Source organism: Phragmites australis, chromosome 18 (assembly GCF_958298935.1).
Source record: "Phragmites australis chromosome 18, lpPhrAust1.1, whole genome shotgun sequence".
Classification (NCBI taxonomy): domain Eukaryota; kingdom Viridiplantae; phylum Streptophyta; class Magnoliopsida; order Poales; family Poaceae; genus Phragmites; species Phragmites australis.
The window spans coordinates 5,443,539-5,515,627 of NC_084938.1; the positions used below are offsets into that span (position 1 = coordinate 5,443,539).

At 44.6% G+C, this 72,089-nt stretch overlaps 3 protein-coding genes and 1 non-coding gene across 4 annotated transcripts; 2 read left to right on the forward strand and 2 right to left on the reverse strand.

The window, feature by feature from the left end:
- Window positions 1–6,373: 6,373 nt before the first annotated feature.
- Window positions 6,374–6,446, reverse strand: TRNAR-CCG (transfer RNA arginine (anticodon CCG)). Its single transcript has one exon. It is a non-coding gene; the product is annotated as a tRNA-Arg (tRNA).
- A 6,422-nt stretch (window positions 6,447–12,868) lies between these two features.
- Window positions 12,869–16,008, forward strand: LOC133899376 (uncharacterized). Its single transcript, XM_062340366.1, has 5 exons — window positions 12,869–14,333; window positions 14,768–14,929; window positions 15,044–15,233; window positions 15,463–15,541; window positions 15,627–16,008. Exons 1-4 carry the CDS (start codon window positions 13,104–13,106, stop codon window positions 15,528–15,530), a joined length of 1,650 nt encoding a protein of 549 aa, XP_062196350.1. The 5' UTR covers window positions 12,869–13,103; the 3' UTR covers window positions 15,531–15,541; window positions 15,627–16,008.
- Window positions 16,009–23,579: 7,571 nt separating this feature from the next.
- Window positions 23,580–35,767, reverse strand: LOC133898308 (uncharacterized). Its single transcript, XM_062338957.1, has 3 exons — window positions 35,456–35,767; window positions 24,749–24,949; window positions 23,580–24,667 (listed from the first exon to the last, which is right to left on the reverse strand). Exons 1-3 carry the CDS (start codon window positions 35,645–35,647, stop codon window positions 23,891–23,893), a joined length of 1,170 nt encoding a protein of 389 aa, XP_062194941.1. The 5' UTR covers window positions 35,648–35,767; the 3' UTR covers window positions 23,580–23,890.
- A 6,053-nt stretch (window positions 35,768–41,820) lies between these two features.
- Window positions 41,821–44,097, forward strand: LOC133899490 (F-box protein At5g03100-like). Its single transcript, XM_062340475.1, is given in 6 exon segments — window positions 41,821–42,337; window positions 42,339–42,511; window positions 42,947–43,108; window positions 43,219–43,408; window positions 43,633–43,711; window positions 43,797–44,097. Coding segments are annotated over 5 exon segments (1,110 nt in total). The 3' UTR covers window positions 43,701–43,711; window positions 43,797–44,097.
- The last annotated feature ends 27,992 nt before the right edge of the window (window positions 44,098–72,089 follow it).

The following is a 72,089-nucleotide window of genomic DNA, read 5'->3' on the forward strand; positions in this document are numbered from 1 at the left end:
ATTTGACCACTCGTCTCTCTGGCTCTTTTGGCTTCCCACACACATAACTCGCTTGTCTCTCTGGCTCTCTAGCTTTCCACAAACACAATCGCTCGTTTCCCCTCGCTCACTCAATACAAAGTGATGAGGAGTGTTCATCTTTCTAGCTCTACTCGTTGCTAAGAGAGCCCATTCTGTGACGGTTAGCTAGGGTTTTTTCCACATCGGAGGAGCGAGATCTTGGCATCGAATCTCCTTCCCTATACTGAGGTGATTATTGTAGGGTTTTCATTGCGGTTTTGTTAGAGTTTGCTTCTATTTGTGTAACTGAGGGTAATGTGTTGTTTCCATCGTAGATCTGCATTATCTCTCTTTACTGCTATCAGGCGCTGGCAAGATGGGGTTGTCCCTATGTCTTTTTCATGGTATGGATGCTTGGAGTTGATTTCGGTCGTATGGACTTCATGCTCTTCGCTGTTGTGAAAGGCCCCTTCGTGAACTCTGTTTTTGTTGTGAATCACGTTTTATATTCTGTTTTTACACATGGAAATTTCTCTATTGCTTCAAGATTGGTTTGAACGCGAATGTCTTACTTAACCATAGCTGACGGTTTGGCAGCAATACAGTTTGGTTCTTGCATGTGACTAAGTTTGTCAGAATGGAGCCTGATCTAGATGACATTGAGATGATCATTGAAAATGATGCTTATGTTGATATTGTGCTGAAACGCAGACGGCTGAGATGATGTCAATCATTTAATCCTTTTGGAAGACGGCATCAACCAATGATGTCAATTATCTCGTTCTTCTGGAAGACAATGTCTCCAATTATGTCAATCATCTTATCCTTTTGGAAGACGACGTCAATGCTATCAAGCATCTCATCCTTTTGGAAGCAAAATGTGTATAGCTAGGAATTATGTATAGCTAGCTAGGTTTATGTGTTTTGAATAATGTGTGATGTTATTAACCTTTGTGATATGTAAATGCATGTGTTAAAGTTCTGAACAATGTGTGATTGATGTTCTAAACAATATGCTAATGTGTGATATATAAATAATGCTCGTGGTGTTGTTTAATTTGTGAATCATGAAGTGTGTATGTTATATTATGAGCGCAACCATGAAGCAAAATGGCTTCTCAGGGAAAAAAGGTTACACAAACGATTTTCTAAAAAAAATATTTGTGACATTTTATACAAATGGGTTTTAACAAAAGTCGTTTGTGACTCTTACTACTCATAGATAGTTTTACAAAAAATTCATCTACGTGTATCTTTATTATTGATGAAGTTATAACCGTCTATAATAAAGTTAATATCATATACATTTTTATAGATACGGAACCTATAACCGTATGTGATAGAATTTAAAATCTGTCTGTAATAATCCGTTCTGAAGTATTGAAGGTAGTATGAGAGGAGCGAGGGAGATGGGAAGATGGGCATCGGTGGGGGTTGGAGGAGGCGTGACGTCTGTTAGGGAAGAAAGGAAACGACTGAAAGACAGAATAAAGGAGGCATGATTTATGAGAGCGGGATGAGAGATGATGAGTTTTTATATAAATTATGTTTGGTGTTTGATGGGATCTAATATAAGAGCAATGTTGGCTGCTTAATCTACAGGGTTAGATAGCCGAGATATTTTGGATACGTCAAACTAGTGCTTTGTTTAGATAGAAGATTCTTCTATGTTTGGATCTCGTTTTTTTACAAGGTTCATCAAGACGGGAAAAAGGAAAAAGGGGCCGCGGTATATGCATGTTTTGTCTTCGTTGATGGAGTGCGTTTGATTTGTCATTGACATGGATGTTTCTAGTTTAGCTGTTCCGTTGCCTTTGTTGAATTTTCAGTACTATATCTATATATATCTCATGCTTGGACCAATGCACGCAGTATGACAGATTCAATAGACCGAGTCAGTGTGTTAGGAAATTTCACGAGTCTAAACTTATTTAGCCATTCTGCATGTACGGATCGTGAAATGTTCAAAGCTAAGGCTTCACATCAACTGGTGCGTGCAGACATGTATTGAAGAATTGTATAGGAAATATGACGTGAAATTTCATGGGGTCTAGACTCATTTAGCCACTCTGCATGTACGGATCATGAAATGTTCAAATCTAAGCCTTCACATCAACTGCTGCGTGCTGACATGTATTGGAGAATTGTATAGGAAATATGACGTGTACTGTGACTTGTCCGAGTACGCGGTTATGACGAGAAACTAATGGTTAAGTTGAACTGGAAGATCACATTTGAAATAAAAGTCGACCTATATCGGCTGGTCCCGGAAAGACAGTGCTACGTGCGGAAGGAAGAGGGAAATTCGTCTTCCAACCTAGCTGTAATTTCAATGCTGGTGCATGATCCGGCGGGACACGGATAATGCAGAGGATTACTGTTTTGCACATTAATATGAGTCTGCTGCTACAGTCCTTTGCATTAATTAATCACTGTTCACTGAGAATTACTGTAGAAACAGTATTTGATTCTACTGTGCCACGGATTTGTACTGTATCGCAAGGTACTGTAGCGTACTGTAGCAGTTGATCCAATCCATCCATCTCCAAATCAATGGCTGTAGAGTGCTCTTAATGCACTCCACTGTATCTCTCTGCAGTTGCTAGTGGCAATTGCGGAGGATCCGTGTCCGATCCGGCGAGAGATGGTCGTGTGCATGTACAGTGGAATTGGAGCTGCAGCCTGCGGGCGACGTCGGCGTGTCGTGCCGCAGGTGCAAGGGAACGGTGATGGCTCGGGCCCACGGCACGGAGGTGCGGGCAGTCGACCGCGTGCCGCGCGGCGGCAACGCATGCATGCATGCGGGCACGAAACTCTCCGTCCTAAGACTATGCCCAACCGTTTTCCTTCGAGGATCAAATTCTTTTCACGATAGGATTTTCGTTCCCTTAAACGCTCTAACAGTTTTCTATCACAGTTCCCTTCACGACAAGATTCCCAGAGACTTCAGGACGGGATTCCCTCACCTTTCCCTTCGCGATTCTCCTCGAAGGGAAGCTGTTGGAGATAAGAGAAAATAAAGGGAATAGGAACGGGGAAGGGAATCGGGAAGGAAACGAAATGAAGGGAATATGGTTGGAGATGGTCTAAGAGGATACGGGCAGGCATTAAAATTTTGTTTTATAATTTTTTTCACGGGTAAAAAAGATCGGAATTCATGAAATTTTAATTATTTTTCATCTTATGCTATGTGAGTCTCACATGTCAGTGAAAAAAAAATTCAAAATTAAATATTTTGTTTCTCTTCAAAATTTGTGAAATTTTAATCAAAGAGACGAGTAGATGGCGGTTTGGATGACGAGTAGGCCCGACAATGAGATGGCTTGGAGCTAAATGCACTAAAAATACACTTAACCCGAAATCCGAATAAAAAAACTCGATTGGCCCGAAACGGCTAATGGGTGAAAACCCAACCCTAGCCCCGAACCCAGGGGAACCCATAACCCAATAGGGTCCCCAGTAGGCGCGAGCGGGAGGGAGGGCGCAATGATGGCAGCATGAGACCATTGCCAAGCGTTTCCCTTCATGTTCCAGATTCCCGTCATGAAGAGATTTTCATTCCCTTCAGCGCTCCAACGGTTTCTTTTCACGGTTCCTGACACGAAGGGATTCTCAAAGTCATTCCTTCCAGGACGGGATTCTCTCTCCTTTCTCTTTGCAATTCCCCTCGAAGGAAAGATGTTAGAGATGAGAGAAAATAAAGGGAATGAGAACGGAAAAGAGAACAAAATGAAGTAAATATGATTAGAGATGATCTGAGAGCAGACGTAGCGTGAGGCGAGCGGCAAGCGCAAAGGGAGGCTCCAGCAAGGGTGGTGACGCGACGCCGAGGACTAAGGTGGTCACGGGCTGCAGCTTGGCAATGCTGGAGTTACAGCGATGATCGGGAGGGAGCAATAGGAGCCAGGTGCGGACTAGGGGGTGGGGTGGAGGCTCGATCGGCCTAAAAACCGCCTCCTTGATAGACCCCCTGGGGGATATTCTACACTGACCTCGTCCCCACCGGATTTAAAATCCACCGAGACTCGACCCGTTGCCAACCTTAATGACCAGCCAGAGGACTTGCCAGCCTTAATGACCAGCCAGGGGAGTGGCACAGGAAGGCGACCTTTTTTATTTTTTTATTTTTTCGATTAAAAATTTAAATAAATAGATTCATCGTCGAAAAAATTGCAAAACTAGACGTCTGCAGCCCCCTGAAAGGGCGGTTAGGCCTCCTTACCACCTCTGAGAGGACGGGTGGTCTAACCGCCCCCTCAGAGGGCGGCTAAAGCCTGCCCGCCTGCGCCGACCCCTTACTGCCCCCTGAGAGGGCGATTAAGGCCCTTGCTACCCTCTCTGGGGGCGGTAAGGAGGCTGCCCGCCCGCCTCCCTCCTTCTCTATAAAAGGGCAAAAATTAAGGGTAAATCCTCATTTTAATCCGAAAAAAGAGAAAGCTCTGAAAAGGGAGAGGAGAGGAGAAGAGAGGAGAGGAGAGGAAGAGAGCGCGACGAAGCCCTGCTGTATTTGATCCGTGGATTTGAAGATCACTTTCTGGTAAGTTCTTATATACTTTTATTATTGTTAATAAGTACAGTAGCACTGTATGACATAGGGTTTAGATATGTATAACCTAGGGTTTAGAAAATACTGTATTTAGTATAAATATTCAATATTACTTACGACATGGTAGGACATCAATTAAATACATAATATTATTTGTAGTATGGTAGTTTTGAATATGTAGATTGTACATAGTAATAATTGTAGGGTAGCATTGTGTGACATAGGAATTAGCACTGTATGATAACGGTATGACATAGGATTTGGGTTTATAAAATGCTAGTATACTGTGATTATTAATTCCGACATGGTAGCATAGCTATTAAATGTAGATTGTATAGAGTAATATTTGTAGGTAAGTTTGGTTAGGGGTATTATTGAAGAACCTATTGTTAGGTACGAATCGGTGTCGGTAATTTTTTTTAGTTTTGATACTAAGAAATATAGTTTGTCGGTCTTAACATTGGTTATATTTGAGGATATTTTCAGAGATGGCAGATAAATTAATTTTTCAGATATATTATAGTGAGGGTGAAATTAGGTACGGTTCTAACGGTGTAGATATGTCTGGATTTCGTCATGTCATGAAGGGTATTAGTAAAGCTAATAAGAGGACCATTGCGGGTGTGTGTAAGTGGCTGATGCGGTTTTTTCAACTGGATCTGCAGCAACATGATCTTAAGCTAAAAGTTGTCCTCAGCCATGCTAGTTAGGGATACTTTGGCGAGCTTGTTCCGATCGAAGCGACATCAACTTGGAGGCAGTATATAGATACATCTTGTGAACGTGGTCTGCCTCTGATTTTGTTAGCTGAGGCATACCTGAAAGATCAAACAGAGGTGAACTCTGCGGAAGTAGTAGTGGGACCAAGTGAAGCAGTGGAAGATGAATCAGACTCGGTAAATGTCAGGACCAGGGTAGATGTTAGGGATATTCCTGAGATGCAACCGATGGGTGTAGCCAATCAGGGGGAGCATATCCCTAGCATAATTGAAGAAATGGAGTTGGAGGATCAAGAACTGGAGGAAGCCGTTGCCGATGGGGATTCATCTGACGAGGAGGGTAATGCTCCAGTGCCTGAAGAGTGGAGGGATCGTGAATTTTCAAAGCTGGTGGTTAGCGAGGTTGATCGGACACCATGGCAATATCATAAGAACGAGGTGTCTCAGGGTGCTATGTACCCTACAAAGGAGGCTGTTATTGATGCAGTTAAATTTTAATCGCTGTCTCTTTGGATGCAGTTCAAGATTGTTAAATCCAGTAAAAGGGAGTATGATGTGAAGTGTTTGGTGCCTTAATATACTTGGCAGGTGCTCAATAGTCAAGGAACATAATTGTCACGTTGAGGAAATAGAGTTCATCCACCGAATATTACGTAATCTACTCCAAATTCTCCTTTTGTCAGTATACCGTTTTCAGTACTCTTCAACCTTTTTAATTTCAAATTTTATAAAATCTCTATTTCAAATTTTGATCAAATACACTAAATTTTGCAATTTTTACAAAATAATATACCATAACCACCTCTTAGGAGGGCGGTAAGACTGCTAACCGCCCCTTAACCGCCCTTTCAGAGGGCAGAGGAATGCAGCCCTCTCAGGGGGCTGCAGGCGTCTAATTGTGCAATTTTTCGGCAAGAAATCTATTTATTTAAATTTTTAATAAAAAATATAAAAATAAAAAAAACTCCAGGAAGGCTGCCGAATTGGGCTGGAAATGGAGAGGGATGCCAGGAAACTTAGGCTCGGCCCAAGCCAAAGAAAAGAGAGAGAAAAAGGTTGGGGGCAGCCAATTAGGAGGAAAAACCAAAAATATCATATGATATGCGACCGACCACGATGGGACTCGAACCCACAATCTCCCGCTCCGGAGGCGAGCGCCTTATCCATTAGGCCACGCAGTCCTCTTTATGGTTGTCGGAAACTTTACTTTTCATATTCTTTTTTCATCCTGTGCGACTCAGGCGCAAGCGAGAATCATTGAGCTGCTGAGTACATGACAACATTTATTCCATTGCTCCACATACACGTACATCACGTGGTACTGCTGAGTGTAAGCACAGTGGTGGATGTAAAAGATAGTTTAGATGGATCTAGGACTATTATAGGATCTAACTCAAATTTGATTCAATATATGATCTAGTCTACAATTCATTTATAGAAAAACAAAAAGAAAAATCTAATCAGATATCTACTTAACACTCTGAGTCCGCCACAACGTAGGCACGCACATGTGACTCAAACCAGCCAGCAATGCAATGCAATGCAAGCTTTGCCAATCACAACTTGTGGGGCAGAGCTCCACTCGTCGATCTCCGTCCAATCTTGCTTAATCGATCAGATATAATGAGTCAGTAATTTGTTGTCAGCGCGTGGCTCAACTACTTTTGTACCTGCTCCTCTACATTGTATCGTCTCGCCGACACTCCCGAGTTCCGCATCCATCGACAGTTGCTGTCCTACTTCAACTCTCACTCTTTGTTCTGCGTCGCCTCTGCCTCCCTGAGGCTCTCCTGGACTGCCTGCTGCCGCCACTCACGCCCCATCGAGTTCGGCTCCAATTCTTCGACTACAACGTTGTCCACCGCCTGCTACCTGGATACTCTTTCTTTTCGAGGAACTATGCCTTGTATTAATTAGAAGAAAATAGTTACAAGGTAATAGAGGTCTAAATCCTCATCCGATGAGTTCCCATCTATCCCATCTTGGTTAGAGCAGATTTATTAATATTTTAATTATTGTTACGGGCAAGAAGGAGGGGGGCGGGGCGGGTCATCCAGCAGAGTATATGTTACACGCATATTTAATGGATTTATTAAGAAGTTTATTATCTTTTTTAATAAAATTTTTAGTAAATTAATGTATATATATGTAACTATTGTCATGTTATGTTAGGTCATGTGAACTTTAGATACAGTTTTTTATTAATTTGTATATTATGGTAGCTGCTATTTTCTAATTAAACTCAATCTAAAGTTTTTGATGATTTTAGATTAGACAGAGGTGATGGATCAGGTCAAAGTAGAAGCTCTATGGAGCGGGACAAGAAAAAATTTCACCAGTATTAGAGCGTGACAAGATAGGACAGAGAACATGCGGGTGAGGACGGATAAAGACAAAATCCGTCTCCACTCTGTTCTATCTAGATCTCTAAATATCAATGAAAACAGAACACCCTTGCCAACAAGTATAAGAAAAGAAGAAGCTGCACCTAGCGCAGTTAATCAGTGCGCGTTGTTGTGTCTGGTTTGAGCATGTTCAAACGTTGGTTCTCGCCAATTTTATAGAAAGCTTCTCTTTCTGTATTTCGCTAAAAAAAAACAAGCGCAAGGAAAACTAGAAGCATAAGGAAGTAGAGACGACTACAAGAGAAAAATGGCCAACCACAAATAAAAGAACCAAAAGGAGCTAATCAGAGAGTTGAAATGCTCTGCGTCTGGTCTCCACTTTGCTATTTTTTTTGGAAACGACGGCGGAGGTCCGTCAATTTTATTAGACAAGAAATAAAATATGAGTTTAGAAAAAAGGAAAAAGGCTCAACCACTCGGCTCGGGACACAAGAACATAGGAAACAACTCGGCATCAGCAAAACAGGGTAGAGGAAACAAAAATGAACTACCAAATGGCACCTATCCACTTCGCTCCTTGATGAGGAATCCATGGATAGATATGAACTGGACGATTCCTTGATTCCGTTCATTCCAAATATTCCGACATGTATAAACTAACGAAGATAGCATCAAAATCCCTTCTGTCTTCCTTTTGTATCCTCTTTCTTCGTTCTTGCCAGATTACTTGTTTGTAGCTTTTGAAACCATCGTGATACTGTCGAGTAGGAATTAGGTGCTATAGAACTGAGAACAACGACTGCAGGGGTAAATAGATGGTTTACAATTTATTTGCAAAATATATGGTCTTCTAATTCACCTAATGCCTTCAAAATACATAAACGTAAGCCTAAATTGTAAGCATAAATTTTACAGAGACAAAATAAAAAAGAAAGTTTTAAGATAATATGACTTTACAGATAGAATATAAATCATATGTTTTATTAAGATCATTCTATATATCTTTGAGCACAAAAGTTTGAAACTTAAATGAAGAACGAAGCAAAATAACAGTCACCGAAAAAAATACCTCCCCAAATTGATGGTCTAGAGATAAGAGAATTTAAGACTCTCTTAAATATATGAGTATATGAACGTTTATACCTCTAGCAACAAGAAAAATAACTTCATAAGGTTGAAAAATCACAGTTCAAAGACAAAAATGAAAATCAACGAGAAAATCACAACCGAAAAAGTAAAACTTATAAACTTGCAAGGGAACCAATAAAGAGAGACTAGAAGGAGGGGAATTCAAAAATATACAAAAATATAAACTTCATTACTCAAAAAGATCAGCCCTATTTTACGCGAATTATAAGGATTTTTCTCTCAAAAACTCTTACCTACTACATAGGCTAAACACTCATCTTTCTCTACTCTAAAACCCTACTACTATACTCTTAAATTGGTGGTATAAGGAACTCAAGTGGTTGATTCAAACTTTCTCATAGCCGTATCCCTCTGTTTCTAGGCCTAGAAAACTTGACATCTAAGTTTTCTAGCTTGTTACCAAAATATCCCTCTCTTATAGTATATTCCTACCTACCACCGAGAGTATTTTGTTCTATTTCTTGCTCGATCCATCGAACGGCCGCGGCGCCTTCATGACTTAACTTCGACTCGACGCAAGCTTCGCTATGGTGCCACATGATCCTCTAATCCTCCCACGATTTTAAGGTCCAACCATGAAACTCTCTCACGCTTTTCAAGCGTGACTCGCAACTTGCTTACACCTTAAGCAAGTGCTATGATATCGACACGTGTACTCCGTCTTACGATCTTGAACACAGCAAGTGTCTTCCGCTCCCGATCTCTTAGGTCGCCTTGTCACTTACACTGGTATCACTTTTTCTTGACTTTGTCAACATGCCCTCTTTATCCTCCATTTCATGCTTTGCTTGACCTCCACGTGTACAGCTAGGATCACCATTGACTCCTCCGGCTCCTGTCTGATGGTGAACATACTTCCGGAGGTTACTGGTTCAATGAAGGTGCCCTGGAAGTTGCTGCGAAATAGGTCTTGAAGCTGGTACCAGGCGTGAATAGCGCTAGGGTCCAGTGCCCAGAACCAGTGTATGGCCACCCCTTCCAAGGCAAGAGGAAAGCATTTAGCCATGGTGGTCGGTCCGCCCCCTTTAGCTTATATGGTGAGGACGTAGGACCGGACAAACTCATTAGGGTCTAAATCGCCCATGAACTTAGGTAGCTTTGGGGTCCGAAAGCCCTCCGGGAAGGGCGTCCACTACAGGTCGCCCTGGAAGGGAGAGTCATAGTCTTGCAAGGGATCCTCGCGATGTCAGCTCCGGGACTCCAGAGGCCGAACGTGTAGAGCCCGAAGGTTGAAGGGTTCATTGGCCCGTAGAGCTCGGATTGAAACCGCGCTGGCTGTCACAGGGGCAGCGGTGGTCATGCAGGTAGCCTACTGCTTGACCCTAAGGGACGTTTGTAGTTCCTCCATGCGGGTCAGGAGTGCCACTAGGTATGATTGACACTTGGAGGGAATGGTGTTTTCAGCGGTGGCGTTGGCTGCGGCCCCTAGGGGTGCAGCGGGGACCCCGCTACTACTGCTGTTGCTGCAGGGTCTCCGAGGTAGGGAGTCCCTCGGTGCCGACCGCAGCTGTGGTCATGGCTGGGTTGGCGGTGGTTGGCGCGACCTGCCCCTGGTCGCCTGGACAGTCGTACATGTGTAACCGGTGGATTGGTTGCCGTTGTTGCGGCCTTGGTGGTCTTCTTCTTGGGTGTCATCCTACCTCTTTTATCATTTCTGTGTTCGAGATCCTCACGGACGGTGCGCTGTTGGAGCAAGAAAATGTCTTGCCCGAGCAAATACGGCGAGAGTTTCTCCTAAGGAGGAGACTCAAGCTTGGAGACAAAGTTTGAGAGGAAGGAACACCATGAATACATTGATCGTAAATATATGAACTGAGCTAGGGGGAGTATCACAGGAAACTTTATGATTATACTCCTCCATGCTTTGTTGAGCATGTCCTCGTGCTCAGACGGCCATGGCCCCTTATTTATAGGGTTGGGCGTAGCTTAGCGTGCAAGTTACCGCTATGTGCAAAATATCCAAGATAAGGCCGAGTTACATGACCTTATCCTGAATAGCTACTTTTTACCCTGCATAGGAGATATATATCTACCATGGTAATTGTTGGGGTGCTTGTACCCAGAGGGGTGAGTCAGTCGCCAATTGCAGCCCGGCGCTGTGATGTCAGGTGTGTCAGGATAACCTCCATTGTACTGGGCTGTCAGGATGGCGCCCACTAGCTTAGTTAATTAATGTTAGTCACTTCCTTACAGGCAAAGGATGATCGGCGTTCCTCTTCTGGCAGATCTTTCTTGGGGTCTGATGGCCTACACCGTAGCCTTCGGGAAGCCTTCCCGAGCCCTGGAGACGGGGGCTCTGGGGGGAGGCGTGGCTTCGGGAAATGGAGACTTAGGGAGGTATGGCCCCGGGAGATGGATACTCCAAAGTCTTGAAGTCAGAAAGCGGCTTTCGGGAGGCATGGGTCCATGGGCATGGGCCAACGAAACCATGGGGTCGTCGGGGGTCCTTAACAACGACCCCCAACACTATTATTGCTGCAAGTACTAATTAAAAACATAATTTAAGTACTTATTGTATCTCGCGCTGCTGCTTCTCCTCGCCTCGGACTGATTCTCCTCTCCTCGCGTTGCTGCTACTGCTCACCTCGCGCTGCTTCTCCTCTCTTCTCCTCCTTTACTTGCGCTTCTATTCTCCTCTCACGATGCGGCTTGTGCATGTGTTGATGCTACTCATCACAAGAGCGCTCTCATTTTATAGCAAAAACGGTAGCGCGAGGATCACTAATTACCGGGGACAATAGAGATAGGAAGTGACAGCGAGACAACACGACGTCACTGCACACCGAAAGTAGAGATAGGAGGTGATGGGCGCAGCAGGCAGGGCCATATTCGGCACCTCAGATGCCACAAATTTCCTGTATTTGGTACCTCATGTGCCAAATAAGAGATGCCAAATACGGTGCACAGTGCCATATTCAGCATCTCAGATGCCGAATATGGCCCAGGCCCACCATTCCAGGGGTTTCCGGAATTTGAGGTACTGAATACGAGTGCTAGATTTGTAAATACACTGATATAATGTCTCTTTTAACAAATATGGTGGCGTATATTGTCTATTTTTCCATTTTTCTCAGAAAACATGTGAATAGTATATATGTATATACGTGCGTATGTACATACATGTATGTATATATACACATACATATGGATATACACATATATACATATGTGTACACAAACATACAAAGATATATACATATATACATGTGTAGGTACATACATAGATTTATGTATGCATACATATATGCACACACATACAAACATAATACATACATGTAGAATGTGAGAATTGGTTGGCTAGGTGACAACCACCTCCATTGGCCAATGTATCTCAGTGAGATTCTCCCTGTACATGCTGCTTGATTCATACTAATATACTACTATGCAAAGTACTTTTACATTTTCTTTCAACGAATGAACTTCACAATTCACATGCATTATTATACCATCTTCCTCAGGTGTACTGTACAAATATTACAATTTGTACAACAGATGAATATAACGTATTATACTGTACAAAAACACATACACAAGTATAGCAAACATCAAGCAATCCAAGTATAATACCAATGTTCATGTAGTAGTATACTACCTGTACAAGTACCTGCACTTTGCATAAAACGAGATGCATCAAAAGATAAATACTTATATACCAGACTCATCACAAGACTCACGTTTTCAGGATTTGTGGGTTTTTCTACAAAATGTACAGGGTGGGAGGGGTGCCACATGATCTAAACCTTTGAAACACAATCCATCCGCTCACAATGAAAATTTTCATATTTGCAACACTCATGCATTTGCACCAGATATGCTCCCACCATTAGTGCTATTTAGACTATTTAGTAGAACTTTAGTTTAGAAATTTTTAGAGCTGGTCATCTCAATCCTTTATTTTAGAAAATCTTAGAGTTAGAACTGTGAATAGATTAAAGATAGTTGGTTTAGACATCTTATTCTTATTTTAAAATAAAAATAAATATTTAAACTATTTTATTTTATCTTATAAATTCTAAATATTTTTTAAGAAGCATCCTTCGTGGGCTGTAGATGGGCCGAGCCACGCGTGGTGAACAGAAATTAAATCGGATTAAATTCCACCGAACCAAATCCGTCTCTTCCCATTCCTTTACCCCTCGCGGAACCCAAACGATCAGCCGCCCTACACCAACCGCCGCCGTCGCCTGCCACGTTAAACTCGCCGCCGCCGCCGCCTCAGCCAATCTCGCCGTAAGTGGCCCATCCCCTTCAGCCCGGGCGTTCGATGCAAGAATCCGCCGCAAAGCTCTGACCTTGGGCTGGTGTTCCTAGCCGTCGCGGCCGCGCAGGCACCCGTTCGACGGAATGCCCCCAAAGGTCACCAAGCGGTGGGTGCCGGTCAACCGGGCAGGGGAACCGTCCCGCAGGGGCGGGGGAGGAGGAGGAGGAGGAGTTGACCCCGCCGCCGACCGCCTTAGCGCGCTGCCCGACGCGCTCCTGCACCACGTGATGTCTTTCATGAAGGCATGGGAGGTGGTGCGGACGTGTGTGCTCTCGCGGCGGTGGCGCGACCTCTGGGCCTCCGCGCCCTGCGTAGACATCCGCGTCGGGCGGGACGGCGACGCCCCCGTGGACTTCGCCAAGTTCGTGTACCGCTTGCTGCTCGCCCGGGAGGTTCTTGCGCCGGTGGACACGCTCCGGCTGCGCTCGCCCGGTGAGGACGATGAGGATTTTGACGATGACGATGTTAAGATGTGGATCCGTAATGCTATCAAACGGAAGGCTCGGGCTATTCAGCTCAATGGGCATCTCAATTTGTATGCGGAGTTGGATCACATGGACTTCATCTCTTGCCACCTCAGGATCTTGAAACTGTCGTATACTGAGCTGGATGATAAGGTCATCAGGCAACTTTCTTCTCGGTGCCCTTCTTTTGAAGAACTAGAGCTGAAGAGCTGCTTGGTAGCGGGCAGTGAGATTATATCTGCCTCTATGAAGCGTTTGACCATGATCAAGTGCACGTTCACTATGAACCTCTCGGTCGATGCTCCAAACCTCGTGTTTCTGCGATGCACCACACCAGAGAACTGGGTTCCTGTGTTCAAGAACTTTGGGTCGCTGGTCACAGGCAATGTCATGCTTGATGACTCTTTATTGAGCGGTGAATTCAAAAAATACCATGAGGAGGATGGATTTGCTCAAACCAGTGATGAAGATGATGACAACAACCGTAGGCATGCCCAGCGTATTGGTAAATATGTTCCTGCTTCTGATGACAGTGATGAATTCATCAGTGATGATGGCTCTTCAGATGATTATTGTGATGGCTATTCTGATGACATCAAGGACAATTATGATTATGGAAGTGAAATCAATAGTGATACCGACACCTATGAGTATGGTGAGATTGCAAAAGGCTATGAAGATCAGCAGTTTGGAAACCATGACGATGGCCTCGATTGCAGTAAGGGCAGTAAATATCATGGTTGCAGTGCAAAGTATGTGATCAGTGATTACAAGAAATTAGGTGGCCAAAATGTTCTTCACAGCCTTTTGAATGCTCGAAATCTGGAGCTATTAGGTCATTCAGGAGAGGTACAGTCCTTAGTTTCATTGCTGAAATATTTCTTTTCAATATGTGTCGTTCTGTTTCCCTGATGTGCAGCATGCAATCCCAAGCATATAATACAGTACTCACATCTTGTTTAATATAATTAGAGGTCACAAGCAGAAAGAAGTATGTTGTTTAATGCCTCTTTATCCTGGTATCCTCATTTTATCTGTATACTTTCAAATTGAAAATTTTAAGATTAATATGCTTTGTTGATATTGCATCGCTGCCACTTGAACGACCTTATAATCTTAATGCCAGTCTCAGGACAGTTTACACACACAAATTCATTAGCCACAAAAAAAAAAAATGATACAGTGATAGTCATGAAGGGGCTAATACGCTTCTATTTGGGTTGTTATTATTATTTATTTTTCTATATATTTTTAAACTACTCACTCCCATTTAAAATATGAAGGTTGTTCTGAGGAGAGAATCGATGAGTTGTCCTACTTTTAGCAACTTGAAGACTTTGGCCCTTGGTGAGTGGTGTATCAGTACGGGTGCTGATTTTGACATATTAATTCTCTTACTTCAGCATTCACCTAATTTGGAGAAGCTTTTTCTTCAACTTGAAATGGTATGTACATATACATAGTGGTTTAGTGTTTCTCAATGCTTATGTGTCAGTATGTCTTGATTTTAGCAGATGGTTAATAAAGTTGGGGTTTTTTTTTTTTTGTCTTTCAAAAAGAGCTTTGACATCCAGAAGGCATTGGGAAGAAGTATAAAATCAAAGGGAGGATCGTTTGCTTGCAAACACCTTAGTATGGTGAAGATCAGATGCACCAAGGATGATCCAAGAGTCCATATGTTGGCGCAGTTATTTAGGTCTAATGGTGTACCGCTTGAGAATATTTATGTCCGTCGGAGGGGGAGTTTTCGTGAGTATATTCTGTCCATATCTCTAACTCCTTGTGTTTGTGTGATATTATTGCTTCACTCTTTTGTAACATATTATGCACTGCAATAGTGGATTATGGCTTACATGAATAATTACATACTATATTAAGTTTTTCTGTTACAATAATACTTCTGCCAGCAACATGTTTTGTTATTCTAACTTGAACTTTTTTTCCTGTTCATGTAATAACTTTCTGGTATTTCTTCCAGACCTTTGTAACTTGAAGCTGGAGAGGGAGATAACTATCAGTGAACTGCGTGACATTGGACCCTATTAAAGAGAGAGACGGTACGATATGACTTATTATGTACCCTTTTTCAGTAGCTTCTAGACATTTCAGCTCTATCTGATAAATGCAACATCGTTTACGTAGGGGAAATGCAAGGCATCTGGCAGGCGAGAAAACGCCATATTTCGCATGCAAAGCTTTCGTCACTCTAAATCATGTGGAGAGCAAAACTGTTGACTCTGAGTACCTGGGTTAATCGTTAGCACTGTTTTCTTTCATACTTTGTCGTTTAACTTCAACTGCATATGGGTATCTAAGTTTCACCTTGCATGGTGATGATTGGCCAAAATATATATAATAGCGTGTGACGCTTAAGCTTATGATTTCATCCTTTAATTTGACCATGGAGATACGGGTGGCTTTGACGCTCGAATCTTTCTTTCAAGTGCCAGGATTCATAGAACAGTCCTTCGTTCTTGTTTGTGCTTTCTCCGTGAGCAAGTGAATAGTTCGTTATTTTGCAGCAGATGACACCGAGAAAAGTGATGCAATGATTCTGTTGGTTGCTGTGTTTAGATCTTGACACAGCTTATGATCCCATGGATGTTTAAACTCGACAAAGAGACGCATAGATAATCTCTGGCTAAAGGTTGATGCTACTCGATTCATCATGAAAAATGCATTTATAATATGTAGATCTTTCTAATTGAAATAATATATTTTTATAGATATTATTAGTTAAAGTACAATATTTTTCTTGATATGAACATTGTTTTCATTAAGCCCAGGACGGTGCCACCCATCTAGGTGCTCTGACTTTCACTGGTGGCTTCCTTTTCATACCAACCGTACAAGCTGCAACTAGATTCAGATTCTCAAGGAGTCTTTTGATAGTATTGTATGTCGACAGAGGACTTTGTTAAAACTTCTCGTTCTCGACAGAGGACTTTGTTAAAACTCCTCGTTCTCGTGAATTGCCTTCCTCGTGAATTGCCTTCCTCGTTCTCAAGGAGCCTTTTGATAGTAATGTATGTCGACAGAGGACTTTGGTAAAACTCCTCGTGAATTGCCTTCCTCTTTTCACCCTAAATAGCCCAGCAGGACTTTGGCAAAAGAATTCTGATGTACAGAGTCCATCAATGAGAATAACTATAGCCTGGGATATCCCCCACTACCGGGTACGGATCATCACTATTTAAACAGTAACATGAGTTTATTGCTACAGTCTCATATTAATTAATAATAATTGTACTGTAGCGAATAGTGTTCAACTCTGAGGTGGATGGCCCTTTACTGTAGTATGGGTACTGTAGCAGTTATACCGACCCATCCACTCGAAATTAACGACTGTGGAGTGCCCTGATACATACCCTTGTAGCTCTTTGTAGCTGCCAATAGCAACTGCAGAGGATCCAATCCTTCTCTAGTGTTGCCACTATAAACTCAGTTAGCTTCTCATCCACAAGAGCCCATACACACTATGCAACATAGATACGGATACGGATACATATACATATATTGATATCGGATCGATACGAATATGAGGATACATCAATTTTTTAGAAACCCAATACGTGAATATGTTTTACTATTTTTTTAAAACTATAATAAATTACTTTCATTTTCTACTTAAGTTCTATTACAAAGATGGGCATTAACTAAACAATAGCATGGCCTGGATTTGCTGCCACATGGATAATAGCAAACAGAGAATTTTTAATCATAATAGAGGTGCCAAAGTTATAATGATCACAAGTCGATGGATCGGTCACATAGGTAGCAATTAACTAAACATGAGTACATCACATTAGCCTAATTAACTAAACTCCAGTGCTCCACTTAGATAACATATGGATGGACTGATAACATTTGCCTAATTAACTAAGCTCCAGTGCTCCAGTGCCATTTTCTCCAAGCAAACGAGTGGAGGCGCCGGACTCACCATCTGGAGGGTGGAGGCGCAGGAGGCTAGAGGCATAGGCGGCTGGAGCCTGGAGGTGTGGGGCCGCGGGTGGCTGTAGGCGAAAGCGGCTGGAAGCGTGGGCTGGCGGGACTCGCCGCGAGCGACTGGAGGCGAGGGCATCTCCGACGGTGTGGTTGTGACCAGCGAGAGGCATCGCGTGCTGGCTACGGTAGGCGACAGAGTTGCGAGAGGGAGGCGGCTGGAGAGGGATGATAGTTTTAGGGATTCAACTCGGGCTGATCCAGACTATTATTGGGATGGGCCGTATTCTCGAGGTATTCACGAAGTATTCAAGATGTATCCCTAATTTTTTGATTTTTTTCGAGCTACTCTTCATATACGTATCCAAGCTGTACCAAGCCGTATTCATATCGGATACCATGTCAAATACGGATACGCTACCTTCTGGGAGTTTCCGTGTTTCATAGCATACAAACCTATTGCAGTTCAGTAACGCATGCCTCCATGCTCTAGGTATCTTGTTCAGCCCCACAGATTTTACATGCAACTGATTTTGCCATATTTCGGAAGGAGCTTTAACCTTCCGCAGCCACTTCCATTGATCGTCCAATACCTTTTTGCAAGTGAACACTAAGCATTGCTTTCTAGTAACTTTGTGAGAACATAAGTAACAACTACATCCATGCAACTTATGTCAGCCGCTTGATTTTGCTATCAACTTGATTTTGTTTGAACCTTCATTCGGTAGGCAGACCTGATCCAGATAGGGATAACACGCGACCGGTCATGAGTAGCGTGCGATCCCTATTTTCATCCTTTCCTGTAAGCCATCAACTACATCCATGCAACTTATGTCAGCCGCTTGATTTGCATCTAACAATAAATAACCTAACAATAAAACAATCGGATGGAGACATGTTTCCTGATGATGTCAGCATACTAGTGGTTATTTTAATTCCTTCTAGTGACCATAATTTTTTCATCCAATATCAGTTTTGAGTTTTGTTTGTACCATTATGTTCTATTTAATGAGATTTACAAAAAGAGATCCCGATTGCATATGTTTTGGAGACATATATATCTGCTAGCAACTTATGTATAATGTTGATAGCAACTTCAATGAATGTTACATAGTAACTTTGTGAGAACATAAGTAACAACTTATGGAAAAAAAGTAGAATTTTTAATGAAAATTAGGCAGTAACTTCAATGAAAAGTTAGGTATTAACTTCATTGAAACTCTGATAGCAACTTATGTAGTAACTTCAATGAATGTCCAGTAATAACTTATGTATAGAGAGTGTAACGACGTATGTCATATATTGTAAAATCCCAAATTTTGGAATTGAATAATAATTATTTTGGCAATAATTAATTTTCTAAATGCAACAAATAAGTTTCATAAGCTCAATATATTTTCCTTAGGCTTATAATGTCCTAGAGTGCATGCTAGAATTTTTATATTTATTCTAGTGCATTTGCTATTTTATTTTATTTTAGTTTGTTTTCTTCCTTTTTCTTAAAATACTAATCTAAGGAAATTCCCTGATTTCCTTATGGGCTCAAAACTGAACTTCTCCTAGGCCGAGCCCATCCTCTCCTTCCTTTTTCTTTCTCTCCCAGGCTCTCCCTCCTCTCCTCTCCTCTCCACCTTGGAGTGAGTCTATCTGTCCCCGCGCCTTGACCCTCTCTTTTTTCCCATAGACCAGCCCAACTCATCCACCACCTCTCTCCTTTTCCTTCACTGGGCCGAGCCCACGCCGCACCGGTGCAGCGCCTGCTCTCTCTCCCTCCTTCTAACGTGTCAAGCCCGCTCATCATCCCCCTCCTCCGCCGACGAGCTTCTCCTCAAAACCGCAAGCTCTCGAGGAAACTTCACCATCGCTTTTCGTTGACAAAATCCCTCCTCCCCGACGTCCTCCAATCATCGCCACCACTCGGTGGCATGCGCCATCTCCGATCACCGTGACACCACTCATAAGCTCCCCATCCCTTGCTCTCTCTCTTTTCTGCCACTCGTCATCATGCACCAAGCTGCATAACTCCATTTCCACTGAACACTGGTCACCTACCGTCGTGTCCCGCACTGTCGCCGCTATACAAAGCCACTGCTAACGACCAAAATAGCCAGAGCCAATCACAGACGTCCAATCTAAACCATATGGCCAAGATTAGATCTAGCATACCCTTTTGCCTAGTCAGCATCATAATATAAGTTAGCAGCCACGTCATTGCCATGTCAGCAAAAACTTGCCCAGTCAACTCTTCTTTTACTTCTCTATGCTGACACACTAATGATGTCATGGTTACATCATATTTAGGTTTTTTCTTTAGTAAAATAAATCTAGAAATCCGAGGAGAATATTCCCAGGGAATATTATTTACTCTTTCATTTTAACTTCAAATTGAGTTGTTCTTTCACCGTAATTAATCTAAAATTATAATCTATCCAATTATGTTGAGGTTGTTAATTTTGGATTTTATTTGAATTTTGGGTGTTTATTCGTCTTCGTTTTATTTGCATAATCGCGAGTAGACGCCAACGTTCTGGAGGAGTATGAGAAATTCCAGGACTAGGATTTTGGAGACACCACTGAGTAGCAGGAAGGCAATTTGTCCTTCAACATATTGTACCTAGGTTTTAAATGCTTTATTTACAAACATGCATTGCTATTTTACTCCAATTGTCGGGAAGTATAGAAAATCTTAAATTAAGATCTATCCTAGAAATTCCTTATTATCCTTGTTGCGAACCCGAGCGCATGCAAACTCGCGTCGAGCTTGGCGTTCCACGCCCGTGGAGCCTGCCGTAGCCCGTAGAGGGCCTTATGCAGCTTCAACATCTTGCGCTCGTGCCCAACGGCGACGAACTTAGGAGGTTGCACGATGCAGACTTCCTCCGCTAGCTTGCCATTGAGGAACACCGATTTGATGTCCATGTGGTGCACTGGCCAGTTTCGATGAGCAGCCATGGCCAGCACCACATGCACCGTCTCCATCCTTGCGACCGGCACAAACACCTCCTCGTAGTCAATCCATGGCGCTGCACATATCCCTTGGCAACAAGGCGGGCCTTATGCTTGACGATGTCGTCGTGCTTCTCGCGCTTGAGCTTGAACACCCACTTAGGGCCGATGGCGTGGTGCCCTGAGGAAGTTCCACCAGCGACTACTCTGGTTTTGCTCCATGGAGACCATTTCCTCCTACATCACCATGTGCCACTCCTTGCTTTGCTTTGCCTCCTCAACGGTCGCAAGTTCATCCCCAATCACCACAAGGAGCTCCTCGGCCAGCTCCCGTTCAGCAAGACCAGGTGGCGACGTCGCTTCGAGGACGTTGTCCATGGCGCGGAACCGGAGGGGCGCGTCGTCGTGGTCATCGTCCAGTTTGGGGTTGCCTGATGGTGGCGTTGTGAACTCGATCCCCGGTGCGGTCGGCGCGGGTGGTGTGTGGGGCTCAGACCTGCACGTAGGCATTGCCGCGCTAGCTGGCATCGTCGGAGGTGTAGACGTCGTAGATGGCGTGCCCGTCATCGCAGGCGCACTCGTGTTGCTCTGCCCAGTAGTAACCGTGACAAACTCGACGCAGAACGGCTCGACGTCATGCTACTGGGTTGTAGAACCGGTACGCCTTCGTGCCTGCCTCGTAGCCCACGAACACCATGGGAGTGCTTCTATCATCGAGCTTGGCGAGGTGCTTGTCGACGGCCTTCACGTGTGCTACACACCCAAACGTGTGAAGAAAATGCACTGGAGGCTTTGAGCCATGCCATACCTCATATGGCGTTTTCCCCTCGACATTCTGGGTTGGAGCACGGTTCAATATAAACACAGCCGTGGTCACCGCCTCCCCCCAGAACTAGCCCGACATCGACATGGCCTTCATCATGCTCCTTGCCATCCCCATCACCGTCTGGTTGCGCCTCTCCACCATGCCATTCTGCTAAGGCGTGTATGGCGCGGTGAGGTGCCTGTGGATCCCCTGCTTGGCGCAGTAGTCACTGAACGCGTGTGCCATGAACTCGCCACCACGATCAATGTGCAGCATGCCCATCTTCATCCCCACCTCTTGTTCAGCTCCAGCCTGGAACCACACAATCACCATCGTGGTCTGGTCCTTGGAGCTCAGAAGGATGAGCCACATGTAATGGCTCAGGTCGTCGATGAGGAGGAGGAACAGCTTATTGCCGCTTGGCGTCAACGATGTCATGGGCCCGCAGATGTCACCGTGGACCATCTCGAGCTTGTGCGCCGCACGGTACTTCGCCTCACACGGGAATGATAGGCGCCGCTGCTTCCCAGCGAGGCAGCTGCGCAGACTTGATCAACGCGATCAATCTGATGCAACCCTTACACCATATGCTCCTGGGCCAGCCTCTGCAGCCCACGGAAGTTGAGGTGACCGAATCTAGCATGCCATCGCCACGCCGCATCAGTGCCATGCGCCGTCAGACACACCGGCCACCCGATGTCCAGCATCAGCACGTAGAGACAACTCCCCGACCGCCGCACCTTGGCCAGCAGACGACGTTGCTGGTCCCAAATCCTGAGCACGCCGCCGTCAATCAGGATCTTGTAGCCGTCCTCATCGAGCTACCCCAAGCTGACGATGTTGGCGGTGAGGCGCGGGGTATGGTACACCCCGGTGAGCGCCTGGTGCTCACCACTCTTGCAGGTGAAGAGGACAGTGCCGCGTCCCTCAATTCTAGCGATAGAGCCATCCTCGAACCTGATAGTGCTGCGGATCCACGTGTCGAGGTCAGAGAAGGCCGATCTCATGCCCGTCATGTGATTCGTGGTGCTCGTGTCGAGGATCCATTGCGCGCAGTCTCCCTCCTTCTTGTCGCCGAGCTGCACGAAGAGTTTGTCCTCCTCCAAGCGGACCGGCGACGAATCGGCCACCTCAGGGGGATCTACAGACGACGGCAGTGGAGAGGTGGTAGTGTCGTTGACCGATGCCGCAGCCACCAACAAGGTGGTCTCATTCTCCTCTTCCACTTGGGGCATGTGGGCTTGCTCGTCCCTCTTCTTCTTGCGACATTCGCGGGCCCAGTGGCCCGTCTTGCCACTGTATCGACATTGGTCGCCGACGACAGTGTTCCCGCTGTTGCCGCTGCTGCCGCCTGCCTTGGGCGACTTGGAGCCACCTCGACCTCCGTAATCCCTTCCGCGTCCTCGCCCATGGCTTCTCCTTTGGCTTGGTCCTGATCCCTTGCCGCGCTCCGATGAGCCTTTGCCGGATAGCTGCAGCCGTGACGCAACGCACGCGATCAGCTCCTCCTCAGTGAGGTTCAGCCTGGCGATCGACCCGGAGCTATTCCCGTGGAGGTCGTGGTGCTCCTCCATTGCCTTGAGCCGGCTGATCAGCTCCTTGACCAAGAGCTCGCTGAGATCAAGCAGCGTCTCAATCGACATGGCGATCTGAGAGTACCTAGATGGGAGCGCTTGGAGGAACTTGCGCACGATCTCTTCCTCGGTGTAGCCGTCGCCGAGGACCGTGAGTTGATTCGTGATCCTGTTGATCCGCATCCCGAACTCGTCCACCGTCTCGCCGTCGCGGAACTTCAGGGCGTTGAATTCTCGGCGGAGGGTGTTCACCTTGGCCTTGCGGACACGCTCGACACCAATGTGCATGGTCTTGATCGTGTCCCACGCGATCTTGGCCGTGGCCTTCCCGGCTATGGTGCCCATTATCTTTGCCGGTACAGCCTTGGTGATGGCCTCGAGCGCCATCCGATCCTCGGTGAATTCGGCGGTGCCGACGCTCACCACCACACATAGGCTCCGTGCCTGCAGCATGACGCGCATGAGCGCCGCCCAGTCTCTGTAGTTGGTCTTTGTCAATGTGGGGTAGGACGCCGCGCCGCCGACCTCCTTCACGACACGGTGGATCACCACACCGTGCTCGGCGCTCCCGCTCCCACTGACACTCCTGGATGGCGGAGTCGATCCCTGACCCCGCCGTGGTGATGACGGGCGATGGCACGGCATGAATGCCCACTGGATCGCACGATCTCTTCCCCAGGTGGCGTAATTGGCTTTGATGCCAATTCTCCTGGCAAGCAGCTCCGCCCGTCGGAGCGCTGCACTGACCCCCCTTCGGAGCTGAGGAAGAACGACTGCACATTCGAGAGCACACGAACAGAGAACACACACAGAGCTTTGGTGCGGCAAAACCAACCAACCACCTTTTTCTGACTCCAACTTAAATAGCAGCGAATACACAGAATGTGGCCTTACGGCCGAGACGCACGCGCCACGAACTCCATGAGCGACGCCATCCTCCCGCTCCGCTCGTGCCGCGCGCGCAAGACTCGGACTCAACTGTTCCCGCGTGAACGTGCACGCGTCGAACCAACACAGGACGCGCTCGACCACAAAAACAACTTGATCGAGCTCTGACCGAACCAAAGCCTGGATTATCTGACAGACAGATAGGTTACAAAAATTCAGGTATATATTTGGCAAGAATTAAGGTCGTTATTTTAGGCATGTGAATCGTTCCCTGAGCTGGGAACTCCATGGATCAAGATGGTGATAAGCGTGATTACTAGCAGGACCTTCAGTAGGACGGTGAGGTGCCTCGCATGGAGAGTGAGCGCCACAGGTCTCACCGTTGTGATCATCATCAGATAGAGGCCGAGAACGACAGTGAAGAAGAAGAAAAACCAGATGGCGCTGACAGCTATGTGTTGGTTTGGCCCCACCAAGTAGTGTCCCAACAGCATGCTGACAAGGCCACCACAGTTGACGATACCAGCTGCCAAGTCGAAGATGCGGTCGAGATCTTGAGCAGCTTCGGCTTCGGTGTGGACATCTTGATCAGCTTTGTGTTTGGTGTTGAGAGCTTCACCAGCTGATTCGATGTCGGTGTTGCTTTGTTGCCTCACTCCAGGCCGCAGTTTGTGTTGAAGGAGGGCGACGATGATCGGGAGCGGCACAGGGATGATGGCATAGCTGTAGTCCTTGTTGAACGATACGAGTAGGAGGTATGACACTAGCACCAGAAGGAACCATGAGAGGTAAACCAAGAAACTGCCCCACTTTGGCGTACGCGTCACGGAGGTAAGGTCAGCAAGGACAGCAACGAAGAAGGCTGCAATGGCGACCTTGAAGGCCGTGTTTCCAGTGGAGGCTGATGCAGAACCCAGGTACGCGGCGAACGTGGTGATCGCGAACATTAGTGCCTTCTGGGAGTATGTAGCGCAACGCTTACGGTGCTCCTCGATCTGATTGGCTGGGGTGCAATGGCCGACGATGGCCTGCAGTATTCCAGAAAATAAATATCAGCTGCAATGTGAATCAGAATAAGCTAAGCAAGCATCTGGAGAACAAGATCCCACTGAAATAAAGTCATCAACTAGCCCGCCGATGCGCTTGATCTGCTCGACAAGAACGCCGCAGGATGGGACACAAACATGTGCAGTGGCCGCCAGCACCGGACCGTTCGCCTCAGGCTTAGGATGTACCACGGCCACAGTCAGTGAATTGTTGTGTCCAGACTCAGCAGGCAGTTGCTGACATAGAAATGGCTCATCCAGTACCTGGCATCAAACTATGAAGCATGAAAAGTTGGTACATCTGAGTTTTAGTATATAGATTATAGCATAATTCACTTTTTTAAAAAAAAATCTAATTGTTTAAGCCAGCATAAAATCGAGGAGGTATATATTTAAATATATTTATAAACATGTATGTGTATATTCAAATATATTATTTTTGGCTAAGTATTCAAAGAGCATCAAATTAATTTCTAAATTAATCCTTGCAAAAAGATGAACATATGCATTTTTGGTTGTTTATTTTATGGTTCTTTAAGTGAAGATTTGAATTTGAATGTCTCTCAAATTCAAATCTAATGTTTAGATTCGAAACCAGCTAAATCAAAATCCAAATCCAAATTTAAATACTCCTATTTGAATTTAATCCTAAATCTGTTTTCCTTTTCTTTTTTCCTTCTCGGACCGCCCTTTCTCTTTTTCCTCTACGCCGGCCCAACCCAGGAGCCAACCCAGCAGACCTCTCCCTCTCTCTCCCTCGCGCTATGGGCCGCGACGCCGCATGGCCCAACACACGTGCAAGTGTGCCGGCTACCACGCCGCCCCGCTCTCCCTCACCACCACATGGACCCCACCGTTCAACGCCTTCCCCCTCCTCCAGCTATCATCCGTCGCGCTGTTCCTAGTCAAGCTGCCACCACCGCTTTTCCTCACCATCGAGATGCGATGACTTATGGCCATCCTTTGTCTCTCTCCCTCTCTCACCTCTATCGCGAGCACAACCTGAGCAGCCCCTCTAACACATTGTGTCAGGACCCGGACATCAGGCTCCTCTATGTCTCATATATTAGTCCCTGGATCAAGTAACTGATACGCATAGAATTTAATAAAATAATATCAAATGCATACTTCAAATAAAATAATTACCTGAAAAGAGTAAACGATGACCTCGTGGACTAAGATCCACGGTAGATCAGCTAGGCAGAAGAGCCTACAACGGAACGAAGCAGCACAAGGCGGAACGACCTAATACCACAGGCAACTCAGCTGCAGACACAACTTTAGACTTCTTCTCTTTAACTTCAATTGGGTTGAGGTAGATGTCCATCTTAACAATCTGAAAGCAGCAAGACTAAGTATAGAAGGTACTCAACAAGTCCTATATTACTTCAAGGGTTTCATGGATCCATAATGGCTAAACCAAGGATAAGGCTTTACATTTTTAGTTTTAAGCATAAACAGTTTATACAGTTATCCAATATATATTCTCTACTGATAGCTTTGAGAACACTTTAAACAAAGTAATAAGGTATATCTTGGGTTTTGGGTCCTAAGAGGGGCTATACCTCACTCCGTAATCCTTGTCATTGTGTCTGGTGTACCTCTAATACTGCACAGTTCCTGTCGGACTGAGCCAGCAACCTCATCACATGGACATCTAGTCCATTCACTTACTCATCAAAGATACACACACCCTTGAGTCTAACCAAGCGTGGTCATTCCTTTGCATGTCTATGACCATGGACACGGTTTTTTGAATAGATTTACACTATACAGAGGTTGTACACTGTATCCACACGATATGCTTAGCCTCCAACTATTGTAAACGGAGGAGAGAATCATACTGAGACACTTTAATCACCTTCCCTTGCTGGACCATACTACGAGATACACCAAGTGCTGCAGGACCTACGTAAGGGATATCAAGGTACCACTTGGACCTTTGTAAAGAGTCTTGTTCAATAACGCTCGTAAGGGATGTCAGGGTACCATATGGACCTTTATAAAGGGTTTGGTTCAATAACACCCTCGTAGAGCATCTGACTAGTTCTTGTGTTCTCGTTGCTTACCTGGCTCTCCTAGTAGGATGCCTAGCTCGGTCAAGAGAAAGAAAAGTCAAGTCCTACCTATACAGGACGCATGGTTGCACTGGGGTGGCTCAGCATGACAGCGCAATGATTCAGTACTTATACTGCCAATGCAGGCATCTTTAATTGGCAACGAATACCTCCAGGTAACTCAAGTCCTCAAGAGCATCCTCACCGAAGGACTAATCTACCTGCCCCCGTCAAAACAGTTTTCATCCATTTTACACACCACCTGTCATATCTCGCACGACATCAAAGATTCCAGAATCACCAAAGATTCATGGCATATAAGTTAAATTGATTAAATAGGGAAGCGACATCTTTGAAGAGATGTATTCCAGTAGGGACATCTTCGAAGAGAATGTATTCCATCCTAAGCATGCTAGATATCACGGCGTCGTCCGATGTTAATATAGATAATGAAAAATAAATCCTAGGGTGATATGTATTCTAGATAAGAAATTTTAAGGCATGGAAATAAATTGATAGGATGTAACTATTGCAAACAGTTGAAATAGCATAATACATATCACCTGCGATAATAAGTCAAGTTTAAGTTGATCAATTTAGATTATTCAAAATATAGGCTCAAAATGATCAAGGAGATATGACTTACCTTGACGAAGGTCAATTCATGATTGGTCTTACCGTTTGAGTTTCCCAAGTTCTTCATCATCGGACATCGCTTTAGTTCCTTCCTCGCGTCCTTGTTTAGTTCTTGGCTCCGAGCCTACGTAGATTAATGATGAAAAACGCACAACGACTAAACAAATGAACACCAGAACAAAACCAAAGGAACACCAAAGCGAAGGAAGAAGGACGGACACTAACCTAGTTCGTTTATTAACTTAAGAGAAGCCTAAACAAGTCATTAACAATTAGGCAAGCGTTTATTGGCTTAACTGCTGGAAGGCGACAGTTAGGGCTTCTACGTGTAGATGAGTAAATGTGTACAGACAGACATATACATACATATGATATTAACGTCTATATGCATGTGAGCTTGTATACATATATACGTAAGTATAACTCTAGGTGATTATATATGCTTAAGTGTTGGATTAATTATTCTAATCTATAGTACTAATCCATGGTTATGTAGTATTTCTTAATTACCACTCTAATTAAGCTATAAACTATTGCTATTGCAAAAATGTACTTGTAATTAATTAACTATGTTAAACTATTCTTTAAATATAATTATTACTTATTAAAAAATAATTAATTAATTAATTACTAATGTTAAATTATTCTATTGATTGGTATTTATTTATCTAGCACATGAATTATACTAAGATTAAATCTTATAGATTAAAACAGGAATTAATAATCTATTATAAATATTAATTAAAAGATTTATTCTTTAATTATTCTAAAAACTATTCTTTAATTAACATAAGATTAAACCTACACTTAAGCTAGATTAACATAAGAGACTAATCTATGATTATAATGTAAACATGGTTATTAAAAAAGCTAAACTCAGATTTATTTAATAAAAGATAAACTCTAATTCTTGGTTAAACGCTGTGACACAAATAAATACCGGACGAGAAAATTAAACGAACTCCAAAAATTATAAGATTTGGCAGGGAGGTAGATTATAATTTTAGAGGAAAATTGGCTAAAGAAACGCATTACTGATGATAAGTCATAAGTAACGGGTAGGATCCATCACCAATGATGTCATTCGTAACGAGTCAAAACTTGACCCGTCACTTATTAAGGTGGGTCATAACTGTGACCCGTCACTTACAAGTTATAAGTGACGGGTTACAGTTGTGACTCGTCAGTTATGACTAACGAACATTTTCCTATTTTTTGACATGAAAAAAGTCAAAAAAAATATATTTTTTTCATCCGAGAGCCATCCTAATACAGGGCCCATCGCATATGCCAAATTCACATCATTTTCAAACATATTTTGGTCTTTACATTTTGTGGGACTCGAATCCGCACCTAGGGCCTCGCACACGACTCCCTTACCACCTCAGCTATCACATGTTTGTGATAGAAACCGGATATGCTGTCTTTTTAACCTTCGCTACCAAAGCTCATAGGTGACGGGTCATAACTGTGACCCGTAACTTATGCAAGTCATAGGTGACGGGTCACAATTATGACCGTCACCGATGACGTTTTTCCTCAAATATTGATCTGGAGTGTGTTTAGTAAAAAGGGCATAACTTTTGCATACAGACTTCGATTTTGATTTTTGTTGACACTACGGACATCTAAAAAAAAGTTACATCTGTTTCCCCCTAACTTTATTGGGTTTGGAGATTTTTCGAAGTCAAAATGACTTGGAAGATTGAGTTCTCGCCACTGGAAGTTTCTGCACCATTTTCGGAATGCGTGTTTGTGTCCATAGCTGCCACCCCTTACATCAAACTTGAGAAAAATTGTACAATAATTCATATTCTAGTGCTGCTAAGGTGAGAACAAATAAGAGAAAAATAAAAGAAAAATAAAAAATTAGCATCATATATATATACACCCCTAATAAATAAAGAAAAATAACATAAAATACACATATATATGAGTATATATTCATACTACTATACATATATATATACACACACATGGCATAAATTAGGAGTACATGCACTTTTGCACCACATGAAATAATATCTCTCTGTATCGATCATGTACATCTATAAAAATAACCATAAATGTTGTCTATATATATATCTACATAAACCTAAATATATGAATACCTAGGGTATATATACACACAATACATAAAATGATAGCTGTATGTATTGATCAAGTCAATGGTGACAGGTCACAACTTGACCCGTCACTAATTACTGGTTAGAATGACCCGTCACTGATGAGTTAGTCATTGGTGACGGGTCAAGTTGTGACCCATCACAAATGACTGGCAAGGATGACCCGTCACTTATGAGTCGTTATAGGTGACGGGTCACGACTACGACCCGTCGCCTATGACTGACTTAGGATGATCCATCACTTATGATAACTTATAAGTGATAGATCACAACTATAATCCGTCACTTTTATCATCAGTGACAGATCATATTATGATCTATCACTTATTTCGTGTCCCATTTATTTGTTTTCCACGTAATGAACCACGGGTCGATGCAATGTAGTCATCATCGATCATGTATGCATATCTGTTCTATATAGTATGCCGGTTGCGCTACCTACAAATTGGGTATGCATGTCTTGAGTGAATGAATAGGTAGCAAGTTTGTAGTTGACTCAGTATTATGCTTTGAACTAGCTCCTCGTTATGTCCCTAGCAGAGACATCTTAAAAATCTCTTCACTGATGGCATAGCCCCGGTGGCAGGGACATCTTAAAAACCTTTGCACCAATGGCCTAGCCTTGGTGGTGGAGACATCTCTAGAAACCTCCCCACCGATGGCTTAGCCTCGGTGGTGGGGATATCTTAAAAACCTCCCCCACTGATGGCATGACCTTGGTAGCAGAGATACCTTTAAAACCCTCCGACAGGTTATTGGTGAAAGCCCTAATATCATAGAGAATTAAAGAAACCCTTCGACAGGTCATAGGCAAAAGCCTCGATACCGTAGAGGTACTGAAAACCCCCCAACAGGTCGTAGGCAAAAACCCCAATATCGTAGAGGTACAAAAAAACCCTCTGGCAAATCGTAGGCAAAAGCCCGATGCCGTAAAGGTACTAAAAACCCTCTGATAGGTCATAGGTGAAAGCCCCGATGTTGTAGAGGTACAAAGAAACCCTTTGACAGGTCGTAGGTGAAAGCCCTAATACCGTAGAGATATTGAAAACCCTCTGACATGTCATAGGTGAAAGCCCCGATGTCGTATAGATACTGAAAACCCTTCGACAGGTCATAGGAGAAAGCCCCGATATCATAGAGATACAAAGAAACCCTCGATTCCGTAGAGGTACTGAAAACCCTCTTACAGGTCGTAGGTGAAAGCCCTGATGTCGTAGAGGTACTGAAAACCCTTCGATAGGTCATAGGCAAAAGCTCCGATATCGTAGAGGTACAAAGAAACCCTTTGACAGGTCATAGGAGAAAGCCCCGATGCCGTAGAGGTACTAAAAACCCTCCGACAGGTCGTATGAGAAAGTCATGATATCATAGAGGTACAAAGAAACCCTCCAGCAAGTCATAGGTGAAAGCCTCAATGCCGTAGAGGTACTGGAAACTCTCTGGCAGGTCGTAGGCGTAAGCCCTGATATCGTAGAGATACTAAAAACCCTCTGACAGGTCATAGGAGAAAGCCTCGATGCTGTAGAGGTACTGAAAACCCTCTGACATGTCGTAGGCATAAGCTCCGACGTCGTAGAAGTACCAAAAACCATCTGATAGGCCGTAAGCGTAAGCCTCGATGTTGTAGAGGTACTAAAAACCCTCAGACGGGTCAAAGGCGTAAGCTCTGATATCTCAGAGGTACAAAAAATCCTTTGGCAGGTTGTAGGCGTAAGCTCCGATGCCACAGAGGTACGAAAAACCCTCTGGCAAGTTGAATGCATATCATTGATGTCATAGAGGCACATAATCCTCTAGTAACTCAAACGTGCTAGCCGAGTACCAAAGAGATCGCCTCAGCCTCGCCATCAGCTTCACCTCTTACAACAGCTGCTAGACTCCGGATGGCTCTACCTCCGGAGACTCGCTACGGCTAAGGACTGAGGGGGTCGCAGACTGTCTCCCTCGGCCTAGCCAGCGGTTTCACCTTCGGCAACCACCGCAAGGCACTGGATGGCCATGCCTCCAGAGCCTAGCCACGGCTAAGGGTCGAGGGGGTCACGGACTGCCTGCCTCGGCCTAGCCATCGGTTTCACCTCATGCAACCACCGTAGGCCGCCAAATGGCCCTACCTCCGGAGCCTCGCCACGGGTAAGGGCCAATGGGGTCACAGAGTGCCTACCTCGGCCTAGCCATTAGTTTCACTTCCGACAACCGCCACAGGACATCGGATGGCCCTACCTCTGGAGCCTCGCCACAACTAAGGGTCGAGGGGGTCACAAACTGCCTTCCTCAGCCTAGCCATCGGCTTCACCTCCAGCAACAGCCGCTGGGCTACGGATGGCCTTGCCTCCGGAGCCGAGCCACAGCTAAGGGTTGAGGAGGTCACAGACTGCCTCCCTCGACCTAGTCATCGGCTTCACCTCCTCCAACTGCTACCAGGCTTTGAATAGATTGCTTTGAGTCAGAAATTTGGAACAAATTTGGAGAGGAGTCTGTACCGACATCGGATAGAGGAATGTTCGTATCATTCTAGAACCTTGTGGCATCCAGGGCTGAGGGGGTTGCAAATTGCCTCCCTCGGCCTTAATTGTCGGCTTTGGCTCCATTCACCGCCACTAGGCTCAGAAACTACCTCACCTCCATCAAAGAACTCATCTCATGGCCCCACTATTAGCTACACCTCCTCCGGTAGGAACGACAAGGTCATTATCCCCCGCTAAAGGCGTCGAGGTCCAAACCCTTCGCACATCGGTGATACCTACCTTGGTTGCATTAGGGCCTAAACTTGTGTAAGACTTCATTGCTCCAGTCACCCCTAAAACACTAAAAAAAATACCTACAATCACACTCTCCAGCCGTTAGCAACCGCTGCGTGCGAGGGGGCTAGGGAAGGTAAGGCACTTGAGCTTAGGTGCCCACAAAAAAAACATGTCTGGCTGCATGCCCAGAGGATCGCCATACACTTCAATCAAAGAAAGAAAAAAACAACACTAAGCGGACCCAAGGACTTAGTTATATTAATAAATTTCACATCTAAAAGATGCTTACATGCATTCCCGAGTTTCTAGTATTTGGACTACTCGGGACCAAAAGCTACAAGCCGTAACAGCGACGCATGGAGTGACGTATGCGCTTCATCTGCTACCTACCGCTGCGAAGGCTGATGCAGTAGCCAGCCCTCGTGTTGTCAGAGGACGAGGATGAGGACAAAGAGGACTCATCCACGTCCTTCTCTCCCTCCTCCTTGGCTTTCTTCTTCTCCGCCTGGGCTGCCTCCTTCGCTTCCGCCTTCCCTTCCTTGTCAATCTCCTCTAAAAGATCTGAGTCGACCTCCTCTTCATCGTCAGAGATATCAATATCCTCGACTGGAGCAACCAATCAGACTGGAGATCGAGACAGAGTGGTAGTGGGCGGCTCTCTCTGCAAGGATGGAAGCACGATGGTGGCTGGATCCAACCTTGCAAATATGCCTATGGGCTTACTCGCCCTTTGAGGCACCACGTCAGGCAGAACTGATGCCAACACCAGAGGTGACCCCGCCCTAGTCAAACCAGTTGAAATCATCGATATCTCCGATGGCGAGGAGGAGGAGGACACCATGATCAAGCCGAAGAAGAATCGCTCCCTTACACAGCAATGAAGGATCAACTGGGTAGACCCTAGCTTTTATAGCTGGGTCAATCGTTTACGTATGCCTAGGGAAGAAAACAGAACCGCCATGGGTACCGTCCCATGGCTTTCCCAATTATTATTTTAAGGGGTTGTGGCCACATCAAGACCAAAGCTGCGCACATGCGGTAACTCCCTATGACAATGCCCTAGATTTTTTCATACACATCCCGTCACATTTATTATCTGAATCCTTTTCGGTGCATGCAAGGGTAATCGTCACAAGACCCAGAAGAACCGGCGCATTACCCTATCAGACGCACTGACTTTACCACGTGTCATTAAGCACTTGTGCCAAAAAATAGGGAGAGTATCTTGCCTCTACATAGGATCTCCATTGTGACGGTTAAAATGGCGAAAAGGCTCACCATCAGAGAAGTTGAAGAGTTTACTCTGACCGCCACAAGGCTTTGGCCTTCGGCTCCAATGCCTCTATGCCTCCGGCCTCAGCATGCGTTTCGGAGCGCATTGCCTCCATTCAAATTCCAACGACCTTTAGCTCCAATGCCTCTACGCCTCCGGCCTCAACAGAGGCTCCGGAGCGTATTTTCTCCGTTCATACCTCGACGGCCTTCGGCTCCAACATCTACTACGTCTCCGACTCTCGTCATTGGACTCTGGACCACACAGTTTCCTCCGGCTTACGTCACCTCCATCTAGCTTCATCACCATCGCTTACGGTCATCATCGAGAGGCTCTTCAACAACTAAAGTTATATTAGAATATCCTAACTATGAGGCTGGGCTAAAGATAGTTTGTTCTATATCTGCTCGCCCCTCCACACCTCGGGGCCAGCATATGAGGGGGTACTGTTAGGAAAAATATCCCAACCCACAGATAATACTAAGGGGACGCCGTCAAGAGCTTCTCCAGAGTTCTTAGGCTCCGGACTCCCTACAGAAGCTAACACTTCTAGAGGCTGACAGAAGCTAACACTTCTAGAGGCTGTGAACCCCTCACGCCACCGCCTCTCGAGACAAGGGAAGAAGCTAGCCTTCGGAAGGAATATCAATAAAAGAAGAACACCAAAGGCAATTGGTCTAATACGAAGTGACCGGCAGTTAATAACGGTGCAAGTGGTAGCCACCCTGTCATCCAGCCCAAGTGGGAGCCGGACTGGCACCTTGGACAGTGCGGCGCCACAATAGGCGACCGACTGAGCACCACACCCTTAGGACCAATTGCACCACTGTATTGCTATAGTAGATAATATCTTCTGATTAGGGGTAAATGCATCCTACCGAGGCCCATATTGTGTGATTTGACCGGCCCTAAGCCCCTGTGGTATAGTAATAGTTTAAACCGCTATCTCTGTAAAGACATGTTTGCACATTTACCCCCCTGAACATGCACTATAAATACAGACTCATAGCCATCAGGCCAGCGGATAAAACTTTTTTGCTATCAACACGTTTTTAGTTCTCCCTCCTCTCTACTTCTTCTCCAAGCTGAGTCTCCTCTGTAAAAGAGATTCTCGCTGCACTTTATTTGGGAAAGACATCTTCTCTTCCGCAAGCACAGACTCATCGAGTTTCCATTGGAAGGAATGTGGGGCGTGTTACTAAAAAAATAGCAGTAAGATATATAAGCATTTTGCTCCAGACTAACCACATGGCCTCTCTCAACCATCACATGTATCACAACAACCCATAGAAAATGAAACAGATGAAATGATGTCTTGAACTCATTCGGGACTACACCAATACCCGTAAATTGGCCCCAAGATGCACAAAATTCTTCTGCTACCTACTTACACGCAGCAATTGCAATACCAACAAAATTTGACCACACCGGATATACAAAACTATGAAATGTGACAACATTGAGACCTAACGATGGTAGAAGCTTATGGCAGCCTAAGATGCACTTGTGCTACCTGCTTACATGCTACAATTGTGATACTAGCACAAAATTGACCACTTGTAATAACACTAAATTATGGAATGTAACCAAATCAAATTTAAACCTAACACTACTAGAAACATGAGTACGACAGACGGATCACCAAACGAGTATATAGACCACACGAACAGCAACAAAATTCACAGTAAAACAGCATGACAATTTGACAAAACATAAGCTCTATGGAAAGCAATAGTAGCAAGCACAACTTCACATGCACAAAGGTTAACCCAACAATATTTTCGAGCATAGGCCAATTTCCGCATAAAATTACCCCATAACCTCAATAACCAAGCACCAAGCTAATCATCAACCTTGAACAGAGCTACAAGCACATCTAAATAACGATTGTATGTCAGATAGAGATGGGGAAAAGAGAACAGGAGGGAGGGCCTCACCTGGTTGACCGCGGCGGTGGGCTCGGCGGTGGCCGCGGCACCTACGTCGGCGGCAACGGCGCTGCCGCGCGGCTGGACGTGCTTCCTGCGGTACTCGATGACCTTGGAGAGAATTTTCCGCCTCTCCATCAGCTCGAACTCCGGGAGCGTCAGCACCGTCCCCTTCCCCGCCGCCGCCGCGTCCGACGCCATCGATCCGATCTCCAGGAGCAAGGGGTGGTTGCGGTGGTGGCGGCGGTGCGGTGAGGCTGCAAGGCTAAACACAAGGCGAGAAGCGAGGGATTCTGATTGAAACTAGTGCGGAGAGGTGCAGCTTAATGCCGACGTTGCGAGAGGTCCAGACCAGGGTTCAAAAAACCGTCGGTAACCGCTCAAAAATCGCGGTTACCTACCTTCCCGGTCCGGTCCGATTTCAAAAACCGTTCCGTAACCGAAATTTAAATTCAAAAAATTCGAAAAAATAAAAAAATTTAAAAAAATTCAAACAAAATCTTAAAAAAAACTAGACACAATTCTAAGAACTTATTTGAAATTTTTTTTCAAAAAAAATGTCGTTTGCATCATATTCTATAGGGAGAAAGTTTGAAAAAAATGAAAAAAATTGAAGCGTGCGGCTCAATTATTAACTCACGTTAAGGAAAAGTGTAACATGCAAACACATATTTTTCTTATATAAAACGTATTTTAAGAGAACCTTTAAAATTGATTTCACTTTATTTAGAGTTTTATTAAATTCTCTATGATTTTTACAAAGTTCACAAGCATAAAGTGAATATGTTAAGAAACATCACTGTAATTAATTTTTTCATGTCTACTATTATTTTTTCTATGTAAATCATAATATAAATAAGCTAATGAAAGTGGTTTCACTAATTTTTAAGGTGTGATGGGTCAGTTATGAATTAATCTAGTCGCAACACATTTACACAATCATGCATGTTACAATAACTAATTCATGAGTTCATATATTTTTAAAAGATATAGGATCATGTAAGAAGACTAACAAAATTAGTTTCATGATTTTTGGATTAGCAAAGAGTAAACTATGCATTTACCTTGGTTTAACAAATAAAATTTCTCACAGAAAATTTTGAACTTTTTTATGAGTATAAATACTTTTATCATGTAGATCATGTTACAAGGAAGCCAACAAAATTTGTTTCACTTGATTTGAAGCTCGGATGAATTAGTTATTGATTTTACAAGATTGAACCCTTTTTTAGGTTTTTTGTTGAACTGCGCTGAAATTCGATAAAACCGCTCGATAAATCGAGAAAACCGAGCGGTTACCGAGCCAAACCGCTCGGTAACCGACCGAATCAAAAATGCGAGATAATTGCTCGGTAACCGACCCAAACCGCTCGGTAACCGACCCAAACCGCTCGGTTACCGAGAGGGCAAAAACATGATTTTTTCGCAAAAATTTAAAATTTGCCGAATGAATTTTCTCCGAATTTTTTTGAATTTTTAACCGGTAATCGCGGTTACCGCGGTTTTTCGGTTACCGCCGGAGGTCGATAACCGACCTCCGGTCGGTAACGTGAACCATGGTCCAGACCAAAGGAGCGTTGCTGTTACGCTACCATTTGCAGGTTCACGACAACGACGTGCCCGTTGTTGCTAGCCACTTGGTTAGGTCTTTAGGTTAGGCGAACGATTGCGCCGATTCAAAACACTATTGAAATTGTCACGACAAATTCTCCTTCCAAAATTTTTTGACAAAAATATGATTTGCATAATGAGAAACAAATTGTTTTGAGAGCTAGATTATAGTATCCAACAGCATATATTTTTTTCTTTAGAATTGTTCATAACTATTTCGATAATGGTTTGAATTTTGAGAGTATTGGAATGTTGTATTTTTATTTTTGTTAACATTTTTTTAAGACACTTGCTGTCCTTCCAAAGAGTGACATGAGTCTAGATGTGCTATTTTTCAAAACGGACAGTTGTGTGTCGTGATTACCTCTCTATTGCACGGTTGTGGATTAGTGATAAGAAGAACAAAGTGATCGACATCATGTGTGCAGCAGTGTTGTGGTGCCTATGGAAGACATGAAATAATATGCATGGTTTTCAAAAATGCTTCTTGGTCTGGTTTACAGGTTATATGGCGAAGATTAGAGAGCATGCTGAAACGCTCGAGGGTGATGTTATTGGATGGGTTGTGTTCTGGTAGTCATCAAGGTGTGGTGATGCCATGATTTTTGGAAGGTTGATCAATGCGTAAAACTGTAAGGAGCTTACAATTTAAAAGACTATAAAGTTTCAGTTTAATGGAACTGGGATCGAACCCTTTTATTCTAAAAAAAATCAATGAGCAATGAGGAGCTGTATAATACAAGCATGGCAATTAAACGTATGTAGAATTTAGCAGCTACTGAAATACCTGCAGATGTAGACGATCTTGCACTTGCAGTGGGCCCGGGTTGTTACCGATGGACGCGGGCAGAACAAGTACTGTTGCATGTGCGTGGCCATGATCCTCGGCGACGGCAGCGCGTCCATCTTGCTGCCTTGGCCTTCCGCACAGCTTCTGGACGCACTCGCGCGGGTTCAGAGTTCAGACAGAGGAGCGGGTACGCGCCGCGTGCCATGACGGCGAAGGTGCCGCACTTGTTGGGCTCGCGAGGTGACGTCCTCCTCACCAGTAGACGACTTTTTCACGATCCTCCCTGCCTCCCACCATGGTTGTTAAGGAAAAAAAAAAAAAAAGACATAACAGAGACTTTTTTAGAAGAAAACTTCGACAATCAACCGTAAGTCTGAACCCTCGACTGGCCAGTGGCCACTTCTACAATCAGTTCTGTTATCCGTGACGAAACTCGAGATTAATTGGGAGAGGTTTCGCACACCTCATTCGGGCGGCGGCGCTCTGATTTTATATTGCCGGACTGCTCCCAGTTATGCTACAGTAACCGATAGGATCGAGTCCTATTTGGTTTGGATTTTGCACAACTGGATTACAACGAATTGATCATTCAAACAATCTATCTACAATCTATATTTGAACAGCCTCCCTCAATCTCATCCTCTCGATAAGAGATTGAGATTGTCCCGTAGAGATGATAATGATCGATGAGCTAGCGGCTTTCTGAAAATGTTAGCAACCTGTTCTTGTGATGAGATGAACTGAATGTTGAGCATCTTCCCAGCTACCCTCACTCTTATAAAATGAAAATAAACTTCAATGTGTTTAGTTCGTGTATGGAAAACCAGATTTTCCGATAGATATGTAGCTCCGAGATTGTCACACCAAAGTGTTGGAGATCGATCCTGAAAAATTTCGAGTTCTTGTAGGTGGCTGCACTTTGGATATAATATAACATGAATAATCTTAGCCCGTTGGGGTTCTGGCCAAAAAGTCTTTTTACTAATATATGGCAGATCATGCCATAAGTATAATATGGGGTGGTTAATAATTAACTAAATCCAAAACTTAGTCCTCCAATGGGGAATGGTGAATGGCCAGGAACAAATTCAGCATCAGTTCAGAATGTGCATATACTTGAAACCTACGGCATAAATTTGAGTCGATTTTTGTTCCTTATCATCAAGAGTATTCCTGGTGGTCGAATCCACAAGGAATCAACAGTTTACTAACAAACCTACTCTATATATACTTTTCAGTGTTCCGAACACTGCCGCTGCTAGAGCTCATCGCCAAGCTGCCTCATCACTCCTCCGAGCCTCATCTTGCCCTAGGTCAGTTCCCCATGCTCTCCTCTCTACTCTACGCCGCTCGCTGTCAAAAACCAACACCGGTGATGAGGTTTTTCCATCCTCTGGTGAGTCCTCCACCGCATACCAAGCTCGGCACCGTCGTTGTTCCCCTACCGCCGGTCGCCATCCTCCACAATCGCTGGATCTTCTCTTAGCAGTCGAGATTAGATCGACAACTTACCTCTTCATCTCCCCCATCAAAGATCAACATGCATCCACTTTAATCCCAATCAGCATGTCGGCCATGTCAGCTTCGCCACATCATCGTCCGCATAAGCAAAGTAGCTGATGTGTCATCCTTGTCACATTGCCACGTTAGTAGAGTCAACCCAGTCAGCCTTAGATTTTCATATAGGTCCCTGGATAGTTAAAATCTTAATTTTAGGTCCTTAATTTTATAATAAACACCATAGGCTTGTTAATAATTAAGCTTAGGCCCTGAGTTTTTATAGTAAGCCCCTTAAACTTTCTAAATATTAGTTTAGGACCTGTATTGTATACAGAAAACTCCCTAGACTTTAATAAATTAGATTTTAGCCCCAACTTTTTTGCAAAAAAGTCCATGGAACTTCAATATCTCATATCTTTTTCGTTTTAGCTCCGATTTGAATGATTCTTGTGCTCAAATTTTTCTAAATTCATGATCTATCCAACCATGCAAGTTTTAGATATAAATTCTCATATCTTTATAGTAGTTTCCCTTAGTAACATCTAGATCCCTACAACCTTATCCTTCACCATAAAAACTTCAGTCAAATTCTGTTCTCCTGGTCCATCCCAGTCAAAGATCTCAGTCTATCGTTCTATTCCTTTTTGTGTTTGCAATTTGGAGTTTATTTGATGTTTATTCGATGTTGCTTTTGTTTGTCGATAGAATCCACGATTAGTCGATAACGCTTCGGATCTGTTCGAGGGACATCAAGACTAAGGTTTCGTCATCACTGAGCAGCATTGGGTAAAAGGCAAGACCCTGTTACGAAACTGTTGCCCAGCCTGGATGTCCCTATTCTGGTTTCCCTAGTTAGATAAGGTGTTATATTCAACAATGATACAATCCGGCAAACCAGCACCACAAAAGTACTGGATCACTGACATCGTGTCATCATTGTCAGCATCTTCTTCATCTCCGCTACCACCAGCTTCATCATCCATGCATCTCGCATCTACATCAGAAGGGTCCACTTTAGCCCCTTCTCTACCGGAACTTCCCTCCCCGACATTCCCTCCATCCTCTTCATGCATCACCTGCTGGCCTAATCCTTCACAGTAGTCACTGCATCACCATGCATTAGTCATGGCACTATGTTTACGTACACCCTCATATCAAAGTTATCCTCCAATGCCTTGCGTAAGCACAAAGCTCACGTGTTATTCCTTCTCATCTCGAACAACGTATGGACAACGACCGAGCTGTTTGGAACAACCCATGGCCGCACACCCTCCAGGACAATAGTATGGGATTACTGTTTTACATGCAAAAGGCTCATAACATGTGGTTTCAGGTCATCTAGGTCATTAGATACTTCAACCGAACTCTCTACGTGCTAGCAGTTCTGAATTGTTACGAGCCTCCCATGCAAAACTGCGAGACGTTCTCTATAATAAATATGAAAAATCATACCGTATCTGCTAAACAAAGATACATCTAATAAAATTACTACTTAGATGTTTGCACGATACACATGTTAAACATTTAAGTAATTAACAATGCTAATTAAATCATCATTATTGAATAAAATGAAATAATTAATATTCAATATTGAATTAAAATATTATTTAAACTAACATGAAAGTTATATTGAGCAAATATTCAATCTCATTATAAATTGACACTGCACTATTAACCTGTTCGTAGATTTCTTTGTGCTGAGTGAGCTGAGGGAAGTAATGAAGTCTACGGTGAGTACAAGACACTAAAAACATTCCTCAATTTTACTTCATAGCTGCTTCTTTTATTTAACTAAGGTTAGGAGTTTATGTGTGCATCACTATTTTAATAGATTGCATTAAAAAACTAATTAAACCGACGCACACAACTGTTAATTCAAAATTTCAATTTCACAATTTATCGATGCATTGTATTTGAATCGAATCATTCTGTCCAACCCAAGTTTTTTTTGACTAACCAAATTCACGCTAATTACTATTATACAATCTACTGACCTAAGCAAATAGTTACTATTACACAACATCACGCTAATTACTATTATACAAATTCACGCTAATTACTATTACACTAACTAAGCAAATAATCATATTCATATAATCAAACTAAGCAATACGACGTCACCGCACGCCGAAAGCTGAGACAGGAAGTGATGAGCACAGCAGGCAGAGCCGTATTCGGCACCTGAGGTGCCGAATATGACACTATGCACCGTATTCAGCACCTATGACACCTTAGGTGCCAGAGGCAATTTTTGGCACTGAGGTGCCGAATATGGCACCGTTGCCCATATTTGGCACCTCAGATGCCGAATATGGCCCGGACCCACCGTTCCAGGGTTTTTTCAGAATTTAAGGTACCGAATACGAGTGCTAGATTTGTAAATACATAGATATGATGTCTCTTTTAGCAAATACGGTAGCGTATATTGTCTATTTTTTTCATTTTTGCCTCAGAAAACATGTGAATAGTATATATGTATATACGTGCGTACAGGGCAGGAGGAGGAGTTGACCCCGCCGCCGACCGCCTTAGCGCGCTGCCCGACGCGCTCCTGCACCACGTGATGTCTTTCATGAAGGCATGGGAGGTGGTGCGGACGTGTGTGCTCTCGCGGCGGTGGCGCGACCTCTGGGCCTCCGCGCCCTGCGTCGACATCCGCGTCGGGCGGTACGGCGACGCCCCCGTGGACTTCGCCAAGTTCGTGTACCGCTTGCTGCTCGCCCGTGAGGTTCTTGCGCCGGTGGACACGCTCCGGCTGCGCTCGCCCGGTGAGGACGATGAGGATTTTGACGATGACGATGTTAAGATGTGGATCCGTAATGCTATCAAACGGAAGGCTCGGGCTATTCAGCTCAACGGGCATCTCAATTTGTATGCGGAGTTGGATCACATGGACTTCATCTCTTGCCACCTCAGGATCTTGAAACTGTCGTATACTGAGCTGGATGATAAGGTCATCAGGCAACTTTCTTCTCGGTGCAAAAGGCTATGAAGATCAGCAGTTTGGAAACCATGACGATGGCCTCGATTGCAGTAAGGGCAGTAAATATCATGGTTGCAGTGCAAAGTATGTGATCAATGATTACAAGAAATTAGGTGGCCAAAATGTTCTTCACAGCCTTTTGAATGCTCGAAATCTGGAGCTATTAGGTCATTCAGGAGAGGTACAGTCCTTAGTTTCATTGCTGAAATATTTCTTTTCAATACGTGTCGTTCTGTTTCCCTGATGTGCAGCATGCAATCCCACGCATATAATACAGTACTCACATCTTGTTTAATATAATTAGAGGTCACAAGCAGAAAGAAGTATGTTGTTTAATGCCTGTTTATCCTGGTATCCTCATTTTATCTGTATACTTTCAAATTGAAAATTTTAAGATCAATATGCTTTGTTGATATTGCATTGCTGCCACTTGAACGACCTTATAATCTTAATGCCAGTCTCAGGACAGTTTCCACACACAAATTCATTAGCCAAAAAAAAAAAAAACTGATACAGTGATAGTCATGAAGGGGCTAATACCCTTCTATTTGGGTTGTTATTATTATTTATTTTTCTATATATTTTTAAACTACTCACTCCTATTTAAAATATGAAGGTTGTTCTGAGGAGAGAATCGATGAGTTGTCCAACTTTTAGCAACTTGAAGACTTTGGCCCTTGGTGAGTGGTGTATCAGTACGGGTGCTGATTTTGACATATTAATTCTCTTACTTCAGCATTCACCTAATTTGGAGAAGCTTTTTCTTCAACTTGAAATGGTATGTACATATACATAGTGGTTTAGTGTTTCTCAATGCTTATGTGTCAGTATGTCTTGATTTTAGCAGATGGTTAATAAAGTTGGGTTTTTTTTTTGTCTTTCAAAAAGAGCTTTGACATCCAGAAGGCATTGGGAAGAAGTATAAAATCAAAGGGAGGATCGTTTGCTTGCAAACACCTTAGTATGGTGAAGATCAGATGCACCAAGGATGATCCAAGAGTCCATATGTTGGCGCAGTTATTTAGGTCTAATGGTGTACCGCTTGAGAATATTTATGTCCCTCGGAGGGGGAGTTTTCGTGAGTATACTCTGTCCATATCACTCCTTGTGTTTGTGTGATATTATTGCTTCACTCTTTTGTAACATATTATGCACTGCAATAGTGGATTATGGCTTACATGAATAATTACATACTATGTTAAGTTTTCTGTTACAATAAGACTTCTGCCAGCAACATGTTTTGTTATTCTAACTTGAACCTTTTTTCCTGTTCATGTAATAACTTTATGGTATTTCTTCCAGACCTTTGTAACTTGAAGCTGGAGAGGGAGATAACTATCAGTGAACTGCGTGACATTGGACCCTATTAAAGAGAGAGACGGTACGATATGACTTATTATGTACCCTTTTTCAGTAGCTTCTAGGCATTTCAGCTCTATCTGATAAGTGCAACATCGTTTACGTAGGGGAAATGCAAGGCATCAGGCAGGCGAGAAAACGCCATATTTTGCATGCAAAGCTTTCGTCACTCTAAATCATGTGGAGAGCAAAACTGTTGACTCTGAGTACCTGGGTTAATCGTTAGCACTGTTTTCTTTCATACTTTGTCGTTTAACTTCAACTGCATATGGGTATCTAAGTTTCACCTTGCATGGTGATGATAGGCCAAAATACATATAATAGCGTGTGACGCTGAAGCTTATGATTTCATCCTTTAATTTGACCATGGAGATACGGGTGGCTTTGACGCTCGAATCTTTCTTTCAAGTGCCAGGATTCATAGAACAGTCCTTCGTTCTTGTTTGTGCTTTCTCCGTGAGCAAGTGAATAGTCGTTATTTTGCAGCTGATGACACCGAGAAAAGTGATGCAATGATTCTGTTGGTTGCTGTGTTTAGATCTTGGCACAACTTATGATCCCATGGAATGTTTCAACTCGACAAAGAGACGCATAGATACCCTCTGGCTGGCATCAACTACTATATATGGAATCGGTGAAATCTCATGCCTGCCTACTGTAGCAGTAGGCCTATGTATGTGTGCGTATATATATGTATGTATATACATGTACATACATATATAATTTTCTTTTTTGGAAATTCTAAAAAATGTTGAAATAAATATTAGTTACATTAATAAATCGGTTGAAAAAAAATCTAAAATGCAAAGAAAAATATCTAAAACTCAAAAAATATAAAACGAATTATTTTAGGTTAGTATTACTTTCACCTACATGTTAAAACTATGTGCATGCATAAAAGTACTATTATTTTTTCTATAATTAATTGAATGTGTTTAACATTAATAATTTCATAAATAAATATTGAAATGTACAAAAAATTAATATTTTTAGTTTTCTTTTGTTATGCTCTACACAGTAAAATAAAAACGGACACGCGTAGACGCGCCAATCAAACTAGTAGCTTCTATTTCAGCTTCTTCATAGAAAAGGCCAAAGTGCTCCCCAGCCAACACAAGGGATACTATTTGTTACTCCCTTCCATCATAATAGTTAAAAGTTCATATAAATTGGCAACACAAGGTTGATGCTACTCGATTCATCATGAAAAATACATTCATAATATGTAGATCTTTCTAATTGAAATAATATATTTTTATAGATATTATTAGTCAAAGTTCAATATTTTTCTGGATATGAACATTGTTTTCATTAAGCCCAGGGCGGTGCCACCCATCTAGGTGCTCTGACTTTCACTGGTGGCTTCCTTTTCATACCAACCGTACAAGCTGCAACTAAATTCAGATTCTCAAGGAGCCTTTTGATAGTATTGTATGTCGACAGAGGACTTTGGTAAAACTCCTCGTGAATTGCCTTCCTCTTTTCACCCTAAATAGCCCAGCAGGACTTTGGCAAAAGAATAACTATAGCATGGGATATCCTCCTCTATCGGGCACGCATCGTCTGCATTAATGACAATTAATACTGATGATTACTATTTAAATAGTAATATGAGTCTACTGTTACAGTCCCGTATTATTTAACCACTGTAGCAAATAGTGTTCAACTCTACTGCAGAGTGAGACTGTACTGTAGCGGTTAAACCAACCCATCCACTTGAAATCAACGGATGTGGAGTGCCCCGAATGCACTCCATTGCAGCTATCTGTAGCTGCCAGTGGCAACTGCAGAGGATCCCGATCCTCCTCTAGTGTTGCCGCTATAAGCTTAGTTAGCTCCTCATCCACAAGAGCCTATACATACTATGCAACATCGATACGGATACAAATATATATATTAGTATCGGATCAATACGGATACGAGGATACACCAATTTTTCAGAAAACCCAATATATGAATACGTTTTACTATTTTTTAAAAATTGTAATAAATTACTTCCATTTTCTACTTAAGTTCTATTACAAAGATGGGCATTAACTAAACAATAGCATGGTTTGGATTTGCTGCCACATGGATAATAGCAAAGAGAGAATTTTTAATCATAATAGAGGTGCCAAAGTTATAATGATCACAAGTCGATGGATCCGTCACATAGGTAGCAATTAACTAAACATGCGTACATCACCTTAACCTAATTAACTAAACTCCAGTGCTCCATTTAGATAACATATGGATGGACTGATAACATTTGCCTAATTAACTAAGCATTAGTGCTCCAGTGCCATTTTCTCCAAGCAAACGAGTGGAGGCGCCATACTCACCATCTGGAGGGTGGAGGCACAGGAGGTCAGAGGCACGGGCGGCTGGAGCCTGGAGGCGTGGAGCCGCGGGTGGCTGGAGGCGAAAGCGGCTGGAAGCGTGGACGGGTGGGACTCGTCGTGAGCGACTGGAGGTGAGGGTGTCTCCGACAGTGTGGTTGCGACCAGCGAGAGGTGTCGCGTGCTGGCTACAGCAAGCGACAGAGTTGCGAGAGGGAGGCGTTTGGAGAGGGATTCCAGTTTTAGGGATTCAACTCGGGCCGATCTAGACTATTGCTGGGATGGGCCGTATTCTCGAGGTATTCAAGACATATTCCTAATTTTTTTATTATTTTTGCATACTCCTCAAATACGTATCAAGATGTACTGAGCCGTATTCATATCGGATACCATGTCAAATACGGATACGCAACCTTTTTCCGTGTTTCATAGCATACAAACCTATTGCAGTTCAGTAACACATGCCTCCATGCTCTAGGTATCTTGTTCAGCCCCACAGATTTTACATGCATTTGATTTTGCCATATTTTGGACGGAGCTTTAACCTTCCGCAGTCAATTCCATTGATTGTCCAGCTCCTTTTTGCAAGTGAACACTCAGCATTGCTTTCCAGCCAATTCTCTCGACTTTGTTTGAACCAACGTTCGGTAGGCAGACCTGATCCAGATAGGGATAACGCGTGACCGGTCATGAGTAGCGTGCGACCCTATTTTCATCCTTTCCTGTGAGCCATCAACTACATCCATGCAACTTATGTCAGCCGCTTGATTTGTATCTAACAATAAATAACCTAGCACTAAAACAATCGGATGGAGACAAGCATGTCGCTTTCGTGATGATGTCAGCGTACTAGTGGTTATTTTAATTCCTTCTAGTGACCATAATTTTTCATCCAATGTCAGTTTTGAGTTTTGTTTGTACCATTATGTTCTATTTGATGAGATTTAAAAAAGAGATCCCGATTGCTTATGTTTTGGAGACATATATATCTGCTAGCAATTTATGTATAATATTGATAGCAACTTCAATGAATGTTACATAGTAACTTTGTGAGAACATAAGTAACAACTTATGGAAAAAAAGTAGAATTTTTAATGAAAAGTAGGCAGTAACTTCAATGAAAAGTTAGGGTATTAACTTCATTGAAACTCTGATATGTAGTAACTTCAATGAATGTCTAGTAGCAACTTACGTATATAGAGTGTAACAACGTATGTCATATATTGTAACAACCCAATGTTTGGAATTTAATAATAATTATTTTGGCAATAATTAATTTTCTAAAGGCAACAATTAAGTTTCATAGGCTAAATATATTTTTATTAGGCTTATAATGTCCTAGAGTGCATGCTAGAATTTTTATATTTATTCTAGTGCATTTGATATTTTATTTTATTTTAGTTTGCTTTCTTCCATTTTCCTAAAATACTAATATAAGGAAATTCCCTGATTTCCTTTTGGGCTCAAACCTGAACTTCTCCTGGGCCGAGCCCATCCTCTCCTTCCCTTTTTCTTTCTCTTTCGGGCTCTCCCTCCTCTCCTCTCCTCTCCATCTTAGGGTGAGCCTATCTGTCCCTGCGCCTTGACCCTCTTTTTTTCCCCCTTAGACCGAGCCCAACTCATCCGCCGCCTCTCTCCTTTTCTTCCACTGGGCTGACCCCACGCCGCACCGGTGCAGCGCCTGCTCTCTCTCCCTCCTTCTGACGTGCGAGGCTCGCTCATCATCCCCCTCCTCCACCGACGAGCTTCTCCTCGAAACCACAAGCTCCCGAGGAAACTTCACCATCGCTTCTTATCGACAAACTCCCTCCTCCCCGACGTCCTCCAATCATCGCCACCACCCGGTGGCATGCGCCATCTCCGATCACCGTGACACCACCAGTAAGCTCCCCATCCCTTGCTCTCTCTCTTTTCTGCCACTTGTCATCATGCACCGAGCTGCATAATTCCATTTCCACCGAACACTGGTCACCTACCGTCGTGTCCCGCACTATCGCTGCTATACAGAGCCACTGCTAACGATCAAAATAGCCAGAGCCAATCATAGACATCCAATCTAAACCCCATGGCCAAGATTAAATCTAGCATACCCCTTTGCCTAGTCAGCGTCATAATATCAGTTAGCAGCCACATCATTGCCATGTTAGCAAAAACTTGCCCAGTCAACTTCCCTTTTACTTTTCCTCTAAGCTAACACACTAATGATGTCATGGTTACATCATATTTAGGTTTTTTCTTTAGTAAAATAAATCTAGAAATCCGAGAAGATATTCCCAGGAATATTATGTCCCCTTTTCCCTTTTATCCCGATTTAATCTTCCAAAGCCCGCTCTCTTTCATTTTAACTTCAAATTGAGTTGTCTTTCACCATAATTCATCTAAAATTATAATCTATCCAATTATGTTGAGGTTGTTAATTTTGGATTTTATTTGAATTTTGAGTGTTTATTTGTCTTCGTTATCTATCCTAGAATTCCTTATTATCCTTGCTGCCATAGTTTATTGGGTTATTGGTTTGGAAGGATAGATAATGCTTAGCTATGTTGTTGGTAAATATGAGATAATAGTGTTAATCTTGATAATAGTCTTATGCAACAAAAAGGATATTGTGATAACTTTGATAGCAACATGGAAATTAGGATTTTAGCAAGTGGATGGTTGAGATAGGTGCAGGTTGCATGAGAGCTGGGTTGGTAGTAGTCTTGCTCCAATTGATTAAGGACCGGTTTGTGGTGTGATCAGACCATGCTTTACAGTACCACCACGAGTCAAGTTATGGGCATGGCCTGGCTTAATAATTATCAGTCTTTCCAACATAGTGTAGACCAGTTGGGAGTATAGGGACGGAGTATGGCATAATAGAGGGCTTCTAGAGTGGATGGTGTACTCCTATGGCGGTGAAACCTTAGCGGGCAAACACATGTTGGAAGATGTTTTGTTACGGCCTTGTGGTGTTTCCTAATCGCACACTATAGGAAGTGTGTAAGTGCTTAATATGCATGGGCAAATCGGGAATCACAACTTTGGGTGAAGTGTACAACCTCTATAGAGTGTAGAACTGATTAATCAGCTATGCTCACGACCAAGAGTGGTATGGAATGCTATATGTGATTAGTAATTTGGGAAGTGAGTCTGTTTTGGGAAACCTTGATGGTGGAAATCATGGTTGGGTGGTTGGAACCCTTGGATGTGATTTGGGTGGTTGGAACCCTGGTTAATGCAGGGTGGTGGGAACCATAGTCTTTTGAAGAAATTTTATTATTCATTTCTTTAACTTATTGCTTTCAAATTTATTTCTAAATAGATGTTGCATATTATGCCTTTCTTGAGTTAAGCCTTCATATGCATCTATATCATAACTTGCAAAGTACAACATGATGTACTCACACTTGATGTTTTCTTATAATAAATGCTGCTCAGTTGAAGACTACATGGAGTACGTGGAGGATGATAGTGCGTTCTAGGATCATGTGTTTCCAGTCGATTGCATGTTGGAATGTCCAAGGAGCAACCGAGGATTTATCTTAGAAGTCTGCTGCAGTTTTATGTTTGACCCTTAAGGTCCTTTATGTAAACTCGGATAATTCATGATAATAAAGTGATATTGCTATGATTATTCATCTATGATGTCATTGTGTATATGTTTGATCCTAGATATACACACTGCAGAATCTGGATTGTTTCGTAGTCCGGGTTTGACATATGTTTGCTAGAAACCTATGCAGAGACTCTGTATACCCTTATGTTGTATTAAAAAAATGGTTTCAAAACATATGGAATATGGATCTCATTTTGTGATGTTCATGTTCAAGATGGTGCAAACAAAAATTAAAATGGACAATAGATGAAAGAGTTATGATCTAATATAAAGAAAAGTAACGGGCTAGTACAACCATACATATGCTCACTGATGTCAGCCCAAGAAGCATTAACCGCGCGTGGTCCACCCTGCCTTGCCCATGTGCATGCCCATGCCCGATATCCCTTGTTGTGCAGCCCACGCCAACAGTCGGCGATAGGACTTTTTTATTTTTATATTTCTTTAAATCGAAAATGTGCAAGTATATGCACTCGTTTTCAAAATTTGCAAATGTATACTCTTATCGCCCACTGGAAAGGCAACATGGACATGTCACCCGTTAAACGGGCAACAAGAAACAAGAATGTGTTTGAGCCCTCCGGTTGTGAATTGGCCACGATGGCATCGCGTGGGCCCCACTGGGAAAGTTATCGTCCTTTGGAAGGGTGACAACTTTTCTTGTATAAGGGGGCGTGAGGCCTCCCCACTTAGTGCACTAGTCATTTGTTCCCAAGAGAGAGAGAGAGAGAGAGAGAGAGGAGTGGAGGGGAAGAGCATTGAAGGCCTGCCAGATTTCTTCTGTGATTGAGATAATAATTTGAATATTGTAATTTTTAACAAACTAGTTAAGATAGCCATCAGATCTAGTTTGTGATAGAGGTTAGCCATTAGATCTAGTTTTGGACATAGATTAGCTATTAGATCCAATTTTAGACATAGGTTAGGCATCCGATCTAGGATTTAGTGATATTAGAGCAATGTAGCATATCTAATTTGGGGATAGTTGTACTGTTTTCAGATCTAAGTTTTTTTTGAAAGGACAATGATGTCGCCTAGAGGGGGTTGCATAGGTATTTTTGAAAACTTCGTCTCCTTGATCGATAGTCGGCCTAAACTTGCAGCGGAAATAAACTAACGGATTTTCACAAGTGAAACACCTAAATATGCTAGTGCACAATCACCCTAAACAAATATAAATGTTTACAATCCTAGGGTGACAAAGATTATTCAATTCTAGCAAGATATGCAAGAACTGTAATCGAATGTTTTGATACTATTCATCAAATGTTTCGATTGTACTGTTCATTGGATGGTCTATACTGTTCATCGGATGTTGGTACTGTTTATCAAATGTTCCGATATATATATAAAAATAGCTAGATTGAATCTCACAAAATAAACTCAATGCACATACAAATAAGCATACAAGTATGGATATCAATGTAATGCATAAGAGTAAAGAAATACGGAGACAAATGATTTATTGCCGAAGTTTGGATATCCACCGATATCCCACGTCTCTGTTAAGGAAGCTCTGTCACACTTGAGTCGGGTCTCTTTCAACCCTTTTTTTCACGAGGTTGCACACATGCACTCCTCATCTCTACTATGGTTAACTTTTCATCCACTCCGGAGATGGTGAGTTCTATTACCACTTTCGGGCCTCCTCATAATCTTCACTTGAAGAGATCGCTGGCAATCCACCACCGAGCCATCTAGGAGACGACGGTCTCTAAGAGTGTGAGGAACCATCCAGATAATATTCCAATTAACCATTAAGTCGATCCTTTGTGTAATCACAACTCTCATGACTAACCGGAATATCACCCCAGTAGTCCCGGCATGTGTTTTTCTTTCAGGATCGGAACACACGCTTTTACAACAAGCACATCATCACAAGATATAATAAAGAACGAGTAATTAAAAATAAGTTACAAGTCTTTAAGCAAATTAATCTTTACAACGAAATATATGATTCAAACACCGATAGAGTATCTATGCAGTGAAAAGTACGTAACTACAAAAGGTGGGTAACGTCGTTTGCCCTAAGGCGCCACCCCGAAATATCCACACATGAGTAGTAGGCACTACTCCTGCTCGTCGCCAACGTCAGTGGGCGTAAAGTAGCAAAAAACTAATACTTCCTCACCAGAAAAGTAAACAAAGCATATGAGTATGAAGGTACTCGCAAGGCTTAATCAATAGTGGGCACTTATAAATAGCCCGACTCCACGGAGAATGCAATTTGAATAATTAGCAAGAACTCGACCTCAAGGTTAAGTAAGTTCTTAAGCAAGTGCAGCAATTTTGACTCAAGTGTAAGCATCTACACCTAACCATAAATAACCTTCTATCCTGAGATCATTACCATACCATAGTTATAACTTGAACCGTATCAAAACTTCAACAATATCAACATATATTTCCCAACATACCATCACAACCACAACCGGAACTCTACGATTGATGCAAATGGACAGGAGCGTGCTCATAACTGAGAGCGCGACAATTCGAGTTGTTTTACACTCTGCAGGGGGTACTCCATTACCCACACGACTTGAGGACCATACGACTTGCGTGACCACACAGGTCCACACAAGGGGTACTCATGTCAACCTTTCCTAAATAAGCCCTAACCGTTTGAACATACGCCTCGACATGTGGGGGTCATTTAGAACTACTCCCAGAGCAAATTAGAGACCCCTTCCAAGCCTATTATGCCGATAACACTCGAGACTAGCACACCAAAAGATCACAGCTACATAGGGTATTATGCTCATCCGTCCTATATTCAGATACGTGGTAAGTACGGATAAGTGTTAAAGCCAACTGCAATAATGGACGGTGCTTAATCGATTCAAACGGGCCTATAGCATCCGAGACTCCCTTCTTGAGCCATCCCTATTGCCCGCCCGAATCTTGGCTCATTCTCACTAACTTACACCATCCTCTATCATCATTATCTTTATGATATAAGGTAGACCCTAAGCTCATGAACGATGATCGAACCACCGCTCGACTTCTATCGAGGACCTATACCATGCTAAGCATAACTTTAAGTTAAACCATTACTTGACATGAACCACCCAGGTTACCAAGGATCAAGCGATAATCAGTGTCAAGGAAGGGCAATGCAAAAAAATAGGATCTACCCATATTGACCTGACACTTGACTCATTCACATGTAACATACATAAAGCATAACTTATCAATTGACGCGATAGATGATCCAAAGTAATGGCATGAAAATACTTAGATGCTTGCCTTGTGGTTCAGCTTGATCACAATTCACCGCAAAGAATTCATGATTGCCGTCGATCAAGCCTGTGTTATCCTCCGGTCCTTTGTTCACTAAGAAGAATGCATGAAATGATGAGCATGAAAGAGATGCTAAATTTTTTTAATGGGGATGTGGTACTGGGTAATGAACATAATGCAGCAAGAAACACTCGAATTGAAGCACATATGCTCATGGTATAAATGATTTATTTAAGGACTATCAAAAATGACCATAACTAAGCTATATATCAAGATTAAGTGAACTTCAACAATTTAAACATCACTTTCATACAAAATTATATTTTTCCTAGATAGCACTGATCAAAACATGAATTGTCCAAGTGGTTTCATAATTTTAGGGCATGGTATTAATTAACTATGATTTAATTCAGCTAAAATTAATTTAAATAATTTATTAAAAATCAGAAAGTATTTATTGAGCTCTAAATTTTTTTACATTTGGTTCATACTCATACGAAAAGAAAAAGCTTGATGAACAGTATAATCGGATACTTCGGGTTGAACTCGGACTCTTCGGGTTCCGGAGTTTCCGAGTGGACCTCCGGGTAGGGGTCCTTGGGTATTTTTGGCTAGAGTCGCCCGGAACCTCCGTGTTCAGACCCTCCGGGTCGATCTCCGTTTTGGGTTATCGGTTAACTCCTAACTCAAAATAATCCGGATTATCCGGGCTAGGTCGGACACTCCGGGTTGGCCAGATTGTCCGGGTTTTACTCCAAGCGAGGTGCTCGGTTAATTTTAAACCAAATTACCCGGAGTCTCCGAGTGGACCCGGATACTCAGGATTTTGGCAGACTCGAATTACGCGGCGATTTTCCTCGGTCGATTCAACGTGCATGTAACTAACCATTCCACTTGAACATGTATAAGCACTAATGTAAGGATTCCAAACTCAAATTACATGCTAAACAACATGGAAACTCGGGTATATTTGAAATGGCTCAGCCGGAACCTCCAGGTTTAACCCGGAGTATCCAGGTTCCTACAGAACTCGCGTTCTCGTCAATTCTTCGATTGATTCGACTTGCATGTTAAAAAATAAACCACCCAAACATGCAAAAACACTAGTGACAGGGTTCTAAACCTATCTTGCTCACTCTACGAACACGAATCACTAGCTCTTTCTCATCCAAACATCTCATCCATCTCCATTTCATCAAGAACAAGAGGTACTTCGCAATCACGTATACACATCTCCAAAATCTATCCAAATGCCAACTAATTCGTGCATTCTCACAAGGAAAAACCTAGGAGACTTACCCCAAATCCCTTTCCCATATTGGTGACAGTCGATGAAGAAGAAATCGTAGGAAGAAGCTCGGAGGAGAGATGAACTAGCTGCTGAAATTGCAGAAAAGAGAGGTGACGTATTTGGATTGCAAAACCTTCAAACCTTCATGCATGTGAGAGATTTTTAGGTGGATAGAAAGCTAAGAACATGGGGAATTCAGTGGTATAGCATGCAAACCTTGATTCTTGTGCCTTGAGTGGGATTTTGGGGGAGAATGGAGAGAGTGTTGAGAGAGGGGAGAGGACAGTAGCAGCTTTGCTCTTGCTGCTCGGTTAGGTGAGTGAGGGGGAGTGTGAGCTTAGGTGGAGGGTGCTGGGTGCCCAAGGGAGAAAAGAGAGAAGGGGTGGGGCCAGCTAGGTGGGTGGGCCTCACTCGTAAGAGAGAAGCTAATTTCAGCTTAAAAACAACTGCAGCGATTAAAACTTCTAAGCAAGACTCAAACTAAAGAAAATTCTTATGTTGGTTATTTTTAAAACACATAGCAAATAGCCAAACCACCAACGAGAACAAACAAAAACCATAATGCTTAACAATTAAACATGATGATTATGATGCTAATGACATGCTTATGCTTAAAGACGTGATTAAAAAATGGGACGTGACAAACCTCCCCCCTTAAAAGAATCTTGTCCCGAGATTCGGGTGAGGAAAAGGGGAGAGTATGGCTAGCTAGGGACTTCATGATTTCACGACAAACCATGTTGTGAGAATTAGAAACTAATGTAACACTCACAGGTTGGAGAAGAACTCGGGATAATTGGCACGAAATTGATCTTCACGTTCCCACGTTGCTTCATCTTTGGAGTGATTACTCCTTTGCACCTTGAGAAATTTGAAAGAGTTGCATCGCGTCTTCCATTAGGCTTCATCAAGAATACGAACATGATGCTCATAATAAGAAAGACCAGGATGAAGTTCTTGGTCATCCACGGTCACAACTTTGGTTGAAACGTGGAGACATTTCTTCAATTGTGAGACATGGAAAACGTTGTGCACAACGGAGAGAGATGAAGGTAACTCTAGTTGATATGCCACCTCGCCACGCCGGGCAATGATTTGGAAAGGACCAACATACCGTGGCACCAACTTTCCCTTGATTTGGAAACATTGCGTTCCTTTGAGAGGAGAGACTTTGAGATAGACAAAATCTCTGATTTTGAACACAAGCTCACGCCGACGATGATTGGCATAGCTTTTCTGACGAGATTGAGCTATGAGAAGGTTCTCACGAATGGTTAGGACTTGCTCTTCCACTTCTTTGACCAAATCTGAGCCCACAAAAGCTCTTTCGCCAGACTCGAACCAATTCAACTTGGTTTGACATCTCCTTCCATAGAGTGCTTCGAACGGGGACATCTTGATACTCGATTGGAAAATATTTTTTAGGAGAATTCTGCAAATGGCAAGCATATTTCCCACCTCTTCCCATAGGTGAGAGCACAAGCCCTTAACATGTCTTCAAGGATTTAATTTACTCTCTCCGTTTGACCATCGATCTAAGGATGGTATGCGGTGCTATGGAAGAATTCAGTCCCCATAGGTTCATGAAGGCTCTTCCAGAAATGAGAGACAAAGATAGACCCACGGTCGGAGATGATCTTCATAGGAATACCATGAAAACAAACATTTTGAGTGAGGTAAAGCTCCGCATACTGCTTGACAGAAAATGTGGTTTTGACGGGAATGAAATGAGCTGATTTGGTCAACCGGTCCACAATGACCCAAATTGAGTTATACCCTTGAGTGGTCTTAGGTAATCCGGCAATGATATCCATACCGATTTCCTCTCATTTCCAAGAGGGAATTGGTAAAGGTTGGAGCGGACCAACCGACTTGAGATGTTTGGCTTTCACTCTCCGGCAAACATCACACTCAGTGACATAACGAGCAATCTTACGCTTCATGTGAGCCCACCAAAATCTTTGCTTGAGGTCTTGATACACTCCCGGGATGAATAGACAACAAAGATTCATAAGCTTCATCCAAAATCTTCTTTCTTAACTCATGGACCTTAGGGACCACAAGTTGCTTTCAAAACCACAAGACGCCTTGATTATCCTCCAAAAAGTCCACAGCTTTGCCCTCCTTCATCTTGTCACGAATTCGGACCATACCTTTGTCATTCTTCTGTGCTTCCTTGATTTGATCGAGGAGGCTGGATTTGACCTCAAGATTTGCAAGAAATCCCTCCGAGACCATAGAGTCCAAGTCTCTGAAATTCATCATAGAGTGTGGCATTTTTGCGTACTCATAGAGTCCATAACGAGTGGAGAAAGCCATATTAGGAACGTTCTCCGATCGAATCTTTATTTGGTGATAACCCAATCTTAGATCAATCTTGGAGAAGAACGAGCAACGGTCAATTGATCGAACAAGATGTCAATGCGGGGAAGGGGATATTTATTTTTTTATGGTGACCGCATTGCGAGGACGATAATCGACACACATCCTCAAGGTATTATCCTTCTTCTTGACAAAGATAACCAGTTGTCCCCAAGGTGAGGAGCTCGGATGAATGAAACACTTCTCAAGCAATTCCTTCAACTGCTTTTTCAACTCTATCAATTCATTGGGTGGCATATGATAGAGCCTTTTAGACACCAGGGCCGTTCTGGGTGCGAGTTCAATGACAAATTCAGCATCCCAGTTGAGCGGCATCCCCGGTAATTCTTCAGGAAAAACATTCGGGTACTCGCACACCACTGGGATATTCCAAAGGTTCGTGGTTGCGGCACACTACAAAGCATAGAGATGGGAACCACCTTCTCCCAAGTGGAGGGGGATCTGGACACCAGTCAAATTTCTGAGAGAGATGATCATCCGAGTGCAATCGATGAGAACGTCAAATTTGGTCAACCAATTCATTCCTAAGATGACATCCACTCCCCTAGTATCAAGAATGATCAAGTTCATAGAAAATGAATTTTCTTCAATGAGGACCTCGGCCAAAGGAACGACTCTATTGGTCTGCAATTGGGTACCGGGTGTATCAATATTATATGAAGAAGGTAGAGTATTGGTGACCATATGATGAGGACATCACTCCCTCGGATACATACAATGATCCTCCATTGAACTTTCAAGGTCCAATCACAAGGGCTCGCGCACGACAATTAAATTTAGAGGTGAGCTCGTTCCTAAGCAACTCTTTATATAATTTTGAGAATAGATTACTACCTAATGATTATGTGTTGCTTAGGAATCATGGAGAGGACAAGGAGACACATAGAGGAAGGCTTGGAGGCGTGGAGGAGCAGCTAGGACGTCCAACAACAGCAGGAGGTCCAGTCCAACTCGAGTCCGAATCAGCCTCGACCTCCAGGACCAGCGAGCAGTAAAACGGACGCCCAGGACGCATCCGGACTCCGTTTTTGACGATTCATATATGGTTGGAAAGATAATTTCATAAGGAAACCAATGGCGTTGGTTTGAGGTCCAAATTCCTTCTGAGTCAACGGGAAACGTCGAAACAAGTCAGCATCCAGAATCTGTCCCGGTGCTGCGTCACCGTTTTTGGTCCGTTGGGCCATGTATCGTGTTGGAGTCCATTAGGGACGCGTCCAGTGGTCCTTGGCCGACCCTAATCCTTTATATACAGTAGCCGCCGCCCTAATTAGGGTTGGGTTTTGCTTAGATTATTCTGTCAAGAACAGTTTCGCCGTTTCGTCGGTTTGTGAGACCCCAACTCGTGAGATTAATCATTCATCTGCAATTTGGTTGCATTCTTCCTTGTTCTTGCTTGTGTTCTTCGATTCGCAGGCAAGGATTTTAGCCTTCTTGGCGAGGTCAACCGTGCAACGCCGGTTGATAACCAGAGGAGACGTGGTGCTGCGATTGCGGGGTTTCGGATCGTGTTGTTCGGAAGCCGGATTGACTTGTGTCTCGTTTCCACCAAATCGAGAGTTACCAGAACCTTTCGGAAGATCGGGAACCCTTGTTCATATTAAGTGGTATTCAGAGCTTCAGGTATACCGTCAGGTTCATATCTACCCTTAGTTTCGAGTGTTTTCGCCTTCGTTCCATAGTCCACTGCCATATCATTTTTTTTTTCCTGTCCTACAACCCTTCCGCGCCTTTAGCTTTTGCATATTTCAGTTTCAGAGTTCGTCGTGTTGAGTTTGTGTCCTGGTCAAGGTCTTGTTGCTGGTTAGGTCGTGTTAGAGTCCAGTTCGTGTGTTTTCCCCCACGGTTTCCATCAAACCCTAGCCTCCGTCGCATATTTTCCCCACTTTCTTCCCGTTTTGTCCTCTAATTCTGAGTCGTTTCTCAAATCGGGCATAACTTTCGCATACGAACTCTGTTTTCAGAAAAGTCATAGAGTTTTTCGCATCGAAACAGCGTTTCGGATCCGTTCGTCCCCCGCTTCGCCGGGTTCGGCGAAATCAGAATTCCCAAATTCGCCTCCGAAGTTTGAGTTTTCAATTTCCAAATATTTTTCTCATTTTACGGCTGAACTTCAGAAAATTCTACAGGCCACGTCTTTCACTTGTTTAAGCTCAAATTTTCTGTGGTTCCCTCTTGTGTGCTCCTAAGTGAAAAAAAAAAATATCAAAAAAATAAAAAGAAAAAGTCGAATTTTCCCAAAAAAACAACGACAGCCCAAAAAAATAGAAAAAAGAGAGGGGCAAAAGAGGAACAATATCTAGAGGAGCACATAGAGAAGGGCAAAGTGAGTTGTGTTAGCGTGTGCTGTTTAATTCTTTGTTTCTGTTGCTCTTGCTATCCATCATACTTGTTTCTCCACCTTGTTTAACACACATACTTGGTACTTTTAACACTTTAGGCCAGCAACGAGAACAAGTACTTGGGACTATAATTCAGCATTACTATCTGTTTCTGATTTGTGTTCCACATATACATATTTGTTCTCTTTGTGTGCCTTCCAAGCTCCACAGATTCTTCTGAACAGCACTGGTTTGCATCCCTGCAATCGCTCGCACGCCTTCCAGGTATCCTTTGCTTTGCTGGTAAGAACCCTGGTAAGAGCTTGGTAAGGTGTCTACCTTTGCTGATCTTGATTGAGAGGCACCACTCCATCTTGGTAGTACGATTATTAGGGATTACCTTCACTGTTTGTTGTTGTGTTTGTTTCCACAATGTCAGTTGAAGGAGATAAAACGCCAAAGGACTTCAAGGAGTGTGTCAGCCAAGAGCAGCTACAAGCTGTTGTAGACAATGCTCAGAAGGAGATGAGGGAGACAGTCATCAAGGCTGTAACTGAAGCGATAATTGAGATGAAACTCGCAAACGCGGTTGAGCGGGTGGACAAACGGTTATCCGAGCTCACCGACAGGGTAAATGCTTTGGAAAACCGTCCTGTGCACAACGAAGATGTGAATGGAAGCAACACCGGTGATGAGTTGTATGATGACGATGTTAATGTTGATCCAGCGGCGACATTGCAAAACAGATTACGGCGTCGTCTTCGCACTAACACCACAGGTATGGGTGGCGTTCCACATCACCACCACCATCGAGGTATGTATAATCGAGCTCCTGAAGATCCTTATGCTAAGGTTAAATTTACTATACCTTCTTTTTCGGGACATTATGATGCTGAGGGATATCTTGATTGGGAGATGACAGTAGAGCAAAAATTTAGTGCCCATCAAGTACCTGAACAACATAGAGTTAGACAAGCCACTAGTGAGTTTAAAGATTTTGCTATTATTTGGTGGACTGGTTTAGCTGCAGATGGTGCCACACCTCGTACATGGGAAGAGCTTAAGGTTGCTATGCGTGATAGATTTGTTCCCCCATCTTATCATAGAGACTTGCGTAAGAAATTGATGCGCTTAGAACAGGGAGATAAATCTGTGCAGGATTATTATGGTGAGCTTCAAAAGGGCTTGATGCGTTGTGGCATAGTAGAGGGAAACGAAGATTCTATTTGTCGATTTTATTCGGGTTTGAGACGTGAAATCCAGGATATTATTGATTATAAAGAATTTAACAATGTCAACCAGTTGTTTCAGTTTGCTATGCTTGCAGAGAAGGAGTTGCAGGGGCGTGAGCAGCAGGGCAAGTACAAGGCCAGCACCACATACACGCCGCGCACAGGACCATCCTTTGGGCTGTCCAAACCATCCACTTACAGGGCTCCCTCACCAGCGAGCAAGCAACAAGCAGCTACGGCACCAAATCCTGTCACTACACGACCTTCGGGCTCAGGTAAAAATTCTGTTTTGCAGGGACCTTCCAAGAGTGCTTCCTCTGTTGCATCAACGGGACGCACCTCTGGCATTCAATGCCGTCGCTGCCATGGATTCGGTCATGTGCAGAAGGATTGCCCAAGTCAGCGGGCATACATTGCAACGGAAGATGGGTACATCAGCGCCTCTGACATTGAAGAAGAAGAAGAACCAGTTGTTGAGGAGAGCAACGAAATCTTGGGCAGTGATGACACAGCGACCTATAGGAGCATCATTGTGCAGCGGGCGCTCAGCACAAAGGTACAACAACCAGAGAAGCTGCAACGCCATAACTTGTTCCAGATTTTCTTCGTCATCCAAAATCGGCGAGCACGTGTCATCATTGATGGAGGTAGTTGTAATAATTTGGTGAGTTCAGATTTGGTCAAGAAGCTTGGCTTGACCACTCGCCAACACCCCCATCCATATAATCTTCAGTGGTTTAATGATGCTGGAAAAGCTAAGGTAACACAAACTTGGAGAGTTTCTTTTTCCATTGGTTCCTATGCTGATTATGTTGACTGTGATGTGGTACCTATGGAAGCTTGCTCACTTTTATTGGGTCGACCTTGGGAATTTGATAATGATGCTATACACCATGGTAGAAGTAATACATATACTTTTATGCATAAAGGAAAGAAAATTACTTTGGTTCCTATGACCCCTGCTGAAATTGTACAAGCTGATAAAGAACGAGCTGCTAATTTGCGTGATACTAAATCTGAAAATCAGCAAGTTGCTAATTCTGTTTACCCACCTAAAAAGGATAAGTCTCCACCTAGTTCTAAGGTAGAGGGCATAAAATTGAAGGGTGGTGTTATGCTTGCACTAAAAAGTGACCTTGCTGAAATTTCTAATAATGATATTTGCTACACCTTGGTTTGCAAACGAGTTTTGTATTCGCTTGATGATGTTATTAGTTCGATACCTCCTGCTGCCACTAACCTTTTGCAGGAGTATGAGGATGTTTTCCCAGCTGAGATACCCCCGGGACTGCCACCTATGAGAGGGATAGAGCATCAAATCGATTTGATCCCGGGAGCAACATTGCCAAATCGTGCTGCGTATCGAACCAATCCCGAGGAGACTAAGGAAATTCAGCAGCAAGTCCAAGAGCTTTTGGACCGCGGGTATGTACGTGAGAGCCTTAGTCCTTGTGCTGTTCCTGTGATTTTGGTTCCTAAGAAAGATGGTACTTGGCGTATGTGTGTTGATTGTAGAGCCATTAATAACATTACTATTCGATATCGCCATCCTATTCCTAGACTTGATGATATGCTTGATGAGTTGTGTGGCTCTGTAATTTTTACAAAGATCGACTTGCGTAGTGGTTACCACCAAATTAGAATGAAACTTGGAGATGAATGGAAAACAGCTTTCAAAACTAAATTCGGATTATATGAGTGGTTAGTAATGCCTTTTGGTTTAACTAATGCACCTAGCACTTTCATGCGTTTGATGAATGAGGTTTTAAGAGCTTTTATTGGACGATTTGTGGTGGTTTACTTTGATGACATATTGATTTATAGCAAGTCTTTGGATGAACATATGGATCACTTACGTGCTGTTTTTAATGCTTTACGTGATGCACGTTTATTTGGTAACCTTGAGAAGTGCATCTTTTGCACGGATCGAGTCTCTTTTCTTGGCTATGTTATTACTCCACAGGGAATTGAGGTGGATGAGATGAAAATTGAAGCCATAAAGAGTTGGCCGGTGCCCCAAACCATCAAACAGGTGAGAAGTTTTCTTGGACTTGCAGGTTTTTATCGTCGTTTCGTGAAGGATTTCAGCGCCATTGCTGCCCCCTTACACGAGTTGACAAAGAAAGGTGTGGTGTTCCATTGGGGTAAGGCACAAGAGGAGTCCTTTGACACTTTGAAGGACAAGCTTACGCACGCGCCATTGCTGCAACTTCCAAATTTTAGTAAGACCTTTGAGCTAGAATGTGATGCTAGTGGAGTTGGCATTGGAGGTGTTTTGATGCAAGAAGGTAAGCCCGTTGCATACTTTAGCGAAAAATTGCATGGCCCTGTTCTTAATTACTCTACGTATGATAAGGAATTGTATGCACTTGTACGTTCTTTAGAGACGTGGCGTCATTATTTGTGGCCTAAAGAATTTGTTATACATTCAGATCATGAATCGCTTAAGTATCTTCGTTCTCAACATAATCTGAATCATAGACATGCTAAGTGGGTTGAATTTATTGAATCTTTTCCTTATGTTATCAAACACAAGAAAGGGAAGGATAATATAATTGCTGATGCTTTGTCTAGACGATATGCTTTGTTGTCCCAACTTGATTATAGAATTTTTGGACTTGACTCAATAAAAGAATAATATGTGCTTGATCCTGATTTTAAAGATGTATTGCTGAACTGTAAAGAGGGACGTACGTGGAACAAGTTTGTGATCAATGATGGATTTGTGTTTAGAGCTAACCGTCTATGCATTCCAGTTGGTTCCGTTCGTCTTTTGTTGTTGCAGGAAGCACATGGAGGAGGATTGATGGGACATTTTGGTGCTAAGAAGACGGAGGATATGTTGGCCACACATTTCTTTTGGCCAAAGATGAGGAGAGATGTTGAGCGGTTCGTGGCACGCTGTACCACATGTCAAAAGGCTAAGTCTCGCTTGAATCCACATGGTTTGTATATGCCTCTTCCTGTTCCTTCTATTCCTTGGGCAGATATTTCGATGGACTTTGTTTTGGGATTGCCTAGGACTAAGAGGGGGAGGGATAGCATTTTTGTTGTTGTGGATCGTTTTTCTAAGATGGCACATTTTATACCTTGTCATAAAAGTGATGATGCCGTTTATATTGCTGACCTCTTTTTCAAAGAGATTGTTCGCTTGCATGGTATGCCTTCTACTATTGTTTCAGATCGCGACGCTAAATTTTTGAGTCACTTTTGGCGCACTCTATGGAATAAGTTGGGTACAAAACTATTGTTTTCTACTACTTGCCACCCACAAACTGATGGCCAAACGGAGGTAGTGAACCGCACTTTGGGTACCATGTTGAGAGCTATTTTGAAGAAAAATTTGAAGATGTGGGAAGAATGTTTGCCCCACGTGGAGTTTGCTTATAATCGGGCAACACATTCTACCACCAAGGTAAGTCCTTTTCAGGTAGTGTATGGTTTTACCCCTCGCGCTCCTATTGATCTTTTGCCTTTACCTACCACTAAAAGAACACATAGTGATGCTAGTGCACGTGCTGATTTTATTCATAAGTTGCATGAAACAACTAAAATAAATATCGACAAAATGAATGAAAAGTATAGAATTGCTGGTAGTGAAGGTAGGAAAGAAGTCAAACTTGAACCGGGTGATTTAGTGTGGTTACATTTAAGAAAAGATAGGTTTCCAGAGCTGCGTAAGTCTAAATTAATGCCAAGAGCTGCTGGTCCTTATAAGATAATTGAGAAAATAAATGATAATGCATATAAACTTGAGTTGCCACCAGAGTTCGGGGTTAGTCCTTCTTTTAACATTGCAGATTTGAAACCTTACTTGGGAGCCGATGATGAGCTTGAGTCGAGGACGACTCCAATTCAAGAGGGGGAGGATGATGAGGACATCACTCCCTCGGATACATACAATGATCCTCCATTGAACTTTTAAGGTCCAATCACAAGGGCTCGCGCACGACAATTAAATTTAGAGGTGAGCTCGTTCCTAAGCAACTCTTTATATAATTTTGAGAATAGATTACTACCTAATGATTATGTGTTGCTTAGGAATCATGGAGAGGACAAGGAGACACATAGAGGAAGGCTTGGAGGCGTGGAGGAGCAGCTAGGACGTCCAACAACAGCAGGAGGTCCAGTCCAACTCGAGTCCGAATCAGCCTCGACCTCCAGGACCAGCGAGCAGTAAAACGGACACCCAGGACGCATCCGGACTCCGTTTTTGACGATTCATATATGGTTGGAAAGATAATTTCATAAGGAAACCAATGGCGTTGGTTTGAGGTCCAAATTCCTTCTGAGTCAACGGGAAACGTCGAAACAAGTCAGCGTCCAGAATCTGTCCCGGTGCTGCGTCACCGTTTTTGGTCCGTTGGGCCATGTATCGTGTTGGAGTCCATTAGGGACGCGTCCAGTGGTCCTTGGCCGACCCTAATCCTTTATATACAGTAGCCGCCGCCCTAATTAGGGTTGGGTTTTGCTTAGATTATTCTGTCAAGAACAGTTTCGCCGTTTCGTCGGTTTGTGAGACCCCAACTCGTGAGATTAATCATTCATCTGCAATTTGGTTGCATTCTTCCTTGTTCTTGCTTGTGTTCTTCGATTCGCAGGCAAGGATTTTAGCCTTCTTGGCGAGGTCAACCGTGCAACGCCGGTTGATAACCAGAGGAGACGTGGTGCTGCGATTGCGGGGTTTCGGATCGTGTTGTTCGGAAGCCGGATCGACTTGTGTCTCGTTTCCACCAAATCGAGAGTTACCAGAACCTTTCGGAAGATCGGGAACCCTTGTTCATATTACCATATTGTGACGGAAGGCATAATCCTCCTTAATGAATGAATGAGATGCTCCGGAATCAAAAAGTGCAATTGCAGGATGGAAATTTACGAGTATTGTACCAACGAGCACGTTGTTATCCTCACGCACCCCTTCAGCGGTAATGTGGTTCACCCGGCCACGCTTGGGAACTTGTGCGGCCTTGGATGCCTGCTGAGTGGGTTGTGCTTGTAGTGGCGGCCTTGGAGCAGTCGCCACGGCTCCCATCTTCGGAAAATGACACTCCCGCACAAAGCGCCCGACACACCCACAATTGTAACATTGGCTGCTGGGACCACCAATCACACTCTTAGGGATCCAGCGGGCCTTGGAGTCTGTCCTGGTGATGAGGAGTATGAACATTGCACCACCCACATAGGACGTGGACCAGACGGTGTCGACATGGAAGACAGAGGGAGTTGATTCCCCGTTCGCTGACGTTGATAGGTCCCGCCCACAGAGGATGACAGGACCCTCTTACGCTTCTTCTCCTCCTAATGGTTCTTCAACTTGTGCTCAACGGTGGGAGAGGTGCTCACCAACTTATTGAAGTCAACAAACTCATGAGTGGATAAACGGTCTTGCATCTTGGTGGAGAGACCGTTTACAAAGCGATCTTGCTTCGGAGCATCAGTATCAATTTCTTCCAACGCATATTGTGCCAAGTGGTTGAACACTTGCACATATTCCATGACCGACTTGCCTCCTTGCTTGAGGTCCATGAATTCCCGCCACTTGATATCCATTATCCCCTTAGGGATATGATAATCGCGGAAGGCTTGGCGGAATTCCGCCCATGAGACGTGATGATCGGCGGCGTGCATGGTGAGATAGTTCGTCCACCACACGCTGGCCGCGCCTTGGAGTTGATGTGCAGTGAAGAGGGCCTTTTTGCGGTCCTCGCACTAAAGAAGAGTGAGCTTTTTCTCGATGGTGCGTAGACAATGGTCCGCGTCGAGAGGATCCTTAACGCCCGTGATGGTGGGAGGACTAGTATGGAGAAAATTTGAGTAGTCATCTCGATGCCTGGCTCCTCCACCTCCTTGAGGAGCCGTGTTGCACACAGGTGCCTCAATAAGAGTGGTCTGCGCTTGACGGTTCTGCTCGATTTGCATGAGCACATCCGCCATGCTCGGCGGCGGAGGTGGCACGGGATTGTTCTCATTGGACCCCTCAGAAAGATCACCTGAATTGCCGTGGGTCCTCATCATTTTCCAAAGTTAGTGACAACAAGATATTAACAAGGGAGATACGAGTAGAAATTTGGACAACAAGGAAAGTATAATTCAACATGAATACGTTCGGCTCCTTAAAGCCCATATTAAGTAAATGCGTGCAAAAATAGAGACATGAATGAAGTATGCTCGATCCCTATCTACAAGTATCTTTCTCGAGTGCATCACTCCCCACAATCATCACCGGCATACATATGCATTAATTCCTAGTCTTCACCCTTCGCGCGAAAAGGAAAAATGGTGTTCGCGCGAACGGTGCTCGTGCAACTCACCGCACAAGCGACGTTTCATATGTTGTTGCCAACGTATTCACTTCCCGTACCTTCGCCTTACGGGACACCCCATGTAATCGCCACATGGGTAGACGACCATAACTAACATTGTATGATGGATGTTCATACGTTATTCCTAAGGTATTCACTTCCTGTACCATCGTCGTACGGGACATACCTGACCCCTACCTCGCACTGGTTGAGCCCCAGATATTTACCGCCATCAGGATGTGTCCCTTACCTTCCTACCTTTTTTCGTCGATTGCATCGATGCAACATGAGTAAAATGACAGAATAATAAATAACAATCAACCAAATTAAAAGACATATTAAATAGTTATAATACTCATACAACGTAAATGTACATCATACAAGTTTCATACGTAGGTCATAGTATAGCTAATTTTTAATCGTCCATAAGTTTCATGAAAAGAAACTACGCCCTATTACATAATTATTAAATCCACCGACTTAAAACCACCCACGATACGGATCCCAAACAAAGTTCTCCAAAAATTCATCCAAGAGATGATGTTGAGGGGAACCCGTGTCGTCAATGGCATCGGGGTGGGTGAGAGGCTGCGACTCGCCTAACAACATTTCCCTCATGTAGCCCGAGTTGTGGAACTGCGGCACTTGCAATCCATTGGATGCCCTCGCACCTCGGCCACGGGGACGAGGTACCCGTGTGCCCTACACCACCAGAAAGCGGTGAGTCTGAGGTTCCATGCCATACGGTGTCATATGGACCTCTCCATACAACACTCCGCGGTTCACCAATCCGCAACGCACTTGTGGTTCCATCACATGTTGCAGCCGATTGTAGCACCTTCGCATCTCCCATAACTCAGCCACAACGCAATGGTAGGATTGGTCGAAAGAGCGAACCAACTCTACCATGCGGTGCTCGTTCAATAGTACCACATCCGGAACATCTTCAAAGTTGTTGACATTGTTGCCTCAGATGGGAAAGTAGATGAAAGGCCATCCTCGTAGAACCGGTAACTCGCCACGAAGGGCAGCCATCACTTTGTACGCTACTGCTTGAACCGCCATTTCTTCTGAAGTTCCAATTGCCTCAAACTAGTGAGGGTTGGCTCCGCCTTCTATGATCCTTGCTCAAATGTCCACGGTCACCAAGTAATGCACCAAGTCTGGCCCAACTCCTCGAGCATACACCGCGTACTTTGGCGCATAGATGAAATTTGCGCACCAAAGCATCTTGTGGAGGAGTGCGGGAAAACCTCCCACCCCTTCGGCATGAGTAGCCATCACCAATGTAAGAGCGGTCATCCTTAACCCATTAAGAAAGAGATGAGTTAGAGACCAATTTAGGCATGTTATCAACAAAAAAAGGTACGATTAGCTCTAAGAGAAGATGAAGAATAAACTAGAGCAAACACTTTGAAACTGAAGATAACTTTTAGTGGGTTGACACATTTTATTAACCCATCCTAAGTATTTTTAGGCCACTTTATTAAACCAAATTCTGATGCCACGCTGTGAGGAACCGTCCAGATAATATTCCAATTAATCATTAAGTCAATCATTTGTGTAATCACAACTCTCATGACTAACTGGAATATCACGCCGGTAGTCCCGGCATGTGTTTTTCTTCTAGGATCAGAACACACGCCTTTACAATAAGCACATCATCACAAGATATAATAAAGAGAGTGTCGGTGTATCAGGAACCGGGGGTCCCTGAGTCCCGAGGCCAGGCCAGCCGTCCGCCACGTGTCACCATCCTGCGAGGTCCCTCCTGCAGGATGAGGAAAATCTAAGTTCCGGGAGAAGGTGCTCGGGGCCACAGCCTCTGGTCCCCGAGCACCCCAGTTCCCCGATGACCCGCAGAGTCCAAGTACCGGGAAGAAAGTGCTCGGGGAGGTGCCCGCTCGCCCCCGAGTACCCTAGTCCCCCGATGGGCAGAAGAGCTAAGTACCGGGAGAGAGTGCTCGGGGATGCACGTGGCAGCCCCCGAGCGCTCGGTTCCCCGAAGGTTCTACAGAAGTGCTCGGGAGAGAGTGCTCGGGGCTGCACGTGGTAGCCCCCGAGCGCTCGGTTCCCCGAAGGTTCTACAGAAGTGCTCGGGAGAGAGTGCTCGGGGCTGCACGTGGCAGCCCCTGAGCGCTCGGTTCCCCGAAGGTTCTACAGAAGTGCTCGGGAGAGAGTGCTCGGGGCTGCACGTGGCAGCCCCCGAGCACTCGGTTCCCCGAAGGTTCGTGCAAAGGCGCTCGGGAGAGGGTGCTCGGGGTTGCACGTGGCAGCCCCCGAGCACTCAGTTCCCCGAAGGTTCACGCGAGAGCACCCGATGCCCCGACGACCGAGAAGGGCCCGCCGACGAGGTGTCAACTAGTCAGAGGTCCAAGGCTGCATTTAATGGGCATGCGCGGCCTGACATCCTGACATCCCCAACTGCTCCCGCCGCAGTGTCAGTCCCTGCCATGCTTTGGCAGAGGGGCGTGGGGCCATTAATTGCACAGGTCCCGTCCCGTATCATCCGGTGTATCTCGGGATAACGTTGTCAGGATCAAAGCGTTCCGCCTGCCACCCTGCCCTGGCAAAGGAACAAGACAGGGTGGGCACGCCGGGTGCCTCTGTGGCTGCCCGGTGGGCCCTCTCAACGGCACCCGGCGCCAGGGCGTCCACAGTGACGGGTGGTCGGACGCGCGCCGTGTTTTTCCACCGCCCCTGTCACTTCGCCCAGAGGAAATGATGACGCCTTTCTCAATTGTGGTGTCTTGGAACATGTGCCCCTTCTTTCCCGTTTGGGGTATGTCGTGGCCGGCGAGTGCATAAAAGGATGGGCGTACACACCAAAAAGAAGACATCGACAAGGTAGATGGAGACAACCGAACACATCAGACGATCGAAAACACACGAAGAAGGTAGATCGAAAAGATCAGAGGTAGGAAGATAGCCGAAGAACACCGCAAGCAAGCTTGAGCAGAGCTAGAACAAGGGAGCCTCAAGCTCTCAGTTAGACAATATATTCTTGTAACCAGACATATCCCTGAAGGATCCCCTTCGGGGAAGGATATCGCATCCACACAGGAGTAGGGTATTACGCCCCCGTGCGGTCCGAACCTGTCTAAACTCCGGTGCATTTATTTCTCTTTGCACTAGGTCGATCATCCCCCCCCCACCGGCCGTTGCATTTATTTCCACTTCCATTTATTTCTCCGACGAACTCATTCAGGATCATCCCCCCGGCCGAATCTCTAAAAAGGGGTCTCTCGGGATCCCTGCGATAGGAGTTCATCCTCCGACAGCTGGTGCGCCAGGTAGGGGGGAACATCCCTGAATCTGTTCATTTTTTTTCTTCACAGGAAAAGATGGCCGGTGGGCACCGTCTCCAGCGTTCCGGCTCCACTTCCAGTGACGGAGTGCTGCCCGACGTCCAGGAGGCCCCAGTCGCTGCTGCGTTCCAGCAGCAGCCACTATCTGCGCGCGCGGTTTTTCCCTCCCAGGGGGACCAAGGCGCTGGGCCCAGCAGGGCCGCCGCCGCCGCCGCCGGTGCACCCTCCGACCCCCAGCAGGTGGTCGAAACCCCGGCCGCCATGTCCGCCTCTGGACAGCGCCGGGTGCCACTTCGGCGTAGACTCGCCTTTAGCGAGGCCAGCCCGGGGAGCGCGCTGCTTGCGGCACATGCTCTCCTCAGGCATCCGCCAGTCCAGGCAACGCCGAATACTCCGGAAGGCCGGTGGATCCAAGATGTCGTCACCCTGGTCGGCACTGCTCGCCGCCAGGTGCTGGCCGGGAGTTCTCGCGCCACCACCCAGCGTGGCGCTGCCAGAACCGGCTCATCAACGGGCAATGTTCGCACGGGCCAGGGGGCCTCCAGGCGGAGTGCCGCCCCCCTGGCCGTGTCCGAAGCCCGGGACCTCCGCTTGCGTCTCAACAAGCGGAGGGGCCACGAGGATGCCCGCGTCACTCTCGAGCGCCAGCGGGAAACCCGGAAGGAGGCCGAGGCAGAGGATCAGGCTTCCTCTTTCCCGGCCCACGATCACCGGGAATCCCCAGCTCACCGGCATTCGCCACCAAGGACTCCCGCCCGCGCCGCGGGGTACGGCACCGGCTGCCGTGCCTTTACCACCGAGCTCCGTCGGGTCAAGTGGCCCTCCAAGTTCCGCCCTGAGCTACCGGAGAAGTACGACGGGTCCATTGACCTCGTCGAGTTCCTCCAGATCTGCACTACAGCCGTTCAAGCAGCCGGAGGCAGCGAAAAGGTGATGGCGAATTATTTTCATGTTGCCTTGAGGGGCTCTGCCCGTTCTTGGCTCATGAACTTACCCCCAGGGTCCATTAGCTCTTGGGATGACCTCTACCACCAGTTTGTGGCTAACTTTCAGGGCACATTCACGCGCCCCGGTTTGGAGTGCGACCTCCACGCCGTCAAGCAACAGGAGGGGGAGACGCTGCGGCGCTTTATTCAGTGCTTCAGCCATGTCCGCAACACCATCCCGTGGGTGGCCCCCCACGCTGTCATCGTCGCCTTCCGGCAGGGCGTCCGCGACGAGCGGATGCTCGAAAAGCTAGGTACGCACGAGATCGAAACCACTACAGAGCTCTTCGCACTGGCCGATAAGTGCACCAAGGTTGCGGAGGCCCGGGCGTGGCATGCTCCACGCCCCACCGCCGACCAGCCAAGTTCTTCCCGTTCCGATAAGCGGGAAAAGAAGAAGAGAAGAAAGCGCGAGGCCGCTCCTGTCGAGCCGGCCCAGGGCCCCGCCCATAGACCGGCCCAAGAGCTTGACCGCCGGCAAGAACGCCGGGCGGCGCCACCGACAGACGGCCCACGCCCGTAAGGGCCCCTGCCAGGGCCCCTCCTCAGGCCCCGACGCCCGCGAGGGCCCCGGCACCAGCTAGGGCATCGGCTCCCGCAAGAGCCTCGGCACCCGGCCGAGCTCCTACTCCAGCGAGGGTCCCCGCTCCAGCGAGGCCCGAGCCAGGCAAATGGTGCCCCATACACCAGACCAGATGGCACAATCTCACGGAGTGTCGTACGATCAAAGGCCTCGTCGAGCAGCGCCAGAGGGAGCGCGACGAGTCTCGCAGGGGAGGCGACGCTGAGGCCGCCCCCGACAACGCCGAGCTCGGCTTTCAGGAGCCCGAGCATGCCGTCGCCTTCATCGACGGAGGCGCCTACACGCCTTCCTCGCGCCGTGGCATCAAGGTCATGCGGCGCGAGGTGTGCTCGGCAACCCCGAGCGAGGAGGCCGCCAGGCCCCTGAGGTGGTCGGACGCCCCGATCACGTTCAGCATGGCCGATCACCCCGCGAGTACTGCAGCTGTGGGGCGACTACCCCTGGTGGTGTCCCCCACCGTCTGCAATGTCAAGGTCGGTAGAGTGCTGATCGACGGTGGTGCAGGCCTCAACCTCCTCTCCAAGGAGGCTTTTGAAAAGCTACAGGTGTCCTCCAGGCGCCTAAGGCCGTCGCTCCCCTTCTGCGGAGTGACCCCCGGGCACTCCCTGCCCCTCGGACAGGTCGAGCTATCCGTGACCTTTGGGAGTCGGGACAACTTCCGCACGGATAGCGTCCTCTTCGACGTCGCGGAGCTCCCCCTCCCCTACAACGCCATCCTCGAGCGTCCGGCGCTCGCCAAGTTCATGATGGCCGTGCATTATGCGTATCTCACGGTTAAGATGCCAGGCCCAGTGGGCCCCATCTCCGTGATCGCCAACTCCAGCGGCGCCGTCTCCTGC

Coding starts and splice junctions, on each gene's coding strand:
- LOC133899376 (XM_062340366.1), top strand. CDS start 13,104: ATGCCCCCAAAGGTCACCAAGCGGTGGGTGCCGGTCAACCGGGCAGGG. Junction 14,334..14,767: donor TATTAGGTCATTCAGGAGAG/GTACAGTCCTTA, acceptor TAAAATATGAAG/GTTGTTCTGAGGAGAGAATC. Junction 15,234..15,462: donor CCGTCGGAGGGGGAGTTTTC/GTGAGTATATTC, acceptor TATTTCTTCCAG/ACCTTTGTAACTTGAAGCTG.
- LOC133898308 (XM_062338957.1), bottom strand. CDS start 35,647: ATGGCGTCGGACGCGGCGGCGGCGGGGAAGGGGACGGTGCTGACGCTC. Junction 24,950..35,455: donor CCACCGCCGCGGTCAACCAG/GTGAGGCCCTCC, acceptor GTTTGATGCCAG/GTACTGGATGAGCCATTTCT. Junction 24,668..24,748: donor TAGTTGATGACTTTATTTCA/GTGGGATCTTGT, acceptor GGAATACTGCAG/GCCATCGTCGGCCATTGCAC.